Below are 69,023 nucleotides of genomic sequence, written 5' to 3' on the forward strand. Positions count from 1 at the left end.
TGGCTTGGCTTTGGAGACTGGCCTGGAATGTCTGTGGCGGCCCTGTGGGCCTTGGGGGGATGGTGAGTCACCTCTGTGAGCTGGAAGAGCCAGCAAGCCCCCAAAGCTCCTCTGCTGCTCCAGCTCCCGGGGCGCCTCAGTCCACATGCCAGGAGGGTCTGGGAAGCAGGACCCTGGGTTCTCCTGCAACAGAACTGCCATCACCCCCTCCTGCGCTGATTCCCTGACTTCCCTGGCTCCTCAGACACCCCAACCCCACAGACTTTCTCCACCTATCTGGGCCATCAGCCTTTGTATCTGGGCTTCCAACCAGTGGGGGGCATCTCCTGCTTCCCCATCCCCTGTGTCCAGCTGATCCCTCACATCCTAGAGATTCTCCTCAGTGCACTGAGGCTCTGCTCGCTCCCTGCCCTGCCCCCACCCCTGCACTGCACTGGACTCCGCACAACAGGGCACTGCCCATCGTGGCATCGACAGGCTGGTTGGGTTTCCGGTTGGGTTTATTGAACTATTTTAAGTCCAGCAGGCCCTTCTGATCCCCAGAAACTTCCCAAGGCCATCTTTCCCATTCCCTGGCCTCCCAATATGCCCTGGGGGGTCGGGGCTGTAGGTTCCCCTGGGAGTTTGACATCTTCTCTGATCTCCTTCCCTGGTCCTCCCCACATCTGTCCCTCCCCCAGGACCCAGGCCACATTTCTCCCTAATCTGTCCTCTGTTGGGCATGAGAGCCCCAAATCAAAGGGAAACATGGAAGGGGGCTGCAGAGAGGTCATTTCCAAGAGGAAGTGGGCTAGGGGCCAAAAGTGCAGCTGGCCTTCCGAGCAGCTCACCCCCAAACAAATCCCCAGAGCACCGGGCAGGGGTTCAGGGCTGCTGGGACCCATCCCAGAACCTTCCTTGACTCTGGTTTGGCATGAGACTTAGGGGTCCCAGGGAATGATGTCCACGCTTTTTGAATACGCTGTGCCTCCAGCAGTGGGGCTCAGGTTTCGCCCCAACCCTTCTGAGCGCATTTACTGTGTTGCTCAGCAGGAAGCGGGATCACAAGCAGCCTCCTCACCCTCTTTGGAGGCCAAATCTGAATTGATGTCTAATCTCTGCCCATTGATAGCTAGGAGATGGAATTTGGAGAGCTTGCCCAGAGAGAAGTTTTCTGAGATGGTGGAAAATGGGTGGTGGGTCAGTGAGGTTTCCAGGAAGCAGAGGTGAGTGGCCATCCTAGTCAGCTACCTCTCATCCCACACAAGCACTTAATTTCATGCTGGACCGGCTCCCAGGCTGGGGAGTTGACCTGGAAAGGAAAGTGGCCTTTACTCAGCCCTGCAGCTAATAGGCAGGGCAGGAGCGGGGCTGTTTAGGGTTCAAAGTACCCACAGAGAGTGGAGAAGGAAGAGCCTGGGAAGGAGGCCTTGGGGGTCGGCCAAACGTGCAGGCTGTGCCCTGCCCCTTCCGGACTGAGAGCCCTTGGGGACAGAGCCATGCACTAAGTGCTTGGAGAAAGGCAAAGGGTGCCCCTCAAGGAGTCTCCAGTCTGAGGGTCAGACATGGCCCTTAGCCTCAGGAAGCCTCCGTGCGATGGGGCAGACAGCCCTGGTTCCCAGTCCTGACCTGAGGGCCCCGGGTCTGATTGAGGCACAGTGCAGCCTCAGAGGCCCCACTCTGATGGCGAAACACAGGGGCATATACTTCTCTCTTACAGGAGAGCAGAGCATTGGAGGAGAGAGGCTTGGACCTCATAAATCTTTAGAGTTGTAGCTGGTCCGCCTTCCTCTGCGTCCCCACGGTGTACACGTGCCGCTTTTCCCCACTCCGCCTGCCCCTCAGCAGGAAGGCAGCTTGAGTAGAAGTTCTCAGTTCACCAGCTACCACCAGGAAACCCCATCCTTCATGTTCCCTCAACCCTCTGCTCCATCACTCTCCCGCCCTTTCCCCAGCCAGCTGGACGCCCCCTAGATAACGAGCTGGAGACACTGCCACATTGACAAAGCCGCGGGCCGCTGTGGCCCCTCTCTCTCTGACCCAGGAGTAGTCTAATGTCTGTGGCAGTGCCCCCCACCCCAGTTAGTGCCACCCTACCCAAGCCTGCCCTCACCAAGGGCACCCATCCTTTCTAACCGAGGGCACCTATAAAGGAAGTGGGGGAATACTGGGCTCCCCTGCCCAGAAGGGAGGAGGGGGAAGAAGAAAAGGGGCACTTAAGGTACCTTGCCCACAGGCCAGGCCCAGAGAGCAGCTGGAGATACCCAAATGTTAATTACCAATTAGCGCAGTTCAGGTGGAAAGGGCAACTTTATTATGTGTAAAATGGACTTAATGTGGCAGGAGCTGTGGGATTAATTTCTTGAGATAAGATGCTTTTAGGCTAATCAGTAGGTCTGTGATGTCTGGATATAAAGGAGCCGGGGCAGACTTTCTTGAAACAGGTTCCAAAGAGGCAGAAGGGAGGAGGAGACCCCTGCCCTATCCTTCTTCTGGGAGAGCCGGAAAGGAAGGCTGGTAAGAGAGCAGCTGGGATGGGGGTGGACGTGCACGTGGACAGGACACTGGAGAGGAGGTGGGTCTTGGCACCCCTGAGGTGTTCGGCACCCTAGCCCCTCACTTTCTTTTCCTCCGTGAAAGAAAGAAAAGGTGGTGCTGAGGGTTCTTTAACACCCAGGTGACGAGGCACCAAGATGAGGTCTTGCAGCCCACACATCTGTAGAGCTAGCTTTGGTGTTCAGGGCTTGGGAGGAAGGTTCCTTACTGTTCTTCGTCTCTGCTGAAGATGCCCTGATGAAACGGGGCTTGCCCTCGGTAGAAGCGTCGGACATCCCTGAGTGGGGATAGTGAAGGCTGGGGGGTAGGGGTTCTACTTATGGTTTTCACTCAGGCCAAGAGGGCTGCGAAGATTTAGGTGACAGCCAATCTGCGAGCTGGAAGGCTGGCTGGTATGAACTTCGGAGGCTCTGAAGGCAGAATCTTGCCAGTCCACATGCCTGTGATGTCTAGCCACAGGGGCCAGGAAGGGGGCTGTCCAGGCACACAGGCCTTCACTGCTTTCTCCTGCCAGGATTGCCCCCCTGCTGCCCTCCTCCCACCCCACTCAGACTCCACCTAAAAAACAAGAAGCAGGTCCACTCTCATCCAGGCTCCATATCCCTTCTAATGTCCCTTCTAACTCTAATGCCAGCTCCTCCCACCATCCCCAAGGTGTTGCTCTAGCCTCTTAGAAAAGCTCCAACTCCCAGGGCACAGGGCCCCCCAGCTTTCAGACTCCCCACAGGCTCTGGGACACCAGGAGTGCACGGCCATACTGCCTGCTTCCTCAGCACAGGGCTTCCACCTCATGCTGGTCCTTTTCTCTCTTAGCTCAGGAAATAACCATTGGAAGATGGTGGCCATGAAGACCTTCTCTCTGCTGCTGGTGTCCCTGCTCCTGGCATTGGTGCTAGGAGAGAAGGAAGAAGGTCACTCCAGGCTGGGGTGAGAAGGAAGGGGTCAGGTGCAGGGGAGGAGGCTGGGGGGATGACTGGGTTCTATTTTTAAGGGGGAGGTGAGAAAGGGAGGAAACCCAGGCCAAGAGGAAAGATGCTCGACGGAAAAAAACCTTTCAGCAGTCTGAGTGCAGAGTGAGGCTAGAACCAGGGAGTCTTTTTTACGAGCTACTGTTGTAGCTGGAGAGATTGTGCTTAGATCTCTGGAAGGACTTCTCAGTGGTTAAGTGTCTGAAGTAGATGATAGCATCTCCCTTCCTAATGAAAGCCTTAACCATTCATTTATGTGTGCATTTGATCAAATTTTACAGCAGGCTTCCTGTGTGCCAGGCACAAGGGATATACCTGAAGAGTGGTCCACAAATGCCACCTGCCCTTGTGGAGCATATAGGCCCAAGGGGAAAGCAGACGAAGAACCATCTAGGCAAGCTTCAAACTGTCATGAGCGCTGTGAGGAAAAGGCAGAGAAGATTATGAATGAATATAGCAGGGGGTTCTGTTTGTGTGTTGGGGAGACCAAGAGAGACGTGTCTGAGTAGAGTTAGGCCTTCTCATATGCAAGGACAAGCCATATGCCCCTGTCAACTTGGCTAAGTTTGAGACACAGCTGTCACACGTATACAAGGACAGACAACATCATGCAGAAGTTAAAGACCATAGACCTGGACCCAGACTACCTGGGGGTAAACCCTGGATCATACCTATGCTGTGTGCTAAATTAATCTCTCTGCACGGTGGTTTCCTCACTTACCAAAGGGGGATATACATAGTGTCTACCTCCTTGGGGTGGTGTAAGGATTTAGTAAGTTTCTGTATTAAAGGGCTTGTAGAGGACCTGACTCATAGTAAGTGCTGTTATATGAGAGCTCACTATTGTTAGGAAACTGAGAACCAAAGAACTGAATCTGGTGGGGCCAGGGCAAGAGGAGCAAAGGAGGAAACTGTGGCTCAGTCCTTAGGGATGAGGGAGACCCCTGATCTTTGCCCAGAAGCAGAGCCTCAAACACTGAGGATGCTGGAAGTGGGTGCTTGAGCTGAGGATAAAGCCCCAGGGGCTTGATGCATGGACAAGAGGGTGTCTCCATAAAAACTGACTCCCCAGAAATGGGCTGCTTCCTTTCCAAACATCAGCCTCCTGCTGGTGACAATCATTTATCTTCGCACCCTCTGCTCCTTCTATGGCATCCTGGTTTCCCTCTCTCTCTACCCTCCCTGCCCCTCAGGTTCCACACTAAGGCCAGCGGCTCCCAACCACGAGGTCCCAGGTACGCCGAGGGCACTTTCATCAGTGACTATAGTATCGCCATGGACAAGATCCGCCAACAAGATTTTGTGAACTGGCTGCTGGCACAGAAGGGGAAGAAGAGCGAGTGAGTTATGCGTGCCCGTCCCTGCTCCCTGTGCCCCGTGTGATGCGCAAGGCCAGGTGGCACCTTTCACTTAGGTGCTGCTGGGGAGCTGGACCGCGTGGCAGCCCTGCCTGGGACCCTGGCTCAGGCAGCAGTCTGGTCGGGAGGTGGGGCAGGATTGGGGCAATTTTCCAATCCTTTTCTTCTAAGAGGAGGGGTCGGGAAGATGTATGGGACTCACAGAGGATCCCGGGGTTGGGGGTGGGGTGGGGATGAACCAGGGGAGCTGAATTGCTGCCAATGACTATTCGGTGGTAGCAGCTTCAGACTTTGGAAATAGGATAAACTGCTTTCATCGTTCTTCTGTATGCAAAATCTTTTCCCCTGCCCTCACTGTTTGGCCAGCATGGTAGCTTCTGAAAAGCTTTTTTTTTTTTTTTTTGGAATATGACCCTTTTTTTTTTTTTTAATTTTTTTAATTTATTTATTTATGGCTGTGTTGGGTCTTCGTTTCTGTGCGAGGGCTTTCTCCAGTTGTGGCAAGTGGGGGCCACTCTTCATCACAGTGCGCGGGCCTCTCACTATCGCGGCCTCTCTTGTTGCGGAGCACAGTCTCCAGACGCGCAGGCTCAGTAATTGTGGCTCACGGGCCTAGCTGCTCCGCGGCATGTGGGATCCTCCGGGACCAGGGCTCGAACCTGCGTCCCCTGCACCGGCAGGCGGATTCTCAACCACTGCGCCACCAGGGAAGCCCTGAAAAGCTTTTCACTGATAGCTGAAGACAAGCAGTGGGGAGGCTGAGTAGAGAAAGAGGTACCCTCTGCTCCTTGGGTTGAGGTACCAAGAGATTGGAGCTTCTTTGGACTGGAGAACATCTGAAGTCTCCCCTGGCCCCACCCACTCCCTAATCTTTATTTTACCAGCTGGAAACACAACATCACCCAGAGGGAGGCCCGGGCCCTAGAGCTGGCCCATCAATCTAACAGGAAGGAGGAGGCAAGGGAGCAGCAGGGGTGAGTCAGCCCACAGGGGAAGGGGTCGGGGTGGGGCCTCTTGACCCCACCTCATTGTTCCCCCTCCCAGACTCCAGAGCAGGGCTAGGCCCCAGATAAGCATCTCCTTCTACTCAGAGTTCAAAGAGGGGTCTTCACAGAACTCCTGGATGTCAGCCCAAGCCTAAGGGAAAGCCTGGGAGGAACGGGGGTGGGGGTCCTGGGAGGGAACCTGGGACCAGAGTTTCTAAGGTTGATGACTTAGTGTTCAGAGTCACCAAGTCCAGGAGGGGGGCACAAAAGAGACCTCGGAAACTGGCTTCTCCACTTCTGCCTGCCAAACTTCAGGAAGGCTTTTGTGAAACTGGGACCCTCTGAAGGCCAGTCCCCTGAAGTCAGTTACCCCGTCTCTGTAGGAAGCTGAAGAATTGATGACACAGATCCTTCTAAAGAGTGAATATTCCCAAAGTAATCTCTTGGGGTTTTGGAATGCACTCTGGGACACTTGGAGAGGTGGATGGGTGGGATGTCTCCCACCAGAATTGTTTGTCTTTGCCTGTATGGAAGAGCCTATATTCCCTGGCCGACAGGTCTGGGTGGAGCTTTGAAAGCTGAGACAACTGAGAGGCAGCTGTGTTGACTGGTACACCCCACCCCCACCCCACCTTGTCCCACCACGTTGGAGTCCCAGGTCCTGTATTTACTCTCTCTGGGTGGTGCCCAGGCTAAAGGCGCCTGCCTGAGGCTTTCTCCTTTGTAGCTCCCTACCCAAGAACCCCAGTGATGACGGTTTGCTAAAGGATTTACTGATTCGAGAGCTGCTGTCCTGGATAGTGGATCAGATGGAGCTCTGCAGGCTCAGGTGGGAGTTTGGTAGCTTTGGGCATCTTGCATAGTGGTTGTGAGCTTGCACTCTGGGGTCAGACATGGGTTCAGATCTTCACCTCAACACATGCTGACAAATTACTTAGACTCTCCGAACCTTGGGGTTTTTGTGAAAATTGGGGCTACTTAAACCACTTCATGGTATTTGGTGGGGTTTAAATAAGATAATTCAAGGAAAAGGCTGAAATCAACATCTGCAGAGTACTAAGAGTTTGGTAACCTTGACAGTTATTAGTACCACTTGCACTTCTTCCTCAGTTTCCTCCAGGTGAGATGCTGCTCTCACGTGCCCTACCCACCCGAGCCCATCCTAACCTTAGCTTTCCCTTGGTACCCTCGTGCCATGGCACCTTCTCAGTGATGGAACCCCTAGAGGCTGGAGGCATGTTGATTCTCTGTAGCTGTTGCTGGTCTCAATAGTCCTCAAATCCTCCTCCTAAGCTAGGAAGTCTTTCAATCTATTATGTCTCAGAAGCAAGGGATGGCTCACTACCATGGAGAGATCCATCCACCCGAATGGTGAGACAGGACACTCATTTAAGATGCAGACACCGAGGCACAGAAAGCAAAACAAATTCAGACTTCGGTGCTGAGAAGTTGAGGGACTGAGGGAATAAATCTGGGATGGCTTCCTGTAAGAGGGTTAGAAGGAAGAGAGGCACGTGACCTGAACAATGGAGAAGAGAGTATGAGAAAATCTCCACAGGAAAGGGGGTAACAGTCCCTGTGCTTTTTGGAATCATTTTGATTACTTATAATTAGAGAGGTAATTTGGAGGTAGGAGCAGTTGAACTATGGCTGGGTGCCAGGATACATTTACTTTGCTGCCTTTAAGCCGATACTGACCCTCCTCTCCACTGCCCCACTCCTATCTCCACTCTGCACAGGTTTCAGTGACTCTGACCAAACCCAGCTCAGAACTGGACTCTGTCCTTCACTTACTCAGCTCCTGCCTCAGCTCCACCCCCGGACACACCAAAGAAACCAAACTAAGTTCAAGCTGAAATAAATCTTTGTGCCCATTGTCAAAACATATTCACGTGTCTACTGAGCACTAACTGTACATTTGTCTTTGTGTGTGCACCACCCAGTGAAAAGGAGATATGGCTCTTACCCATCTGTTCATTCATCTATTGTTTCCACGAACACTTATTGGAAACTTAACACAGGCAGAGACTGCGCTGAACACTGGGTATACAGCAATGATGGAAACAGACACAATCCTTGTCCCCAAGGGGTTTACAGTCTAGTGGTGGAGACAGACCTTAATCTTTAAACACACAAACACATTAATAATTACATAACATGCAGAGTTATGTGAAGAAACACTAGGGAGCCGTGAGAGGACAGAGAAGCCTCATCTAGATGGAGTGGGCAGTCAGGAGGGCCTCCCTGAGAAAATGACGTTTAAGCTGAGTGAGATTTGAAGGATAAAATGGCCAAAGGGTGACAGGAGCCTTAATAAATATTAGCCAGTGCTATTGTTGCACAGCAAAATGGGCAACAGTGAGAATGGCACAAGTAGAGACTGGGCAGGTGGGCAGAGGCAGGGCCTCAAAGGCCATGTTAAAGTTTGAGATTTTATCCTCAGTGCAAGGACAAGTACTTGAAGGATTTTAAGCAGGGGCAGGTCAGAGAAGATCTATTTGCATCCCCGAACAATCACACTGATGATGGTGAGAATTGAGATGAAGAGGGATGAGTGTGGAAGAGCCTCTTACGGGATTCCAGATTTCACACTAGGGAGTTGCCAGTGAAGGTGAAGGGAAGTGGGAGAACTCAGTTTGTCCAAAAGTCAATACCTCTTTCTTCCGGTGTTTAAATGTTTTTCCACCTTGGCATGCTGCCTTCTCCCAGTGCCCTGCATCCACAGAAGGCAAGGCTGTCTCTCTTTCCCGCTTAGTTTAGGTTACCTTTGCCTAATGTCCCCTCCTCTCCCATTGATCTAGTCATATTTTAGCATACTAGAGTCGAACACACCTAGATTCAAATCACTCTCTAGGTCTGTGACTTGGCAAGTTAGTTCCTCTCTCTCTGAAGCTCAGTTTGCTGTCTGGAAAAGATTAAAAACTACTCACTTCGTAGGGTTGAGGTATTTTAAAATAATGCCTGGCACAAAGTAAGTGGTCAATAAAAGTTAACTTTTGTTATTATTATTCGCACACTTAAACTGCAGTTTAAAAATACTGGGGTATTAGTTTAAAATCAGGGAGTGGCAAACTGGATTGGCTGAATGGCTGGGCCAGTAACCTAAATAAGCAAAGTGGGGAGTGTGTAAAACAAGGGGAAGGATCAGGACTGTGAAAATGGAAAAGAAATGTGCCCCTAAACGTATTCTGATGACCAAACAAAACTCTTTGGAGAACTGAATTTGCCTGAGGGCTGCCAGTTTGCAATCTCTTCCAGTTCTTAACATTTTGGGCTTCCTCTCCTCTAAACTCCTAGAGTTCTAAGAGTGTGTACCACACAATTTAGAGCATGCCTTTGCTCAGAGGTTATATTTTAGTGATTCTCCATGATAGAACTGATTGTATTGGGGAGGAGTTCAGATCTATATTTCTGTAGTCTTGGGTGTCTCTGTGAATCAGTGAATCTAAAAGTGTTATTAAAAAAAATGTTGTACAACTTTCTTACTATGGGCCAGGCATTAGGGCTCAGTACTTTCTAACCGCCATTTTTTTTTCAACTTTTGGGTTTTTATTCTTTTTTTTTTTTTTTTTGGCTTTTGTTCAGATTTATAAACATCATTTAAAAAAAGTCATGGTGATCTCATTTAAAGCCTCATCACAGTTCTTCGAGGTAATGATAACGTCATAGCTGTCAACCGTGCACTACACTGCCTCCCTGAGGCAGAGAATTAAAGCCCATGCTCTTAGCCACTCTGCCATAAGGCCAGTGACTCACTGGTCACCTAAAGCAACTGAGAGCATCTGTGATGGTCACATTCAGTGGTGCACTGGGGCAGAGTGCTTCTGAGAGCCATTGTGAAATTGTCAGGAATTCTGTGAGCAGGCTGTAAAACCATCCATAGCTTGAAACAATAGCTCCAAAGGCTGTGGTCAGAGTATTTACACTATGGAAACTAGCAAATGATATAAACCAGAGCACCGCCCTCCCAACCTGGAGAGGTGATTGTTAAACATTTACCAGCACATCACTGGTCAGCATACTTTCTCTTAAATTATAGAGGAGAACAATGTGTCTGAAGAAGGGAATGAACATGTCTGCTTGAGGGTGGCAACAAAGTTTATCAAGGGTCAATGTGTGTACATCAGGGAGTATGTATGTGTGCATTTGAGGGTCTGAATAGTTAAATCTGAAGTCATGAGTGTGAGGGATCAGTGTGTATACCTTAAAGAGTCATACAGTGTGAGTCAAAGAGTGAGAAATGAGGCAGGTGTGTCTAGATGGTGTCAGTGGGCACCTAAGGGACAGAGTTTTTGTGTTAGGGAGTGGTGTAGTAAGAATATGAAAATATGAGGTCAGTGTGTGCATACATGAGGCTAATGCGTTTTTCATAGACAGGGTATAATGGAGGAAGTCAGTGTGTATGAGAGGGTGTCAAATGTATGTGTTGGGAGGGGACAAATCTGTGTCTGAGAAAGTAAGTTTGTGTTTAAGGGGGCTTATGTTATCTGAGTTTAGTGTCTGAGGGTACGTATCGGAGTGAATCTGAAGGTAGGACTATGATAGCCTAAATAATTGTTTCAGCCTTGGTCGTTCTTTCAAAATACAGAAAAACACAAATAACAGTGCTAAATATTTTTAGCAAGATAGAGCATTATTTCTCTTTCTCATAAACATCCAGAGGCAGGCAGCCCAGGGCTGGTGTGACAGCTTGCTCCATGAAATCCTCGGGGACCCAGACTCATTGGCTCATGGCTCCACCATCCCTCAAGGCCGAAAATGGCAACTAAATATACTGCCACCGATCTCTCGGCTCCCATCCTTTTTTTTTTTTTTTTTCAGGTTGCATGCTGCAGCATGCAGGATCTTAGTTCACCCACCAGGGATCGAACTCCTTCTCCCACCCCCATCCCCCTGCCCCCCGCCACACTGGGAGCATGGGGTCTTAACCATTGGACCGTGAGGGAAGTCCCTGCTCCCATCCTCTTTTTATCCTTTTACTTGAAACCTCTCTGGTAACATTATTCACATTCATGGTTTTGCCTTGATCTGTAGACCACTTCTTTCTGTAGAACTTCATACCAGTACATCTGAATGACAATTGGCCATCTCTCCTGTGATGTCCCACACACCTCAATTTCAACATTTTCAAAACCACTCTTATGTCCTCAGCTTTATCCTGTGGTCTCTTCCTACCTCTCTCTCTGAATGGCACCACGGAGTTGCCCAAGCCAGGAAACTGAACATCCTGCTAACTTTTCCCACCCACTCTGCCCCCATCTCATCAGTTTTACCATCCCATCTTCTTACTTTGTCCGGAATCTGTCGCATTCTCTCTATCCTTACTGCCACCATCTTAGTTCTGGCCCTCATCATTTCTACTTTGGATTGCTACAACTGACTTAAAATTAAGTCTAGGTTGCCACTAATTTTCCTATAACAAAATTCTGATATTATTACTCCCTGACTTAAACCTCCCTTGGCTCCTTTTTTGTAAGACTCAATAATGCTATGGAAATCACCTATGGAACTTCCTAAACACACAGATAACTGATTCCACCCCAGACCTGATGAATAACAAACAGAGCTGATACTTATTTATGTGCCAGGCATTGCACTAAATGCTTTGTTATATATTGTCTGGCTTAATTCTCACAACGACTTCATGAGTAGGTATTACTCTTTCTCAACTGTGGAAAATGGAACACAAAGAGATTAAGGAATTTGGCTTAAGTTAGTGGACCATACGTAGTGGAAGTGAGCTATGGAACCAGGTAAACTAATTCCAGAGTCCAGGTTCTTAACTGTAAGGCCTTCCCCAGTCAGAAGCTCTACGTGTGATTCCAAAAGGCAAGCTCCATTAGCGTAGAACGGATTGTTTTATGTTTAATATGGAACGCTCGGCGCCCAACTCAGCGCGTAGCACGCAACAGACGGCCAGTGAGCAGCGGCGGACCTTCACTTGCAGGCTGGGGTGGCGGTGGGGGCAGTCGCATAAAATCGAGAGGGTCCGAGGGGTCCACCTGGGTGGGGAGCGCTGGGCCGCAAACAGTTTTGCGGATCCTGGCTGGAGCACAAGGCGGGGCCGCCGGGCCCTTGGCGGTGGGGGATGTTAGCCCCGCGGCCGGAAGTCTGGGCGTAGCTTCCGGCGCGCGGAGATGACGTACAGCCTGCGCATCCGCGTGGGGGAGCTGGTGGAGGATCCCGGGACGCGGAGACCCGGCGTCCCGGTAGCGGGGCGGCCCGCGGGCCACGGTGGGGATGCACCGCCGCGGAGTGGGAGCCGGCGCCATCGCCAAGAAGAAGCTTGCGGAGGTGAGGGGAAGGAGGCGGGCCCTACAGTCGCTCCAGACCCGCGAGAGACAGAAGTCTCTCCGCGCAGAGCTCTGTACCCTCAAATCGCCTCCCAACAGAATCTGACGCGGGCTTCTCGGTCCCGGGGAATTGAGTTTCTCCAGCTTCCGGTGGATTGGAATGTCAGCATCCCTAGATTCATCAGCCTTTTCCGCCACTTCCCCCAATTTGACTACAGACGAGTCGTCTATTCTACTTCCTCACCCCCTCTCCCTAAGAAAAACCATTTGCGAGACCCTCTTAATACTTCTGCGGAAGCAGTACAAGTGGGAGCCCCCAGCACCCACTCTCTCAACTTATCCTGGTCTATTTGTCTGACAGGCCAAGTATAAGGAACGAGGGACTGTCTTGGCTGAGGACCAGCTGGCCCAGGTGAGTGGGTTGGAGGGCTCCAGGCAGCAAGGGAGATCCGACAAGGCTGGTCAGGACACCTTTGATATAAACCAGATTGTTTGGATCGAACTAAAAATAGGGCATTTGGCAAATCCCAATTTCTGGGCTGCTCAGATCATTTAGGTGACTTGCTGATAACAATAATAGCTAACATCTTTGAGTGATTACCTACTTGTAGCGTCCCAGGCACATGTCCATTTTCTTTACATACACTGTCTTGTTCATTCCTCCTGACAATCCTATCAGGAAGGAACTCTGTTCTTCGCAGTTTAGAATTGAGGGCACTGAGGTGTTAAGTGCTTTATCCAAGGTTACATGGGTAGTAAGTGGTAGAGTTGTTTGATTTAGGTCTTTTGGGTTTTTACTTTAAATACTTAAGAATAACATGAAAATATTGCCTAACCTGTGGCACCCACCACCATCACATCTAGGTGCTTACCAGAAGTGTGTGTCAGTGATGGGGGTGTGGCTCCTGCAGTTTCCTTCTCTAACACTTCCCTTTTCTGTACATGCCCTGTTGTTTACTCAGTTATTTTGCCTGGTGAAGAAGAGAAGGAGGCAGTGAGGCAGGGAAATGGGCCCTTGAACTGAGGAAAATAAGTAGACACAGGGTGTGCTGTTCAAAAGCTCCCACTCAGGGGAGATAACATGCAGGAATCAACTGGAAATGGTGATTATAATAATGTGTAAATTTCTAATATGTTGGAAATGAGGAGAAGTGGTTATTCTTGGTGGGTTGAAGATAGGTTGTTAATTAGGGAAAGAGAAGGAGTAATGCAAATGGGAAGTCAGAATATCCCCAAACCAAAAGTATTTAGCTTTAGAATGTATTCTGGTAGACCCACATCCCTTCCTCAGAGATTTTTTATCTACGGTTATCCCCAAGGAGGTCCTTGACTCAAAGATTAAAACAACACACCTAATTCATGCCAGGCTTCCTTTCTCTCCTATCTAGCCTTTCTGTCAGTGGCTGAAGATTTCCCACCGTGTGAATGCTGCAAAATTGATTATTAGGTGCATCTTCAATTAATTAATTAATTTCATTCGATTTAAAAAAAATTTTTATTTTATATTTGACTATAGTTGATTTACAATGTTTTGTTAGTTTCAGGTGTACAGCACAGTGATTCAGTTATACATATACATATGTCTGTTCTATTTCAGATTCTTTTCCCATATAGGTTATTACAGAATATTGAGTAGAGTTCCCTGTGCTATGCAATAGGGCCTTGTTGATTGCACCTTCAGTTTAATAACATTTTTTTCTTCTGGGAAAAAGAAAAGAAGCACTTACAACAAGCGAAATATAATTAACGCTGTTGTATGTTATATAATGAGAGTGGTTAAGAAAGTAAACCCTAAGAGTTCTTAGCACAAGGAAAAAAATTTTTTTTCTATTTCTTTAATTTTGTGTCTATATGTGATGAAGGAAGTTCACTAAACTTAACTGTGATAATCATTTCGTGATGTATGTAAGTCAAATAATTATGCTGTGCATCTTAAATTTATACAGTGCTGTATATCAATTATATCTCAATAAAACTGGAAGAAAATAAATAAATAAAACAAAATTTGTAAAAAAAGAAAGAAAGAAAAGGAAAGAAAGGAAGCACCATATTAGATATGCACATTGATTGTTAGATGCATCCTGACTTTAGAACAGGAACACATGGGAAAAAAAGGTGTATTTTAGAATTGAAGAAACATTACAGCATCTTGTTTCTGCTGTAGCAGAACTGTGAAGGAGAGCCAGGGATAAAAAGGAAGAGAACAGTAAACAGTATAATGGTAGGCCTGAAGAAGACAGGTTATTCCAGCCTTTGCCCTGCCAGTGGCCCAGGGGCCTACTTTTGGCATCCGATTGTCACCTGGTTGGGTTGCCCCTAACCTTCCCCTTGTTCATCCTGCAGATGTCAAAGCAGTTGGACATGTTCAAGACCAACCTGGAAGAATTTGCCAGCAAGCACAAGCAGGAGATCCGGAAGAATCCTGAGTTCCGGGTGCAGTTCCAGGACATGTGTGCCACCATTGGGGTGGATCCTCTGGCCTGTAAGGAGTTGTCTGTAGGGGTCCAGTGTTCTTCTAGGGTTGCTAAGGGACAAACCTCACCTAGTTGTCGTCACTACTGTTGGGGCGTCTTCTATAAGGGCCTACAGGGAGATCCGGAGGATGTTGTCTTCAGGGAGTCCCTAGCAGGATAGCTGAGTATCCAGTTTGATGGGAAAGATGGAGAGGTTGGAGTGCAGGCTGAGTAGCCAGTGTACATGATCTTCCCTGGAATGCTCTGCTGTGGAATTTTTTTTATGACTATTTTTCCCTTTGTTAAAAAAAAAGTTTTGATAAAAGTAGTATGTATTCAGGCAGTCAGTCAACAAAGGAGAAAAAAGAAAACGAGAAAGTGGAAGTCTTCTGACCCTGCCCGTAATTGCAGAGATAAAGTACTGTTAACAGTTTAAGGTATATCTTTCTAGACACCTTCATCATATTTATAAACTATTTTTTAAAAATATATGGGATTATGCTGTAATTATTACTCTGTAACTTGCAGTTTTTACTCAATAAAATATCTTCAATGGATTTTTGAATGCCAGGTCTGCATATTCTTTTTCTCAGCCTGTCTAGACCGTATGTCCCATTATATTTCACTGCATGCTTTGGGAAAGGAAACTCACTTTTTTAGTATCCTGAGCCAGAGTTAGCAGCCAAATAGATTGGCCACCTTTAGAACTGTCTGAACCTGTTGTTTAGTAGGAATTACCAAGAGTCAGATTGTGTTGAGGATCCTGAGTTGTAAGTGGAGCAGAAGGACGTAAGGCTGGGCAGAGAAGACTTCCCATAGAATAGCTGTATTTTGTTAAGTATATGGGCTGCCGAAGCAAGCACTAGAATAGACGTTTTAATCTAGCTTTGAAAGAAAAGATGTAACTGTTGAATAACCTAGCTTTTGTTTTTCTGTCTTTTAGCTGGAAAAGGATTTTGGTCTGAGATGCTAGGCGTGGGAGACTTCTATTACGAGCTGGGTGTCCAGATTATCGAAGTGTGCCTGGCCCTGAAACACCGGAATGGAGGTGAGGGTGGCTGGGTCCTGTGGACTGGGCTTTGGGCTTCTCTGAGAGGGAAAAAATCTTGAAAGATGATCTTTCCTATCCTGCAGTCTGCAGGCCAGTAAGGTACTTGAGAAGCTGTTAGGTCCTGAGAAGTATCTTAGTGCTTCATGATGTTGAATCCATGACCGGTCTCCATGGCCAAGGGTAAACCTGAATGATTATCTCTATTCTCCAAAGGTCTTTGGCCAGGAAGGCTTAGCTCCTAGTTGTTACAGAACATATAGGCAGGTAGGAAATAGGCCTTTTTCCCTGATAGATGATGTGTCTGGGTTATGATTTTCTCATTAGTAACTATAGGCCTGCCCTGCTTCTCCAAGGTGTGGTGATGCCAACGGAGTCTCTGTGCTCCCCAGAATGTTACCTTTAAAACGATCATCCAGTAGTATCATCTTAATAAGCACACTGAATGGTCTGTGTTGAAGTTAAGAAATAAAACTTAAACCTAGTTAGAAATCATTGGCTATAGACACAGCCTTGGCGTCAAGAGAGCATTTACAGTTTTTCAGAGATGCTGCCTTTTTTTTTTTAAAGTCATAAAGGTAATCCTTCAACTGCTTTCTGTCCCCCTCTCCAATAGGTCTGATAACTCTGGAGGAACTACATCAACAGGTGTTAAAAGGAAGGGGCAAATTCGCCCAGGATGTCAGCCAGTAGGTTTTGCCTTCCAACCCCTTGGAGTATAGAAAGGTCTTTAAAAAAGGTGGAAATCTTTTCTCCTTACCACTCGTTCATCTAGGCTAGTTTAGGAATCATTTTTATTCCTCTTCATGATCAGAAGAAATGTTTTTATTTTAGAAATCTGAAAATAGAGATATAAAAAAACAAAAAACAACCCATTATTTCTCAAGTGAGATATTACAACTGTTAAAAGTTTTGGTAGATTTCCTTCTAAGCGTTTTTTTCATGCATAAAAATAATGTGTGTGTGTGTATACACTTTTTTTTTTCTTTTTAAACATACTTGGGGCTGTATATACTGTCGACATTATTTGTGGTCAAGGAGACTAGAGCAGGCACTGAGAAAGGCTGGGGAAAGGAGTTGGGCTCAGAAGATGGGGTGTAAATTGACCTGGTTCACTAGCCTTTGTGTGACCCCAATTTGACAAAAGGTAAAAAAGACTCTCAGTATGTGGGCTGGATATGTGGTCTACACATTATCTTGTGGGTTTTCTTTAATTTCAGTTAGTTGTCAACTAAGAAATCAGAAAATCTGGCACTACTGGGCCTGAATTTCCAAATGGCAGTAATCACCTGGGTTGCCCCTTTCAAATGGATAAGCATTCTCTATTTCGCCATAGTTGACACTACTCCCTATAGTCTCTTAAGTTCAACTCACTTATTCACATTTCCTGATGGGTTCCTGGAAGCATATTTTTTATCTCTGTCTGGTGTTGGAATGGTTTGCTAAGTGGAGAGTCTGACTCCTATACCATCTCCCTGGAATGTCCAAGCACCATTTGGTGCACTTTGACCCTGCCTTTTTACTGATGTAGTTAAATGTTGTGCAGCCTTTTGAGTCTTCAATCAGGGTATCCTGCCCAGGGCAGAGCTGAAACTGCATTGTTGCTAGGTCTGGTCTGCCAAGGGTCTTTAAGCAGCTCTTCCTCACCTCAGAGACGACCTGATCAGGGCCATCAAGAAACTAAAGGCACTGGGCACTGGCTTCGGCATCATCCCTGTGGGCGGCACTTACCTCATTCAGTCTGTTCCAGCTGAGCTTAATATGGATCACACTGTGGTGCTGCAGCTGGCAGAGGTACTGGTGGGCCTTCTGAGAGAGAGGGAGGGAGGGAGTGTGTGCGTGTGTGTGTGCGTGTGTGCGTGTGTGCGTGCGTGCGTGTGTGCGCACACGTGCATGTAGGGGCAGTCTGGGAGGGGATTTTCTGATCTCCTCCCCTCCATCACTCAGGTCTTTTGCTGAAACTGTCTAATGGATGCACTACTCAGACCTGTGCTTATTTAGCAGACGTTTATTGAGCAGCTACAGTGCAAAGCACTGGGCCAGGCTGTAGGAGCATATAAAGATGGGTACCATATAGTTCCTGCTCTCAAGGAGCTTACAGTCTAGTGTAGACAGACATGCAGACAACTAACTGAATTTCCTTGGTGGACAGATTTTTTGATGTCTTCACAAACCTACTTTATGGATTCTTTGAAAAAATGTTTAATCTTGTTTGCCATCCTCCTGTTCCTCAGCAATGCCTTAAGCTGTATCATCTTCCTCAGAATCCTTATCATGTATTTAGGGAAGACATGTTCAGTTTTCTCAATTCTGTAATGTAGAATAGAACTAAACGAGGGAGGGGGCTTTTCTGGATTGGGGAATGGTTAGGGTGAGGCAAGACAAGGGCTGAATACTTAAATATTTTAGATTATGAACAGTTTATGATGATCACCATTCCTTCCTATCAGTTAATCATTCTGAATCTTTCCTTGTCATACTTTAGAGTTCTCTGATAAAGTCTACATTAATATTTTAGTACCAGGGACTTGACTCTACTTTTTAAGACTGAACCCCTCAACCTACCTCTGTCATCCTGAAAGTCACTTCTCTCTTGCTCTCTACTGGGACCTCTAAACATTCTTCTATGCTCTCTTAGGCTTCACCCAAGGGCAGTTCCCCCTCCTGCCTGGGTAAATTAATTGTCCCTGGGCAGATGCTGGATTCTAAGGGAAAGCACACTCTTAACTGACGCAGTCCCCATTCCTCCTTCCTTCAGAAAAATGGCTATGTGACTGTCAGTGACATCAAAGCCAGTCTTAAATGGGAGACGGAGCGAGCGCGGCAAGTGCTGGTATGTGACTTTTGGAATGGCCCAGAAAAGGTGGGCCCCAGATGGGAGGAGGTGGGTAGACAGATACCACACAGGCAAGAGCTTTGGCCTCTCTCTCTCTGCTGACTTCTTGCCTGGAAGGCTGCTGCTGCCACACCAGAAGTAACCCCAGCATTTCTCTGAAGATGGCACTGAGAGGTAGAACTCACAAAGGCAGGCTTCCAGCCCTGGCACATGGGTACAGCCAGGCCGCCACTGCCACTGGGGAGTCACCAACACCTCTCTCTGCTGACCTGTAAAGCCTGGCCAGATGGTTAATGTGGCTTGTACTGGAAGTAACACTGTTAGTACAGAGTGAAGGGAATTACTAACTACTGATGATAATTACATTGCTATAATTATATACTATTATAGTGCATATTACATATAGTTTTATATATACACATTTCATGGTACTAATGAAAGACTGATGTTGTGAAGAGGGAGTAGCATGAACACGTAGGAACCCTGGCTTTCAATACCTTTCTCCTTACCCAGGCAGTTGAACTGTAGACTTAACCTCATCTGTGAAGTGGGGATAACATAAACATTTAATGATATTGGGTAGAACCAACCCATCTGGAGCATACTTCCAGCTATAGGAACTATGAGTCCATTCTGATACTAATATGGTCTTTCCACTAACTTTTCCAAAAAGGTTTCCCCCTAGCTGTCTGTTACTCCATAAGTTAACTGAAAGGTACTGATCTCCATTTTGTTTTAGGGAATGGAGTTAGTGATTTGCTCAAAGCCATGTAGCAAATATTTCTGTAGCCCTTCCTGCCACAACATCCCACTTTGTCGTTATCCTCTTTCCCAGCAGCACAGATTAAGCAACTTGGTGGCATTTCTCACACCTCAGGCAAAGATCTAGGCTAAACAAATCATTCTAATTTGGCTGTGTAAATATGTGAAGGCACTCTTGTAGATTTAGTTTGAAAACCCCACTGAAGCCAAGATAGGTTTGAGCATTATCTACCTTACATTATGTAAACTCCCCTCTCTCAATTGACTTTTCCTTTTTCTGCCAGGAACACCTGCTGAAGGAAGGGCTGGCTTGGCTGGACCTGCAGGCCCCAGGGGAGGCCCACTACTGGCTGCCAGCTCTCTTCACTGATCTCTACTCCCAGGAGATTACAGCTGAGGAGGCCAGAGAAGCCCTCCCCTGACTGGGAATGCGGAAGGGGGCACAGCAGCAGGCAGGGAGAAGAGGGAGGAGCTGGTGGTGAATAAAACCTGGACAACTTTGTTTTAAAAAAGAACCAAAAAACCAGAAAAATTCCAATTTTTTTCTTCCCCCAGTATTCTTCGCCCATTACTTTATTATTTTTTTAAAGTGCCTTCACATTGCATCTTTATTGGAGAAAACCTTTTTTATCCACTAAGGACAACCTGAGTAACATAGATTAACAGTGAACATGTATAAAATGACTTGCACAGGTCATCTACAAGTTCATGGTAGAGCTGGGCCTAGAATGAAGGCCATCTGTCTCCTGGCTAGACAGTCTAGTTTCTGTGGCCCCGAGACATAAATTATAGCCTCTGTTAATTCAAACCCCTTCCTCATAAAATGTTCCTTATCTCAAACGAGCAGACCCTAATGGACCAGTATAGTCACTCTTTCAGTCTCTTCCAGCTTCCTTGGTAGGGGTTCCAGGTTATGGCAGCAGACTCAGCTATGAGTATGAAGGAAATAGAGGTCAATGTTAAATGGTGGTTAGAGAAAAGAAAATTTGAGGGGAATTAACCAATAGTGGATGCAGTATTTCTCCAATTCCTGACGACCTTTTCCTCCTGTAGTGATTACCAGGTCATCCCTCTAACTTTAGGGCTGGGAAAGGAAATCATTTATTGAGCACCTACCAGACACCGTTTTATATACACCTTGTATAGTCCTCACAATCTTAAAAGTTAAATAGGTGTCCTTAACTTTGGCAGGTGAGGAATCTAATTGACCAGAGGCCACCACCTTAAGCAGAGCCAAAGCTAGAGCCTAGGCCCACTACCCCCCGGGCCCACGCTTTCCTGTACGCAGCTTTGCGTGGCACAGGTTGGCAGGACATTTTGTGTATAATTTCTTCTTACACACATGGTCAGCCAAGATGAAAAGCCTCTGTACCAGAAAGCAAGAGCCTTCTATAGCAAGTAGAGAAGGTGGTGATGAGCTGGGAGGCCAGCATTAAGCCCTGTCTTCATGGTCTGAATTCTGAATTCCTAAGAAGGGGTAGTTTGGTATCAGAAAACTGAAAACCCAATGGTTTGGACTATCCATCCTAAGACACCTTTCCCTTAGCAAGGGGATATATATAGTCTGAGCCCATCTCTACCTCTGCCTGTCCTTGAGGACAAGCTCACTTCCTGAACAGGTATTTATCTCGAAGCAGCCGAGGCTAAGATGGCATTCCTCTCCTTGACTCAAAAAAAGGACCCTATTTCTTTTGCCACCAGTAGTCCTGCTTCCACCCACACCACGTAACCCAAGTTTTTGGCTTCCACTGAGCACTGTCTTTATCCCTGACAGTTTCAGGCCTAGCTGAGAGGTGTGGCTGTCAAAACGATCCCGTTCTTCCTTTTACACAAACCCTCCCACACCCATAGGCGCTTCCTCCTTCTGCCAAAACAAACTTTATTGCACCAAAAAGAAAAAAAAAAAAAAAATATGTACAGTCAGATATAAAGACATCTCTTTGACTCCTGTGCATATATTTCCTCAACTCAAGATTAGGACGTAAAAGTCAGGCTAGTACGCCAGACATGCTCTGCCCATGGCAGGACCAAGGAGAGGATTGTCACTTGAAAGTGGGAACACTTAAATGTATGACAGGTTAACACTGGACCAACAGACCAAGGGCATTCTTCCAAGCCCTGTACTAGCTCTGGGAATGGAAGAGGGAAATTGGAAGCAGGGCCCCTTCTTGAGTCTCCTTGTGAAGAGACCCAGCCTTCAGGTATCAAAGCTAAACTTCTGTCCCCCAAGCCCACTTCCTGTCCAGTTCCTTTGCTTCCTGCCCTCCCAAGTAGGACATTCTCCTTTGTGCCCAACCCCCTTCCCAACTTCCCCAGGAAGTCCCATGACCCACAAGGCAGAGGCCTCTCTAGCAGCGGGCAGAGCAGGTACAAGTTACCCTCTCCCTTACACGTGGCTGGATACTGACTGAGGCCCTGTGTCATGTGGATCACCAATACCCCACTGGGAGACCTATCAGTAAGAATCTGGAAAGTACAGGAGAACACATCAAAAAGGGGAAGGATGGGTCCCCTTGATGCCCAGTGTCACAGGGCACCTAAAGCACATTTTTCTGAGCCAACCAGCTAAAGGATCACTGCAGCTAAATAGATAGAGAAGCGACACAGCCAGGCAAACACCCATCAGTCAGTGACAAAGAGCAGTTGGGGGGTGGGGGGGCGGAGAGAAGGGGAGGAGTCTTCAGAGTCCCAGCCCCAATCCCCTCTGCCATTGGCTACCCTTGCTCCCCACAACTCCCTGGGCTTTGAAGTGAGATGGGGGGCTACAGGCTGAGGTGAAAACACACGAGGACAGCCAAACAAAACACAATAGGACTAGCATCAGCCTCCCCCCTGTACCCCACCCCCAGGAGTAATACCCTCATTGTGACTAGTATTTACGAAAAATCTGTAAGAGACTGTTCTATGTAGTGGCTCTAATCCCATACACACAACAGCTGTCTGCGCTGGGAACTTTTCAAATCGGTGATTGCGGGAACAAAAGGCATTTTCAGCTTCTTACGGTGCCTGTGCAGGCTTTACCAAGACCTTGGTTCAGGCCCAGTCACATTTACCTTCTGTCTTAAATCTAGAATGAGTGAGGGAATGAGGGGCAGAGGAGAAAGGTGCTCAGGTGCTAGGTAAAGCTTACTCATCAGCAGCCTAGACTCCACCACTGTTCCTTCTCTTTGGTCTGTCTAGAACAGTGACTATAAATTAGGAAAAACAAAATTATGCTGGCCTGTGGGAAATAATGGGGGTAAAGAGGCAGGGAGGAAAAGGGCATCAGGAAGCCCTGCTTCAAAACTGACGACAGACAGACAGACAACCACCCAGACTGCTTAAGTGTCACAGACAGCCCCCCACCCCAAGCTCCCTTCCAGATATCCCCATAAATCATTTGGGCACACTCCCTCTAGGAATTGCAATTTCTGTCTCCACCTGTCCCTAAGGAGCTGGCCCTGTGGAGAGGTGTGTTGGTTGTTTTGTTTTTGCCAGAGGCCCTCGCCCTAGGTGCTCCTGCATAGGTACCTTGGCCCCTGATATGGGATGAACACAGCCCCAGATGCTCGAGAGCCAAGGAGGTCAGGTCGGGAACAGCCTCCCCACTTCCACACCCTGGGATCCAAGCTTGCTTGGTTCTTGCCATCTTGCGGGATGATGTCACATTTGGAGGGAGATACACAAGTGCCTCTCCATCCCTGGGGTGGGGGGAAGGGACTTTGCTGGGACTCTCGAGTGGGGGGAGGGGAGAGGGGAGCAGGGTCTAAACCCTCAGGCTCCCGTGCAGGTCTGTCTCTGTCCCAGACGAGCTGCTATCAGAGTCCATTTCGGCGTTCTCATTATGGAGCCTCTCCAGCACTTTCTGACGAATCAGTCCCAGGCGCATCAAGAGGGACTGGTAGTCAAAGTGGCCCCGCTTCTCTCCAAAAGGGTCCTGTGGGGGAAAGGAGACAAGCGGGAAGGAAGATTCAAGTCTGGGTGGCTCACCCTAGACAGAGCAGCTTTAGGCCCACGTGAAACACACACTCAACTTCTGAGCATGGGGACAGAAGGGGGCATAGCACAGAGTTCCCAACAGCAGACAACAGCATCTTTGTTTAGGAATATTGTGGCACGTTCACCACCCCAGATAGGTCTGGCTTGGGCCAACATTAAAATGTGTTTGCATTCCCCCAAAGCAAGCCACTGTGCAGAAGGGGGACACAGTAACGGCGAGATAGATGGGGAAGAGAAATTCAAGACCAGGACTGTAATCATTAAGCGTGCTGGTGTTTTCAATTAACCTCATACAAACCATATAAGGGGAAAATTATCCTTCATTCCCTATACTCAAAAAGGGTAATTTGCTTTTCTAAGATCACAGGCAGGTCTAGAATGAAGGAGTTCTGACTTCGGATAAGCACCTGCCCTCCTCCCCACGGACCAGTCATCACATTCCTGTCCAGGTTTCTGGGCATCACTCCAGTCCTTGTCACTCGAGATCAAAGATAACCAAACATTACGTGGAAAGGGGTTAACTGTCCTTAAAGTCTCAAAAATAACTATGGGTGGGGTGGAGGGTATAAAGAAAGAAATTTAAAATGCTAAATAAGGATTATGGCAGCAAAGTAGCTTGCCCAGGGTTCAAACAAGTGGAGACCTCTTTCCTTGGCAGTTACCAAAAAGTCCACGGTTTTCGCTCTCACATAATGTCTGCTTCTCCCACCTAAACTCCTTCCACACTTCTGCCCACACATTACCCTCATGTTCAAGGGCCAGTGGATGTAAGTCAGTCTCTTGTGACTACAGCCCATACTTTTCACATTTGAGGGTTATGTTCCCCCAAAACTGAACTCCACACTTACTCTGGAGCTGTCAATTTCCCAGATCTTCCTCCTTTCATCACTGGCTCCATTTCTACCCATTCTCTTCCTCCCCAGATGCTGCTCCTCCCTGCCCTTCCCTCGTCATGAGTTGTTTTTCCTTCACAGACTGAATATTAGAAATGCTGCTAGATACCAGCAATGATAATTCCTGATGGGGAACAAGCTATAGCATGCATCATCCTCGATACATTCTCAGAAAAGGTTCAGGAAACAAGTCAGCCTTGAGCTGGCCCTGCCCTATGAGTTTAAATGCGGCACATAGGCGGGAAGTCCTTGAAGGGAGGGTAGGGAAGCTACCATCTCTGAGCAGCACCTGAGGAAACAGAACAGTTACTCCCACGGCTGGTGGTGCTGGGTCGGTGGGAACATAGACCAAAAAGACCTGGAAAGAACCTGAAGAGGCCTTAGCCACTTATCCAAGTCACCACTTTTCTAAGCAAGTAAATGATCCAAGAGACACAGGACTGGCCCTTCAGGACAGGAAGATTCTCAACCAGTCGCTTATATTTGATCCTACTTACAATTCGGTTTAATAAGAACCTCTTCTTTTAAGCAAGCCTAAATTCTGCATTCTTATTGGAAGCAGAAGCACATTTCCCCAGTTGAGGCAGAGAATGAACAACTGGTTACCATCCTTGTATTAGATTCTTTCAACAATAATTGCACACCCAATGTTTCCCTAAGCATTCCTTCTCTTAGCACCCCCCTGACCTAGGGATGGAATTCCAACAGATGACTCTCATAATCCCTAAGTTCTGAGAGGGCTGAATGTTCTTGGTTTGAAAAGACTACTGACCAAGAAGGGAAGGAGTTCCAGGCTAGAAAGCAGGATGATTCAGATTCTACTCGAGTACCTACTTTATGCCAGGAACCTAGAACCAACTCCATATGACTTCAGTGCCTCTCTGGGCCTCAGCTACTCAATGCACCAGGTTCCTTTTGGCTCTGAACTCTATGAGAGATGCGGATGTCACCCTTGTGAGGGGGGTTTACATGGTCTGTTGTAAGGCCTCTGGAGTCAGCAGCAGGGGTGCTTTTACCTGCATAGTCTGGCCTTGAAGGTGCAGACGATCTTTGCAGGCCACCTCATAGAAGTCATAATACTCCAGGAAGGACTTCTCCATCACCCCTCTGGAAAACAAGCAGAGAAGCTTCACTTAGGAACAAGAGGGGAAGGCACCACCCCTTCACCATCTAACCTTAATGGCAAATTCAGCAGCTAGAGTTCCCAAGACCAGATTTGGTTTCCTACAAAGATCTTTCATTGGAAAATGGAAAAAGAAACAGCTGACTGCCCATGGTTGATTTCCCTTATACCCTAAGGATTATAAAATGAGAGCGACTGTTAATACTGATCATTTGAACTCCAACTTCAACTCATGACTTGCTCAATCTCATTCGTTTTCCATAGGCCATCCCTAATCCCAAACCTTACTCAAAATTCTCCTAGATACACCTGAAACATTGTAATCAACTATATGTCAATTAAAAAAAAAAGAAAAAAAAACCGTTGCCCCCCCCCCAGAAAAGTTTGTTTCATTAACTCTTTGCTCATCTAGTTTTTAACACCTAGAAATAAACTTGAACCCTAAGAAAGGGGTTTATTATGAAGTACTCTACACCTCATTTGGCTATATAACAGTTAAGTGTCTTTAGTCAAACAGGGGCTCCCTGAAGGCATGGACTATGTCTTTCCCATCAGGCTTGGCACTCTCCAAGAACCAAAAAGCTCTCTGAACTTCCTTTTGGGTAACCCCTCGGTCACTTGCTCTTTAAAAGCATGAACCACATCTTTCCTTTTTCTCTATCCTTCTCTGATGCCCAACACTGGACTTTGCCCCAAAGGTTCTCAAATGTATGAACAAGCTAAATATCCAAAAGGAATACCAAGTACCAAGTGGGCTCTCTTTACACATACCGTAGGGGTTCAGGGCAGGGACACTTTCCTTCCATCATGTCACAGACCGCCACTCTGATGGTCTCATGCCGAATACATTCGTTGTAATTTTTGCTGTCTCCTGGATGTCTCTCCTATAATGGGACAGACACCACAGTATCCAAGTACAAAATTTAGGTAAAAAGAAAAGCCAATGGGAAGAGATTTTAGGATTAGTATGGGGTACGTGACCCAAGCAAATGAACTAAGAGGATACCTTTCCCACTATATGGCAGATCCATGAAGAGCAACTAAGTCCTTGAGACCACTCACCCCGCCCACCCCCCCGCCACACATACCAGTACCCATCCTCTGTTATGGGTCATTTGACCTATAAGCAGCAAACCACATCCATCAGATTTCCCTAAGCCTGAAATGAAAGGCCTTGCAGGAAGGATTAAGTGGGAAATAACCATGTATGAGAATAATGGTGGGACAAAAAGGTATAAATGATGCTAGGAGTCTTAGCCTGAAAAACCTATAGATACCGGGATGCTTCCTGGTTAACTCCTTTACACATCTGTGGATTCCACCATCATTGAATTCAACTATTGTCTATCAGAAGTAGAACCTGAAGTTTTCAAAAGAAAAAACTCCGAACCTGGTCTGGAGAGCTGATAGGAACATGTGGGCGTGAACAGACGGGAGCATGGCGTTCCACCCTTTAACTCTTCCCTTGTTCCCCCCTCCCACCACCAACTCTAGTCAATCAGAGCCTTGGCTCTGATCAAAACATGTAATGAACAGGAAATACACACATGCCTTCAGCCTACCACCACGGTTCCCAATGTGCACCACAGCGAAATCACAAGGGCACTGCGGGATACTGTAAACTTTTTGAGGAAAACCACAGTATTCAACACCTGTGAAACTCCATGCAAACTACTACCTTGAGATAGGTAGTTCAGTTTTAATGCTGAACTGTATTACATTCCTTTTGATGACATTGTTTTCACGAAGCTGGATTTTCAGTCACTACTTTAATAAATAGCAAGTAGCATATGAAAACAGGAGGGAACAGAAATGAGGGTGGTGGCTCTGATCTGATTCCAAGATTTTAAAAGTTGCGTGGCACTGAACAGGTGTACACATCCTATTATTAAAGTCAGTGTAGCCATCTGAGAAGGAAGTAAGTTGTTTGGACCTAACTACTTAACAAATGGAACAGTGTGGCATTTCTTTCTGCCTGGGGAACTGTGAAAAAAACTACCAAGACAAGGGGGTTCTGTGAACCAAGAATGTTTGGTAGTTTTAAGAATAAAAGTCCCATCTCTTGAATTTCCAAACAAGAAGTAAAAATCAGCTCCTTGGTTAGCCAATGAGGTCCGTTTCCATTTCCACCTACTCCTGAAATCACGTTCACTATTTGTTTGAAAGGATGGCTTAGGGAATAATTTTTGTTCATTCTTAAAGGGTATTTCCCTTTGTTTAAGACTACAGAAGAATCACCAATGTTAGTGTTATCTCAAATAGTTTCGAAATGAATTAAGCCGTTTTAATCATTTAAACTGAATTATTATATCTTTTGATAATATCACTGGAACTCTTTTCCTGTGCTCATGAGTAATCTGAAAGGGGCTTTGAAACAATGGAAGACTTTGGGCTCCTGGGACTACATCCTGATCTGTGCGTCCTTGTGAAAGTTAACTAACCTCTCCGAGTCACCATTACCTCAGCTGAAAATGGGGATAACATTTATCTTGCAGAGTTAGTGTGAGGATTAAATGAGAAGTTACATATAAAAGCTTGGCAGTGGCTGGCATATAGTACACCCTTGGAAAATATGAGTTTTCTCCACCTTCTATTTGGCAGCACTGACTAAAATATTCTTGCCCTAGCCAATGACTGTTCCTGTGGCTCTGCAGGTAACAGTACTTCATAACTCCAGAAGAAACTCTGGCTCAGCAGCAGTCACTAGGGAGCACTTTAAAGGGATACTAGGGAATGGAGGCATACAGAAGAACACACTGGCTCCAAGAGCCCCCAAAACAGACGCAGAATCAATTTCCAAATGACTCCACTGACTTCCACATGGTAGATTAATCCAAGTCAAATGGAAATAACTTGACAATGTTATTGTAATTTAATAAGGAAAAAAATTCATTATTAAGGCACACACATGCCAGCTCCTTTTTTCTCCCACAGTGACGAGTTTAATACACGGGGCTGAGCCAGGTCAAAAACAAAACAAAAACCCTCAAGCAGATCTTTCAGATCTCTTAAAACCCAATATTCTACACCCCAAAGCTGGGCCCACCTGGCCTTACCTGCTCAAAGCCAGGTTCATTGTGATAGGGGTTCTCAGTCATCAGGGACTGGATGGAGATGAGCACGGAAGAGATGCTCTGGGCTGGGCTCCAGGCAGGGCCAGTCCACGTACTGCAAAACACAGCAGAGGGAAGGGAAGAGGGTGAGGCAGAGAGAGACGGGAAAGGCCATACAGAAAGACCAGTGTACGAGTACCCCGGGGCCTGGCAGCACCATGATAAGTGACTCACTTTCTCTTTCACTATTAATACTCTGGAATTTCCCAGCCTCCATCTCACCCTCATTCACCAGAAATCACTCAACTGCCTAATCCTCTTATCAAGTGTCACAAAAGAGGGCAAAGCAAGCAAAGTAACTTTGAAGGGATTTTCTTTGGGCTAGGAGAGAAACAGTAGCCAGGGAAGTTTCCCTTCATCAAAATGAAAGAAATAAGGTAAGAAAACAGCTCCAAAGGCAGTCTAAACGTTAACCTCTACGGATCTTAAAGACCTTATTTATTTATGGGTGGTGATGGAGTCAGAGAGGAGAGAGAAGTTGAGCACAGAGGCAGAGAAGGGACTGAAGCTCCCTGGTTAGAGGCCATGTGGTGGGGTTGATGATCGGGGATCCAGCTCTCTATCAAACCCCCAAAGAGTGTCAAATGCGCTGAAAACTACAGAACTCTGCCAAAGGACAGCAAGGGAATAAGGGGCACTTCTAGAGTGTGGAGGGTTTGAAATAATACATGAACAACATCTTCAACAACAGAGAAACACCAAAGTTGCTCCTCTCTCTCATATGCCTGATGGAATTTTGGGAAAAGGAGGGAAGCTTGGACATTAAGGACATTTATTTTTAACTCAATTAATTGAAGAGATGGCACCTGAGCTGGAAGCTGAACACAACGTGAACCAGGACTGGCTTGTTCAAGTTAATTCGCCACTTCCCTTTCCCTGCTGGCCTTGAGGGAAGGGCAGAGTAAGTGATGGGGAACAGTAACCTCCTCAGAGCTCGCCCTTCAGTGCCTCTCAACCTCTCCTCTCAGCTTCGGTCCCCCAGGAACCCTAGACCTTGTGCTCTCCCAAGCGTCTAGTATTCGGGGATTGAAGTCAACAGGGTAAACTCATTCAATTTCTTTTGTAAGTCAGCCCAATATTTTTTTCTAGGTAGGGAGGAAAGGAATGCAGCTGTTAAGGTGAATAGTCAACTAAGTACGCATGGGAATTTTCTACTCTGATTCTTGACGGCAAATTTTCAAATTCAGAGTAGCTTCTCCTTTTCCACCCAATACTTCTGCCACTTTTACCCCACCATCCTACTTCCCCTGTTTCTACCGTGAGCTGATGTTTGCTCAAAATAGTTTTATATTGGCCTAATGAAGGAAAACCTAATACAAAAACACTTTCAAGAACAACTTTCATACAGAAACAACAACTAAGTTTCCTAACCACTGTGGTTTATATATACCACTATCCTTCTAGCACAGACAATCCTATACCCTAACGAGATAAAGGACTTCTTTAAGGACAACCTCCTTCAAAGGACTTTCTCCCTGCCGCAATCACAGAACATGTTCTTGGATCCGAGAGAACTGGGCAGAGGGAGAAGTTTGTTTCAGCTGCCTTTTCCCTACACAAACCTAAAAATGTATTGGATTGGACAGGAAGAAAGAAAACAGTATCACCAGTCTGGGCAACTTTCTTAACTTCAACTTTTACTTGTTCTCTGCCCCAGGGAAATTCAGACCACACTAAAAAGACCAATCCAGAATATGCTAGAAGGTATTTCCATTCTGAATTTTTAACCCCCGAAGGAGATTAAAAGGGAATGGATGAGAACTACATGAAGCAAAATCTTGGTAGCACCCAGAAACAAAAATGTACTTGAAACATCTGTGTTTCATATCTGATGTGACTTCCAACCTCAGACATTTTTCATCCAGTTGCTAAAATATAATCATCATCATCACCACCACTGCCTCCAAAGCCACTTCCGAGAGACTCAGAAATAAGACATTCACAGCCTTGAATGGCACAGGGTCTGCAGCCTTTCTCAACCTGCTCAGGAGAGAATTAAGCCCTGATGCCCTAAGGGAGTGGTTCTCCAACAGTTTGCACCAGAATCACCTGGAGAGCCTGTGAGACACAGACTGCTGGCCCTACCCCCAGAGTTCTTGATATAGTAAGTCTAGGGTGGGGGCCCAGACTCTACATGGCTCTAAATTCCCAGATGCTACTGCTGCTTGTGGTGAACCACTTCACTAAGGCATCCATTGTACGTCATGAATTAACTTCTTTTTCTGCATCTAGAATGACAGTAATCAAGTACCATCCGGGGGAGAATTGAGGAAACAGTCACTCCAATCATTTTCTGTGTCCTGTGATTCAGATGAGAAACCTGGTTGATGAAGGCTGGCCTACAGTAATATTTGCTAACAACCAACTTGGCCACTTAGAAGTCTCCTCTTACCCTAGAATACTCAAGCAGACTTTCCCATTGCGGTAGAAGTTGGGGTTAAACCTCACTGTGTTATTGCCCGTTGTCATCAGTTTGACCCGAGGTGGGTGGATGGGATAGTCGGGCGGACACCGAAACACGAACAGGAAGAAACCCCCTTCATAAGGAGTGTCAAATGGGCCTGTGATCAATGCATGAATCTGCAAAATAAAACCCCATCTCAAAATTGTGAGGTGACGTCCCATCCCAAACCCTCCTGACTTCCGCTTGCTACCCACGCCAAAAGCAGGACCTTCATCTGAATCGATATTCCATATCCTCACCATGAAAAATGAATAGCCTGTGCTCACTCACACTAATAAATATTTTTGGAATTTTAAGAAACCCCATTACAGTGTAGTGGCATCTTACTCAGGGGTTACATTCTAAAGTTAGAGCCCAAGGTGAAAATTGAGTCTAGCCAAAATCACCCTTGAGTGTCCCTTAAAACTCCCTTAAAGCATGTTTTTTGTTCGGACTTCCCTGATCAGTATTTTATATAACAAATGGATAGAACACCAACGTGCAAAACATAATATACATCTGTAAAATATTGTCCTAACATGTTTAATTTTAAGAAATCAATACATATTTTTACTGAGTACGTATGTTTGGATTTGCCTAGGTTAAACATGCGTACGATGCAACTCCACCCTCCATTTACGTGGCACAAAGGGGAGGAGATGAATGGAAAAGAAGAAAGGGATTGGAGGCCACAGCACCAGTGCCAATCCCAGGGCAGAGCTGAGGGTTGTGATGGAGGCCTACGGTGTCTGTCTCCTCCGCAGAGGATCAAACCTACTGTGGAGGATGTGGCTCAGGCAGCATCCAGCTGTGTGAAAGATACAAAGAAAAATGGGGAAACTCAGGGTCCGCTCGGAGCCATAGACTATCCCCAGAACTTTCCCCAACACTGTAGGTTAATAATAATATAAAAATATCAGCAGCACTTGAAACAAAACGCTAAATTCTCTTTCTCCAGCTGTGATTTATTGAACAAGATTTCCCTTCTTGAAGGGAAGAAAACCTAACTGACTCAGTTATATTTCTTCATCTACAAAGGCTCCTAGGCACTTAAGTCTGCTCAGAATTTAAACAGCAAGAGGAAAAAGGACCTGCAATCCAATGTCTCTGTCTACAGTCCCCACCTTGCCCTGGTAGCATCCTATGTTATCTTTTAGCCTTCAGTCATTTGGAATAGCAAGCTCAAATGGTATCAACATGACATCAATTCTGGGACCCCAGGGACTAGCATATTAACACTAATACTTGACTAAGAACAAGATGTCCCAGGAAAAACATTTCCAACCACATAAAAAGAAAAAAAATCAATTTAAAGGGAAACCTATTCAAAACAAAACAGACACACAAATAATACCAAATCTGAATTTTTACTCTAAGAAATTTGACACTACAAGGAGTTTTCATTTAAACAACACTAGATTTAGGTAATCTGATTTCTTCCCGATATCAGTTGAAGTAAAAATTCACTTCTCAGGGTAGAGCAATCAGTGACAGAGAAGTCTAGGTATCTATGCTAGAGGAATTTAAGCTTTCTCTGTGTCTGTGTGTGGACAAGAGAGGAACGGTCTTTGGGGCGGAAAGGATATTCAAAAGCAATCAGTAAGGACAGGAGCCTAAACAAGGCCCTGTAACTACAAACACTGTTCACTCAAGCTTGTCCCATCCCCAACCTTCTTGGCATCTGACTTACAGCACCACACTTAAAGGTCAAGAGTGGCAGGATGGGGGAAGAGTTGGCTAGTACAATAGGGTGACCATATAATTTATCATCCAAACTGGAGCATTTCTGAGAGGTAAAGAGTGCTCTATTAATAATTAAGCTTGGACAACAGGCATAAACTGGGATTTTCCAAGCCAACCAGGACCTTTTGGCACCCCAAAACAGATACCTGTTCAAGGCTCCGCTCCACCTCACTGTGTGACCTTGGGCAAGCCACTTACTCTCTTGGGGTTTTGATTTATTCATCTATGTAATCAGAGATGTGAGCTGGATAATCTCTTTTAGGATCTTTCAACTTTATGGGCCCAATTTCCCAATAACCCCCAAACCCCACCAAGGTACATACCTTAGTCATGTCAACAGTATCAGGTACAACGAACATTCCTGGAGGAGGCTCCTTATAAATGGACATGATATCCCTGTATAACACCAAGAGGAAGTGGGGGAGGGAGTGAGGGAGAGGAGAAAAAAGGGGAATCCCTTGAGCAGGACAGTTGTTATCACCTCAGTGAGGCCAGGGTTCGAGAAAGTGGTGCTTGGTACCACAAATGTTTGCACCGTCTTGTTGGCTGAGAAATCTCAGCTGAGTATTTGTCAGGCAAGCAGAGAGCAAATTATTATCAAAGGGGCATTGTTTCCTCAGGGGGAGGGAAGGGAGAGGGGGAAAAAAAAATATCAGAGATCCCAATGGTATCCGATGTCACCCTGGAAAAGCCACATCCCATTTACTCTCACTTCCTCCCACATGGCACTTCATTCACTCCCCACCTCCGAGATTCCCAGGTACTACGGCTGAATGTTAAATGAAGATTTCTCGGTAACTGGGAAGGCATAATCAACTCCACTAAAACATTAATTCCATAAACCAAACAGTGGACCGTTGTTAGCATGGGGATTATATGAAGCAAGTGAGCTAGCAGGGAGCAATAATGGCCTTCTTGCCCAGGAGGCTAATAGTGTACGGACCTCTTCAGGTTGGGATGGGGGACCCTCTGAAATTGCTGAGAATCTCACAGGTGGAGGACGACATGAAGTCATTACTACAGAAGATGAGACGACTTCTAGGTCACAGCTCATAAACTAGAATGGATCAGTTGTGAGCAAGGGCCTATAGGTGGGAAATCTAGGGACTTGCTATGGTAGAGGGACATAAAAAAGTGCAAACAAGCGACAGAGTGGAGGAAAAGAAGTATTGGCAGAACTCAGAGGTATATTAGGATTGGAAGACTGAAATGGCTGAAGGAGTGCAAGAGTTGAGGAGTGCTGAGTTTCTTAAGTTAAAGGTGGCAACCTTGATGGAGTTGGCAAACTGTGTCAGGCACTGGGCCAGGTACTTTACACACAGTATGCTGTTTAATTTTTAGTACAACCTTGAAAGTAGGTAGAAACATCTGAAAGAACTTGGAATGTGGGGAATGTGATTACCTAGATGAGGATGACTGTGATGGGGGCATGGGGAGAGAGAGTCTGGCTATCAGCAAACAGGTTTCAGGATTAACAGCAGCTAAAAAGCATTCCCTTTTCCTATGTGATAGGTACTATGCTAAGCAATTTCACAAAAACATTATCTACTAAATGATATGATCTGAGATCAGTCACCCAAGAAATAAGCACAGAAGGGACTTGGGCCTTTGTTCCTATATTTCAATTGGGTACACTTGCTTCAGAAAGTAAATCACATGATTCAGAGAAAAGAATACAGAAAAGAAAGTCTTGAGTGGGATATTACAAGCCAATGTGAGACTGGGTGGGGGGGGGGGGGGGGGGGGGATGGAAGCTTGAGTTCCTGGAACAGGTGTGAGAGTAGAGAGCTTTGGGGTTCTGGAAAAGTGGTTCAAGAGAAGGCTGCGGGCATGCGGGGGAAGCGACCTAGACTTGGGGAGGGGACTCTGTGGAGGGGGTTGAGGAGGCCGGGAATAAAGCCAGGATGGCCTGAGGTCTCAGGCCGGGCAAAGCAAGCTGTGTGTGTGTCTTACAAACGGGGCTCGGGAGGAGACGACGCAGGGGACCGCTGAGGGTGGGGCCTTCGGGCTGCATCTAACAAGGCTGGGGGGGAGAAGGGGGGAGAGGGGCGGTGCGGAGGGCGGGAGGGGGTGTTACTGAAGCGCCGAAGGGTCGGGTTTCGGGCGGGAGGTCGGGAGGTGTGGGGGAGGGTGTCCGGACTGGAGACCGAGGGCTCAAGGGAGGTTACCGAGGGGCGGGGTCGGACCTGGATACGCGAGGAGGGGCTTGGTGCATGTGGGGCTGGGGGCGGGGGGAAAGGGGACTTGGATCCCGACGCTCCGGGCTGGCAAGACGTGGGCTTTGGAGCTGGGCCGCCGCGAGGGCAGCGGGGGTGGTAGTGGGACAGGGTGGGGGCGGCGGGGAAGGTCGAGCCCCGGAGCTCGGGGCTGGGGGAGGAAAAACCCCGGCTCACCGCTTGATCCGGAGTAGACACTGCGGCGCGGTTCGCTCGCCGTCCCAGTCGGAGCTGAGTGTGGGGTCCCAGTGGCTAAGCAGCGCGGCCCCGTGGGCAGCGGCCGAGGGCGGGAGCCCGGGCAGCGGAGCCAGGCCGCTCCCTGGCCCCCCGGCCCCGCCCGCTGCCGCCGCCGCCGCCCACACATCCGGCAGGAAAGGCGGCCCGAACCCGCCGCCGCCGCTAACGCCAACAACACCGGCGACGCCGCTCGCCCCGGGGCCCGCCGCCCCGGCGCCTGCCGTCGCCGCCTCCTCCGTCGGACTCTCCGCCATCGCTCCTTCGCTTCCGGGACTGCTCGGCAGCACGTCCGCCGACCAGAGCGGCCGCTGCTCCCTCCCGCTCCCCGCACCACCGAGAGCCGGGCCAGAGTGTCCCCACCCTCCGCTTCCCCGGCCTGGGCGGCGTTGGCTCCGCCCACCCCCGCCCCGACCAGCGAGAGGCGCTCTGCAAGAGCGTCCACCCACAGTCCTCCAGGGCGGGCGGGGGTCGGAACTCGCCGGCCAAGCGAGGGTACTGGGCCTGCGCGGGTCCCGCGCTTTGCGGGAGGAAGTTCTGAGGCGGGTCCGGACTCCTAGGTGCAGTTGAGGACCCAATTCCAAGGAATATTTTAGTTTCAAGCGTTGAAAGGGGAGGAGAGGAGGACCATTGACCACATCTAGGAAAGCGACCCTCAGACGTGCCCAAGGGGTAGGACTGGGGATCCAGCTTCCTTGTGGGGAGGTGCTGAGTAGAGGAGTTGACTCGCTTAGGGCCCTTCCTGTCCGAAAGTCTCTGTGATTTATCCTTCCTGCACCCTCACCCACGGAGGGCAGGCTGCCATTGCCCCCTGCCTGCAACAGGACCAAGAGGAAGGAAGGAAGGAATCAGGAACTACGAGTGAAAAACTACCTCGTTTTAGAGTTTATTCGATATATATTTATGAAGGACCTGCTAAATGCCAGGCACTTTTGCTAGGCGTTGCCATAGGGATAATAAAACAAACCTACAGAAGCTTGGTAAAAAGAAGAAAATCAGGCCTCCTGACTCCAAGCTCAACATTTCTTTCCACAAGTCCTTGAATATTCAGGAATCAAGGGGCTGTGAGTTTAAATCCTGGGAGGATTCCTCAGGACTTTACTGAGATTAAGCTGAAAAAATACAAGCCATCAAAAAAACAAAAACAAGCCATCAAAAAAAAAACCTTTCCCTTTTCTCCCTATCAAGAGTACAGGATCATAATTTAACACTCCCAGCAAGACCTCGGGCAGCACTCAGTAACCAAACATACTGATATTTCTGAAGCAAAGCATATGAATATTCATATTAATTTGGGCACACTTATGAATATTCATACTAAATCAGACGAATAGCCTCACTTTATTTTTTATTTTTAAACTTTTTATTTCTTTAATGTATCTATTTATTTATTTTTATTTTTGGCTGCATTGGGTCTTCGCCGCTGCTCGCGGGCTTTGTCTAGTCGCAGCGAGCGGGAACCACTCTTCGTTGCGGTGCGCGGGCTTCTCATTGCGTTGGCTTCTCTTGTTGCCGAGTGCAGGCTCTAGGCGCATGGGCTTCAGTAGTTGTGGCACAAGGGCTCAGTAGTTGTGGCACGTGGGCTCTAGAGCGCAGGCTCAGTAGTTGTGGCTCACGGGCCTAGTTGCTCCGCAGCATGTGGGATCTTCCTGGAACAGGGCTCGAACCCGTGTGCCCTGCATTGGCAGGCGGATTCCCAACCACTGCGCCACCAGGGAAGCCCCTAGCCTCACTTTAGATTACGTTTTGCAGCCAAATTTGTTTTTTAAAAAAGAAGTCCTGTTTTCACAGCTTTGTGAATTTTCCAACCAGGGACTGTGGAGTTGAGTGATAATAGCCAGCATTTATTGAGAGCTAAAATACTGGTTTTTTAGTTAACATTTATTGAGTGCCTAATAGGTGCCAAGCGCTTTTTTTTTTTTTTAAACACAAATGGGTTTTTTTTTAATAATTTTTTTTTTTTTAATTTTTGGCTACGTTGGGTCTTCGTTGCTGCCCGCGGGCTTTCTCTAGTTGCGGCGGGCGGGGGCTACTCTTCGTTACGGTGCGCGGGCTTCTCATTGTGGTGGCTTTTCTTGTTGCAGAGTACGGGCTCTAGGCGCACGGCCTTCAGTAGTTGTGGCACACAGGCTCAGTAGTTGTGGCGCATGGGCTTAGTTGCTCCGCGGCATGTGGATCTTCCCGGACCAGGGCTTGAACCTGTGTCCCCTGCATTGGCAGGCGGATTCTTTTTTTATTATTATTTTTTTAATTTTATCTTATTTTAAAAATTATTTTTGGCTGTGCTGGGTCTTCGTTGCTGTGCACAGGCTTTCTCTAGTTGCGGCCAGCAGGGGCCACTCTTTATTGCGGTGCGCGGGCTTCTCATTACGGTGACTTGTTGCGGAGCAAGGGCTCTAGACGTGCGGGCTTCAGCAGTTGCAGCACACAGGCTCAGTAGTTGCAGCACACGGGCCCTAGAGCGCGTGGGCGTCAGTAGTTGTGGTGCAAGGGCCTAGCTGGTCCGCGGCATGTGGAATCCTCCCGGACCAGGGCTCGAACCCGTGTCCCCTGCCCTGGCAGGCAGATTTCCAACCACTGTGCCACCAGAGAAGTCCCTGGCAGGTGGATTCTTAACCACTTAACCACTACGCCACCAGGCAAGTCCTGTGCCAAGTGCTTTGTATGTCTTATTTATTCCTTTCAACAAACTTATGAAGTAAGTACTATTAGTCCATTCTGATAGATGGAAAAAGAGAGGTTTACAGAGGTTCAGTCATTTACATGGGTCACAGTGAGAGCAAGCCAAATCTGTCTCCAGAAGAAACGTTCTGACCACTATGTGATACTGTCACAGCTTGGAACTCTCTCCCACACTTATCACATTGTACCTTGTACTAATTACGGTCCTTTGGTACCTGTTGCTTCCACCCCCTACTCCCCCCTGCTCCCTGTTCTTCGGACTCTAGATCGTGTATTATCTATGAATCCAGCATGGGGCCTGTCACAGCTTAGGTACTTAACATGAAGCAAAATGAATTGATTCAATATTTTATACAGATTTCATGTTTTATTGGTATAGCGTTTTACCACTCTATAATAAAGATGCCTAAATATCTCTGAAAGGATATGCAAGAAACTGGTAACAGCGGTTGCCTCTTGATTGCAGACAAGATGGGGCAAAGGGCATATATATATACATACATACACACACACAAACACACTTGTACCTTTTAAGTGTTGTGCTGTACATCTATTGCCTATTCAAACTATTTTTTAAGGATTCTAGAATTTTTCTTGGGTATTATTTACTTAGTAAGATGGTCAAAAGTCAACCCGTTGGGTAACCTCACACAAAGAAAAACACTACTCCATAACTTCTCCATGGCTACAGACTGCAGAGGCCCATAGGGGGCCCATGGGGTGAGAGGACTCCTCAATGGGTCCCTTACTTATTATTGGACCATTGTTTTCAGGTACAAGGTCCATTAGAGATGGGACAATGAACAGAAAAACACTTACCTCAGATCCTGAAAAAAGAGGTTCAACCTTTGATATGTACCACTCTGCAAATATCCTCTTTGAGCCTATTTCTGCATCCATAGAATGGTGATAATTACTACCTCTCAGGGTTTCTCTGAGGATTAAGTGTGGCATTTTTAGAAGTGTTTTGCAAAGTGGTAAGCACTGTCCAAATAATTGGCACCTCACTTGCTCATGTGCCTTCTCTCCTCTGGGCCTGTGCTCATATTTTCTCTACCTGGAATACGCTTTCCCTTTATTAGGGAAAATCCTAGTTATTTAAACTCTCTAAGCTTCTATTCGTCATCAGTAATATTGATAAAATAATAGTAGCTATAAAGAAGAGATAATGTGATGATGAATGTGCACAATACCTGGCCAAAGTAAGTGTTCGATAATAATAATTATTATTATTATCTTAAATTTAATTTATTTATTTTTGTCTGCATTGGGTGGCTTCTCTTGTTGCAGAGCATGGGCTCTGGGTGTGTGGGCTCAGTAGTTGTGGTGCGTGGGCTTATTTGCTCCACGGCATGTGGGATCTTCCCGGACCAGGGCTCGAAGCTGTGTCCCCTGCATTGGCGGGTGGATTCTTAACCACTGTGCCACCAGGGAAGTCCTGTGTTCAATAATTATTAACTCTTTAAAAAAAAAATTATTTATTTTATTTTTGGTTGCATTGGGTCTTTGTTGCTGTGCACGGTCTTTCTCTAGTTGTGTTGAGTGGGAGCTACTCTTTGTTGTGGTGCTCAGGCTTCTCATTGCGATGGCTCCTCTTGTTGCGGAGCATGGGCTCTAGGCGTGCAGGCCTCAGTAGTTGTGGGACACGGGCTCATTAGTTGTGGCGCATGGGCTTAGTTGCTCCGAGGCATGTGGGATCCTCCTGGACCAGGGATCGAATCTGTGTTCCCTGCGTTGGCAGGCGGATTCTTAACCACTGCACCACCAGGGAAGTCCCAATAATTATTAACTCTTATTATTCTTACCTTCAAGCCTGGCTTTCTCTGCCAAGCCTTAACACCCCCAGGCATATTATTAATATTATTAGTCATTTTTAATTACTCCATCCTCTGAAGTAATTCATACCTTTATTATAGCACATACTGCTTTTTATTTTAGTGGTTTGGTTACTCATCTGTCTAGCTACTACATATGACGTCCTCTAGGGCAGTAAGCATGGAGCACCTATCTTGTATCTCCAGGACCTGACATTCAGTGAGTATTGCAGAAATGGTAAACACAATGGAAGTGAAGACATGGTAGCCAGTTGACCTTCCCCTAGCCACGGATCTTTAAGATTTCACCTCCTCTTCCTCAGAAATGCCTATTTTCTTTCCAAAGAGCTGGCCAAGCTTGTACAAAGAATCTTCAACTCAAGGTCTAAAGGGCTGCAGCTGCTTGAAGGACCAGCTCACCAACTCCCAAGGGAACTCCAGAAAGCCTCTAAACTAGGAAGAGGAAGGACCAGGGAGAGGCTAGCAGAACTTTTGTGAATTGGCATTGCTTAGTCCAGTGCTCACTGGCTTTTTCAAGGCAACACCTGGCTGCTTTTCCCTGGCAGCTTGGCCAGAGGGCAAGAGTGTGCCTCCTGGAGCCACTCCCCTGGCCTCTGGGGATGGATGACACAACCAAGCTGTCTTCCTACAGGAAACTGGATCCAAGCCTCTCTCTCCTCCCCAGCACACTGGACTGCATTGAGCCATCTCTTAGTGCAGCACAGTTTGGTAGCACCTTGCTCATGGCAACCTGGCAAGCACTCTCCCCCAGGACACAGACCAGCAAGTATCCTGGAGTTCAGGTCACTGCTGTGCTTCAACCCTCTAAATAGATACATCATGAAGATCCTTCTCCCCTTCCCCAAGGTCCTGTGTCCCACTGCTCTCTGGAGCAGTCCTTCCCCTCCAGGGCCTAGCCTTTTGTCTTGGGCTCAGTGCCAGGAATAGATGAAGAGTTCCCACCCAGGTCACAAATTGGGGGCTAAAAGGAAAAATCAGAACTTAGACTGGGTGTTTTGAGGCTTCTGATTATAAGTAATAATAGCTATATTAAAAATTTTAATAATACATGTATTATGTGTTATCTCATTACATATCTGAATACATCTTTATATTACATATATCATTAGTACTGTACATGTATATTTAAAAATACTGTACATGTATACATTACATATATTATTATTTGCATACATTTACCTGTATTATCTTACTTTGTTTTCACAATCACTATGAATTGTTCTCATCCCCATTTTAGAGATGGGGAAATCAAGGCTCAAGGGAGATAATTAACTTCATAGTTAGGAAATGGCAGGGCTGAGATTTGCACTCCCCTCTAACTCCCAAGTCCATGCTCTTTGCCACCATGCTGAAGGCAGTGGTTACTCAGTGTTTTTTTGGTCATCACCCCTCTCCCAAGAACAATGCACCTCTGTATGCACTCACAAATATTTTGCGGTAAGCAAAATGGTACCATCCATGGGCCAAAGAGCTTAGATAAAGAATCTCAATGGTAATGGACTAATTGCCTGGTTGGGGGTGGGAGCACATTCTCCCTCTCTTTTTTTTCCTAACATTTATTTATTTATTTGTTTATTTGGCTGCTCCCAGTTGCGGCACTTGGGATCTTTTAGTTGCGGCATGCAGGATCTAGTTCCCTGACCAGGGATGGAACCTGGGCCCCCTGCATTGGGAACTCTAGAGTTCCATGGGCCCACCAACCACGTTCCCAACCCCGCTGATTTGGATTTGAAAGCCCAGCAATTCCGAAGCTGGTTGGAACCCATGATGAAGGGAAATTCTTACCAGCCCCTTGGGAAAAAATAGGTTCCTGGAGTTTCACAGGAAGGAAAAGGTAACCATCTTCCCTGGGGGCTGTTCCTTGATTACCACCAAAGGGTAGTGACCTGGCAAGGATGCCAGCCTGACATCCCAAAAGGTTACTGCATTCCATTTGCATAACAGCATTACCAGTTAATCCATTGCTCCCTTGGTGATACCTCAGCTGCCACTTCAACCTCAGTCTGATTCCTTCTCTTTGGCCCTAAGATTCCTGGGCTCTGCTTCAGGTTCTATCACTGGGTTGCTGTGGACAATCTTGAGAGTTACTTAAGGTGAACAGACTAAGAGGACAAGTAGCAGATTACAGTAGACCAATAGTTCTCAACTGGGAGTGATTTTGCCCCAGAACTAGGAGACATTTGTCAATATCTTACACTTGGCAATTGGTTGTCACAACTGGGGGAGGGGAGGTTGCCACTGGCATCTAGTGGGTAGAGACTAGGGATGTTGCTAAACATTATCAGACAATGATTTATCTGGCCGGGAATGTGCCAAGGGTGAGCGATCCTGTGGAAGAAGACCATGATTGTTTAATGTTAGGTGGTCTCGGATTGAAATCGTTGGCCTGCTGTATGACCTTGAGCATGTCACTGAATCTTGGATGAGTCAGCACAGTGATTAGAACACAGGTTCTGGAGTTTGAATCCCAGCTTTACTAACCAGCCGTATGACCTTCACAGGATTCCTCACCTCTCTGAATCTCCCTCATTTTCCTTACCTATAGAACGACTTATTTCATAGGGAGGTTGAAGTTATTCATTGAAAATGCTTACCACCATGCCTGACATACAAGTGCTCAAATGTTAGCTCATGTTATTACAACCAACACTAGCCTCCTTGCTTTTCCTCTTCTATAGCACATAGCTTCTGTACCCACGTATTCAATAATGTATGACATTGTTCAGTATTGTTTCCACTCTTGATTTTTCAGCATTCCCCAAGACTCCTAGGAGGATGCTTAACACCTAAATACCTGCATGACTATCTTTATTTATTTATTTATTTTTGGCTGCGGTGGGTCTTCACTGCTGCGCGCGGGCTTTCTCTAGTTGCGGCGAGTGGGGGCTACTCTGTTGTAGTGCGCAGGCTCCCCACTGTGGTGGCTTCTCTTGTTGCGGAATATGGGCTCTAGGCATGCGGGCTTCAGTAGTTGCAGCACGCGGGCTCAGTAGTTGTTGCTTGCGGGCTGTAGAGCGCAGGCTCAGTAGTTGTGGTGCACGGGCTTAGCGGCTCCGTGGCATGTGGAATCTTCCCGGACCAGGGCTTGCACCGGTGTCCCCTGCATTGGCAGGCGGATTCTTAACCACTACACCAACAGGGAAGTTCCATAACTGTCTTTAAATTGCATTAAATTGAATCCATTCTTATTGACTCACATTTTTTGGTGTTTTAACCTTCTCTACTAGCTGCCCTTCAGCTGGAAGGTGTTAACAATTATTAGGAATTTTTTTTTGGTTTCACTAGTTCAGAGTTTTGCAATAAGTTGAAGTATCGGGTTTTCAAAAAAATGGGTCCCATGTTTGAGATACACCATGCCTACTAGCACCCCTGAGTTCATTCTGTGGATAAATATCACTTAGCTTTCTCTTACCTGGGTTATCAGTCCCACTTCAGGCCAAGTGGGGGGCACCTGCTGGGCATAGACTGAGACCACAGGATGATACTGTGAGGAGCTCTCTAAGCAATTCATTAGTTGGTTCACCACCCCGCACCCCCCCAAACACCCTATTCATCCCTAGCAAAGCTAAGATTGTAAATTCTCCAAGAACACAGACCATGTCCCTCATCTGCTTTATTCAAGAACATTTAGGCACTCTAAGAAAGGAAATGAAACTTACAGGTGGAGCTAAATGCAGGCAGATGGAGGCCCACCTCCAACTCTAATGTGCTACACAACTTCTTCGTGACGAAGTTTCCCTATCTGTGCCACCTTAATTGTGTGGCCAAAATGAAAAGAGATGGCACAGCACAGCAGGTAAAGGTTTAGGCTGGCCCGAGTGGGGGGAAATCTCCAATTCTGCCACTTTCCAGCTGTGTGATGATGGACAAGTTATTTTGCTTCTCTAAGGCTCAGTTCCCTCATTTGCAGAACAGGTATAATAACTGCACTTACAATTCATAGCGTTGCTGAGATAACAAATGCAAAACACTTGGTAAAGAGCTTGGTGCAAATTAAGCCCCTCAAAAATGTTACATATTATTACAGTAAATTTGAAGGGAAAAAAGCACCAATTATCATTAGACAAATCCGTGTTCCCTCCTGTGGGAGATGTTATTACAGTCACGGCAGTGCTACTTCTCAGCCCTGAGGAGTTCCTAATCACCAATGGCTGACCCAATCCCACTTCCTTGTCCCACCTTTCTATGAAGGCCCTCCCCAAGGGCAAAGGAAAGAGGCACAGGCATATGAGTTTAGAGAAACATTGTGTTTAATGGTAAAGCTTAGCACACTCTAGCACCGGGCATGGCCTGGAGTCGAAGCAGCAGGGGTGGACAGGTGACCTCCATGGAGCCTCACATGGCAAAGAGGATGAGGAAGGCGACCATCAAACAGAAGAGTCCCATAGCCTCAGAAAGGGCAAAGCCCAGAATGGCATAGGAGAAGAGCTGCTGCTTCAGAGACGGGTTCCTGCCGGGGACAGAGACAGGGAAAGGAAGGGGTGAGGGTATGGGTCATGGGTGGTGGTGGAGGACTCAAGTAGGTTAGGTGAATGGTGAGTGCTGAAACTGGGAGAGGGCATAGCTTGCATATATCCTGGGGATTGGACAGGCAAGCAGAGTACCAACATGGTAAGTTTAAGTGAGCCAGACTGGAAACTTATATTTAAATTCTGAGAAAACAGGAGGTAGATGAAATCAACACAAAGCTAGAAGGATCTCTTGCTGAGGCTTCCTCCAAATAAGATGGAATTTACAGTAGAAGATGCTCTAGGCCACCCCACAACTTACCTGGCATAGCCAATGATCAAACTGCCAAACACTGTTCCAATGCCGGCCCCTGAACCAGCCACACCAACTGTGGCAGCCCCAGCACCAATAAACTTGGCCGCTGTGTCAATGTCCCGGGAGACAACACTGGTCTGGAACTCCCGCCTGGCCACCTGGAGTGGGACACTGCTGTAGGAAGGCTAGAAGGAGGGGGAGAGAGAGTGAAGTAGAGAAAGAAAGAGGAAGAAGGGAGATAGTGAGGCTCAAGGACAGGTGGCTGACTCCACCCCTCACCCCACCCACCTGAGCTCGGAAATTGTTGGCAAGCTCTTAGCAAGTACAGAACGCTCAGACTGCAGAGCGTGCTTGGAATTAGTCTTAGGGTCCGTTTCCAGACAGGACTAGGGAAATTTCGTGGGCTTCATGAAAACCCAATTTCACTTTTGCAAGTTTCTCACCTACAATGCTCACCTTGGGGTACTGAGAACTATTAAAGCACCACAGATTCTCTGACTCTCCTCCCACTTTGGCCTAAAGGCAACTGAACAAACTTAAAGGAACTTAGTCTGGGGAAATTCTTAAGAGGGCCCAATCTCCTTTACCTGTTCAGATGGGATCTCTGGCCTACTCAGGAAGGAGGCAGACACAGGCCTACTCAGACCCCTGGTACAAGAGCGGATCTATAAAATCAGAAAGACACATTTCTCCAAATCAGGCAAGAAATCAAAACAAAACAAAAAAATCCCCCTAACTGCTGAGCTTCAGTCAAAAAATGACTACAAATATTATAAATAAAACAAGTCCAAGGTATTTCAAGGTCAATTAATGTATTACTGTTGCTACCAGACATGCTCACACCAGAGACAGCTGTCCTGAGACCCTGGTGTAGTCAGCAGTGGCAACCCTTCCATTTAAAACTGGGTAACAAAGTTCACTTCTATGAGCACAGCCCTTAATCAATATCCCAGAATGGAAAAACAAAAAACAAAAAAAACCCCACACTAATCAAACCAAGTACAGGAAGGGTTTGTACCCAGACCACCAAAGGAATCAGAGGGGAAAATCTTATTTTGCTAAAACTGTAGTCACTGTTACACACCCTGAATGCAGTGAGCCAGTAAGCCTGGTGAGGCTCCTGAAACAGTCACCTAAGCAGAGACTCCTGTAACAAGGCTTTCTTGAACTATTTCAAGAAATATAACGTAGCAGTTGTGAAACTTGGTCGAACATTAGAATCACCTGGGGAGTTCTAAAAAAAAATACAGATGCATGGATTCCACTCCCATAGGGTGCAGCCTGGGCATCAGGATTTTTAAAAGCTCCCCAGATGATTCCAGTGTACAGCCAAGGTTGAAAATCACTGTTTCAATGGGCTAACTATGGCCAAGTCAGACTGGGGGTAAAGGTCAGATCCAGACTCTGACCACATTCCAAAGCCAAGATAGCTTGGTTTACAGGCCCAGATAATCAGGGGTTAACTGCATCCATCCTACTGCTTCGCTAAAGGGGCAACATCATCAGAATGCCAAGCTCCTCTCAGTTCATTCATTAAACACTGATGATTCCCAACACCTGGCGCTACAGAGCACCCGGGAGCCGCAGCTTACCAGAGCAGGAGGAATGAGTAGTGCCCCGGTGGTCTGCATTTTTTCGGTCTGCAGAGGAAAAAAAAAAAAAAATCCACTGACAGCCTGGTTGTTTGTTTACAGTCGCGACCTTCGGTCGTCCCCTTCACCCCGCCCGTCCTCCCTGGACCACGCTCTTCCTCGAACCATGCCGCAGCTGAGGAGACCATTAGAGGTCAGAGGGACAGCGCAAATTCCCTCTCCACCACTTTCAGCGCGACAGGTCTGCAAAGGAAAGTCACGGAGATCGGAAGTAAAGGAAGGAGGCCCGAGCCCCAGCAGGGAAATGATACCCAAAGAGGATGATCTGCCCGGAAGACTGGGGAGGCAGAAACTAGGCAGGTGCCGTTCAGGATCCTGCCCATTTCACACAGCAGTCCACGGCCCGCCTCAGCCGGGACAGTAAATTGCTCATTACCGTTGGTAACTAACATGAAGGTTGTTAAGGTTACAGACGGCCATTGCCTTTCCCGGCCCTAGGGACAAATGCCCCACCACACAACCCAGCCACATCCCTGCCGATTGCTGGCTTTCGGCCCCAGGTCACCTGCACTCCCACTGCCCTGCTGCCCCTGCTCGGAACACAGCGCTCGCCCGGCTCAAGGTGACTGACTCACCTCCGGGCTTTAGCTCTAGGACTCAGGGCTCAGCTCCCCGGCCCACGTGTCCGGGGGTCCCCCCACTCTCATTGGCCGCAATCCCCCCGCGCCCTCATTGGTTAACATCCTCGAGTCCTCCTTTCTTATTGGTCTTCCGCAGCTTCTTCCTCTCTCTCCACAGGAGCTTCGTGGCAGTTCCCGCCTCCGTGCGGGTAAAGGCGGGGTTTTCCTCCGAGATCTGGCTTCCGATTGGCCGATCCCTGAAGTGCTCGATCACAGAGTCGGCTGGACTCAGAGGTTCTATAACATCCCGCACAAAATGGCGGCCAAGGTGGAAAGCAGCAGAAAAAAGCGTGGGAGAGATGACCGGTCGCCTTACGCAGACAGACACATGACTTTGGGCCTTAGCCTTCATTCGAGCGCTCGGGCCCTGAGGCGCGTTGCATGTTGGGATTTGTAGTCGGGTCAGAGGCCCAAAGGGCGGCTGAGATCCCGCGAGACGTTTCTCCCCGGGCTGGGAGAGCCAATGCCTTTGCAGCAACTCCCGCCCTAGTGTTTTGTGGGAGGCTTGCTTCCGCGAAGAAGCGTAAAGGCTACCTGCCTCCATGTAAGTTCGCTAGTGGGCGAGCGCAACTTTGTGTGCCTCTGCCAGTGTTGAGCAGTCATGAACTAGCAACCAGTAGTTTGTTTGCTTGTTTTTTTAAAGTATTTTTGTATTGTAAAAACAACATTCCAAGGACAAAACATTTAACACCCTGATAGAGAAACAAGCAAAGGATGGGAAACAGGCAGAAGAAATATAAATTGAAGGGAAGAATCTTAAACTAAACTATAAAAAGAAATAGAAGTTTAAACGCAACTTTTCTCACTAAATCAAAAAGCAGAGTTCTTTTTACTAATGTGAGCCAGGCACTTCTGTACTGCTGGTGAGAAGTATGAATTAGAACTTTTCTTGAAAGTGATTTGGTAATGTTTGTTGAAAGGTTTTGAATGGTCCATCCTCTTTGACTCAGAAATTCCCGAGGAATTGAGAGCCTTTAAACTCTCTATCCTTTTTGACCCAGGAATATCACTCATAGAAATCGGTCTTGAAGAAAAAAATCAGAAATGCAAAGATTCTCTTCAAAGGATGTACATTGCAGAATTTGTTGAAATTGGAAGCAAGTAAATGGTAAACGGTTAAATAAATTGTGATATTTTCACTTGATGAAATAAGCAGATATTGTAAATTTCCTTCCTTCCCCCCTTCTTTCTTTCTTTTTTTTTCAGCTTAAGTAATAAAAATTTATTAAGAATTCCTGGGATGGTGGTTGTGTCTTCCCAACCTCAAGAGAGGAACAACCAACACTAGGAAATCACTGAGAAATCACACAGTCCCAACACCCCTGGCCAACATAGGGAGGAAAGTCATTCCCCTGAAAATGGCTCAGTTCTCATTATTCCAAGAAGTGCTGGGAGGACAGATGCTGAGGGGACCATCACATGTTGCTGGGGGCAGGGTGGGCGTGTGCTGGACCCTGAACTGGCTCCTCAAAAAGCAGGGGAGAAACAGATCCACTTCTTCTCTGGGGGCCGAGTTCTGGGTCACCAGGCTCATTTCTTACCCTTGATGAGGTTGTCACTTCCCTGGGTGTAGGGAAGTGACCTACACTTCATGCTGTAGGTTCAGCACAAGGTTGTCAGCAGTGAGACAGATATGATTCTGTGATGTGGCGATTGTCTTGGAGATGTTCTGTGCTGCCCAGATCTTGTGCAGTTTTGATGTAGCCTGGGTTCTTGCTCAGTGCTTCTCCGAGGTGAGCACGATGGGTTCAACAAGACGAAGTCTCAATCCCTGACCCCACCCTTACTACCCCCCTCACCCCAGCCATCCTCTGGGCTCTCAGATCCAAGGTTGCATTAAGGTGGCTCGTGCTTAGCCCTACTTAGGTCCCTACCTGTGAACCCTCCCTGCGGGCAGCTGCCAGGAACAGGAGGCAGCATCAGAAATTGAGGCAAGGCCAGTAAAACCATGCTTCTGGTTTTATGTTTTATACTGAGAAAATTTTCATGATGTAAGACAAATTTTGAAGATTTAAATGCAGAGCTGTATAGCATTGTGAAAAAAATGGAAAAAAGATTAAAAAGAAAATAAATCAATATTAATAGTTAATTCAGTATGGTGTAATAAGGTTGATTTATATTTTTATGAGTATGTATTAGTTTTTTTTTTTTTTTTTTTGGTTGTGTTGGGTCTTCGTTGCTGCACGGGCGGGCTTTCTCTAGTTGCAGCAAGCGGGGGCTACTCTTTGTTGCAGTGCGCAGGCTTCTCATTGTGGTGGCTTCTCTTGTTGCAGAGCACGGGCTCTAGGTGTGCGGGCATCAGTAGTTGCAGCACACGGGCTCAGTAGTTGTGGCTCGTGGGCTCTAGAGCACAGGCTCAGTAGTTGTGGCACACGGGCTTTGTTGCTCAGTGGCATGTGGAGTCTTCCCAGACCAGGGACCAAACCTGTGTCCCCTGCATTGGCAGGTGGATTCTTTTTTTTTTTTTTTTAATCTGACTTCAGCCAGATGTACTTTTATTTATTAAAAAAATTTTTTTAAATTAATTAATTTAATTTATTTATTTTTGGTTGCATTGGGTTTTTATTGCTGCACGCGGGCTTTCTCTAGTTGTGGTGAGCAGGGGCTACTCTTTGTTGTGGTGCGCAGGCTTCTCATTGCGGTGGCTTGGCTTGTTGTGGAGCACGGGCTCTAGGCGTGCGGGATTCAGTAGTTGTGGCATGCAGGCTCAGTAGTTGTGGCGCACGGGCTTAGTTGCTCCGCGGCACGTGGGATCTTCCCGGACCAGGGCTCGAACCTGTGTCCCCTGCATTGGCAGGCGGATTCTTAACCACTGCGCCAGCAGGGAAGTCCCCTGGCAGGCAGATTCTTAACCACTGTGCCACCAGGGAAGTCCCTGTATAAGATTTATAATAGCACTATATTAACAATTATGCTAATCTGGAAAGTCTGAACTTTGGACTCGTAGAAAAAATATTTTAAGATTGAGATTTAAGATATCCTGCCAGAATGGTACAGTGGAAAGAATGTGGAGTTTTGAAATCACACAGACTTGAGTTCCTGTCATGGCTCTATCATATAACTAGATATGTCTGTCTCCGAGCAGATTACCACGTCTCTTTTGGCTTTAGTGTAATAAGCTACCATTTACTGAGGCCTCACCATATGGCAAGCATTGGATTAGGTGCATTCACCTGTTACCCCCATGTTACAGAGCATCTTTTTTCCAGTTTGGCATATTTGGTAAGAGGTAAAGTCAGTATGTGGACCCAGGTCGGTCTGGGTCCAAAGTGCTTAACCATTAGCTCTTGAGTCTCCCTAAAACTGGGGAACCTGTAAAACAGGGTTAATACTACCTACCTTATGGAAATATGAGATAAAATAAATGCCAGGCATAGGTTGGTGTTTGGTGAATAGTCCCTATCTGTTACTACTCTAGGACAAGTTATATTTTCATGTGGAAATCCCTAACTTTGTCTACATGTTTTAATTTTTTTTTCACATCCAGATTTGTCGCATAGCTCTACTCATAGCTTAACTTCAACATTGTCAAGTTTATCCTGTGACCTGCTGGAAATCAGGTATTTCAGTGCCATGTTTAGGACATGAATTTTGGAGTTAAATAAGCAGGATTCAAATCCTGGCAATGCCACTTACTGCTGTGTGATTTGGGGCAAGGCTCTTAACCTCTCTAATGCTCTGTCATCATCTATAAAAAGAAGATACCCCTTTTTCAACAGAATTGTTATGAGTAAATGAGATAGTACATGTAGAGGTGCTCCTTTAATTATTGAAGTAAAAAGTACTGGTAAACCAGGAGAGGCTGTGGGAAGTGGAAGGAGGTTAGGAAACCTCAAACCCAGACCTGACATCTTGGGGGTTGTACTAGCTGGCTTGGGGGAGGCCCAAGAACTTCTTTGGGAACTCTGAGAGGATTCCTGAGTAGGCAAAAAAGCTTTATTTTTTTATGGTTACAAAATGATTTATTAGAGATGTATTTTCTTATTGAGGTATAGTTGACTTACAATGTTGTGTTAGTTTCAGGTGTACAGCACAGTGATTTGGTTCTATATATATATATATATATATATATATATATATATATGTGTGTGTGTATATTTGTTCTTTTTCAGATTCTTTTCTCCTATAGATTACTACAAAATATTGGGTATAGTTCCCTGTGCTATACAGTAGGTCCTTGTTGGTTATCTATTTTGGTGTGTATATGTTAATCCCAAACTCCTAATTTATCCCTCCTCCCTACTTTCCCCTTTGGTAACCATAAGTTTGTTTTCTATCTGTGGGTCTCTTTATGCTTTGTAAATAAGTTCATTTATATGGCAAAAAAGCTTTTCATGAAGGTGGCAAAGGGCAAACTTGTGGATAGTAATACCAGCAGGTCCCTCTTTCCAAAGGCATTTCTGACTCCTCAAATCTACCTCTTCCACCCAGAGTCTTATCTCAGATCGTCTCGCTTTTCCTTTTCCTTTTCACTCTTCCTTTAGGAATTCAGTTTCACTCTTCCTTTAGGAATTCAGTTCAACAAACATTTTTGATCACTTAGCAGCTCCAAGCAGTGCACTTGGTGCTGGGGGTAGACAGATGTATAGAACCAGTTTCCACACTAAGGAAACTCAGTTAACAAGCAAATAAATAGGCAAATAAATACTAAGAACTAGTATCTTAATGAGCACTACAAGAAAACTTCCTGCAAAGTACAGAGAAGGGAGGTGGAGAGAACCAAGGAAGAACTTTTTGGAAAAAAAAAATTCTGGGCTGAGCTTTGAGGATAAACATATGTTAGCTAGATATATCAAGGGAGAGAGTGAGAATGGATGAAGATATTCCAGGCAGAGTGAATGAGATGTTGAAACACAGGAGAGTTGGTGTGGCCAATTTTAGGCCAATCAGTCATGGCCATGGGACAGCAGAAATATGACTGCTATACTCCATTTCTGGCAATATGGCCAGACTAAGTATTCTGAAAATCCTCCTGCCACACCTAAAAATGCTACATAAATATAGCACACATATTTTAAAATGCATAGCCTTGTTTTTGACAGCTAAAAGAAAATATATTCTATATTATATCCAAATTACCAATTTCCCACAGTCTGAAAAAAATACCTCCTCTGCCAAATGACCCAGGTGGTGATGATATATTCTGTAACAACAATAGTAACAAATATAAAGGGAGTTTGTTTGTTTTTTTGGGGGGGGCGAGCTTTGGGCATAGATGATTCATGGTGATAAATCCTAGCTTTTAAATGCATAGCTGAGCTCACAAGAAAGTAACGAGAGTCCTTAAGGACCCAAAAGAAAGAGAGAACATAAAATTAGAGCAGTAAACATGTAATATTAAACTGAAGCTGCCATGACTGGCAATATAGTGGGATAGGGAAAGGGGTATCAGTCGCAGAAATTAAGTGGCTTGACTTTTAATCGCCCATGGGGACAGAAGGATTTGGGGTCTGTATAAAATAAGGAGTTAAAACTGAAATTTCCAGATAAACCTAAGATCCTCAAAAGGCTACACCCTTTGAAGGGTGGATTTCAAATGTGGACTACCATCCACAGGGAGGTATCAATGAAGCTTGTGTGCCTATTCCTGGCTCTCAGTGGGAAAAGAAAAACAAACAAACAAACAAAAACTTTCCTTAGAATTTATAGTGACAGGACTATATGTTGGGTTTTGGATTCAAATCTATACCCTGGGTCCAGGAATGTCCAGGCTAAGGAACTGATATTGAAAGCCGTTCTAGACAGGGGATGTCCTTGAGATGAAACAATGTAAAACTCCTCTGGAACCATGCAGGATTCTCACAATAAATGAAACGTAATCTCCATAAAGAAACAATCCACAATGAGCGAGGATCAGCAAACATAACAAACAGCAAGAATTTCAGATAACACAATATTCAGATTGCAACTCAACTATATAAGAGGCAGTAAAGTGTAGTGATTAAGAATATGGACTTTAAACCCAGACTGCCAGGCATTCTAGTCAAGGCATTCTACTTACTATCCAGGTGATCTTGGGCAAGTTGACTAAGTTCTCTGTGCCTCCATTTCCTTATACAGGGTTGTTATGAGGATTAAATGAATTAATATTTATAAAGTACCTAGAACAATCCTTGGCACATAGTGTCACAGATGCATTTGTTATTATTTAAAACTAAGTATGTTGGTACAGATGAGCCGGTTTGCAGGGCAGAAGTTGAGACGCAGATGTAGAGAATGGACATATGGACACCAAGGGGGGAAAACTGCGGTGGGGTGGGGATGGTGGTGTGCTGAATTGGGCGATTGGGATTGACATGTATACACTGATGTGTATAAAATTGATGCCTAATAAGAACCTGCAGTATAAACAAACAAACAAACAAAACAACTAATACTAAACTTTCATTGGGTTATTTGTATGGAAATATGTTAATATAAATGTTTCAGACATTATATGAAATTTCTAAAAATCTTATATTTGTATTTGTATGGAAATATGTATGGAAATATGTTAATATAAATGTTTCAGACATTACATGAAATTTCTAAAAATCAAAAAAAAAAGAAAAAGAAAAATCCCATTTCCCATTTTAGTCAAACTACAGACCACTCTACAAAAAGAAGATATTAAAAGTTACCACAGGGCTTCCCTGGTGGCACAGTGGTTGAGAATCTGCCTACCAATGCAGGGGACACGGGTTCGAGCCCTGGTCTGGGAAGATCCCACATGCCGTGGAGCAACTGGGCCCGTGAGCTACAATTACTGAGCCTGCGCGTCTGGAGCCTGTGCTCCGCAACAAGAGAGGCCGTGATAGTGAGAGGCCTGCGCACCGCGATGAAGAGTGGCCCCCACTTGCCGCAACTAGAGAAAGCCCTAGCACAGAAACGAAGACCCAACACAGCCATAAATAATAAATAAATAAATTTTAAAAGTTACCACAAAGAAAAACAATTTGTCTACAATAGAAAGTTTCACTGAGAAGGTAATATTTGAAAAAGTCTTGAAAGAAGGGCAATAAGGTATGGGGATATCTGGTGGAAACATATTCCAGGCAGAAAGAACAGCAAGTGCTGTGGCAGAAGAATGATTAACACATTCTAGGAATAGGAATAGACCAGTTTGAATAGAGAGGAGGGAGCAAGAAGGAGTATCACTGGAGATGTAATCAGAGAGATACTGGTGGTGGGAGAGGAGGGCCTGTAAATGTTACCTTTGTAAGAATTTTGACTTTTACTCTGAATGAAGTGGTGACTCATTAGAGAGTTTTGAGGAGAGGAGTGACATAGTCTGACTTCTGTTTTAAAAGGGTAATTCTGAGAAAATAGTACTGACCAGGATAGGCAGGGACCCCAGTTGGAGGTTATTGTAATAATCTAGATGAGAGATGATGTGGCTTGGACCAAGATGGTAGCAGTGGAAGTGGTAAGAAATGATAGGATTCTGGTTTTATTTTAAAAGTAGAGACAACAATTGCTATTAATGGATGATGAGAATGAGAGAATGAGAGCAATTAAGAATGACTCCAAGGTTTCTACCTTGAATAGCTGGAATAATGGAGTTGGCATTAACTGAGATAAGGTTTGACTATGTTTAGAGCAGGATTTTTTTGGGAAAGTGGGATTAGGATTTCAATTTTACCATATTAAGTTTGAGGTGACTGTTATACATTCAAGTGAGGACAAAAAGTAGGCATTTGAATATATGAACCATGGGGTCCAGGAGAAGTCTGGGCTTGAAATATATATTTGGAAGTCATCAGTAAGTAGTTAGCATTTATCACACCTAGACACATCAGAGCCAAACTGTCAAAAGACAAAGACAAAGAGAGAAACTTCAAAGCAGCAAGAGAAAAATGACTGATCATGGACAAGGGAATCCTCAATAAGATTAACAGCTGATTTCTTTTCTTTTTTTTAAAATTTTTATTTATTTATATTTATTTTTGGCTGTGTTGGGTCTTTGTTTCCGTGCGATGGCTTTCTCTAGTTGTGGCAAGCGGGGGCCACTCTTCATCGCGGTGAACGGGCCTCCCACCATTGCGGCCTCTCCTGTTGCGGAGCACAAGCTCCAGACGCACAGGCTCAGTAGTTGTGGCTCATGGGTCCAGCTGCTCTGTGGCATGTGGGATCCTCCCAGGCCAGGGCCCGAACCCGTGTCCCCCGCACTGGCAGGCAGAATCTCAACCGCTGTGCCACCAGGGAAGCCCCAACAGCTGATTTCTCACCATAAAGTATGGAGGCCAGAAGGTAGTGGGATGACATATTCAAAGTGCTGAAAGAGAGATCCAGTGGTTAGGATTCTGTGCTTTCACTGCCAAGGTGTAGATTCATTCCGTGGTCGGGGAACTAAGATCTCACAAGCTGCGTGGCATGGCCAAAACAAACAAACAAACAAACAAACCGTGTTAGCCAGGAATTCTATATATAGCAAAAATATCCTTCAAAAACCATAGAAGAAATTAAGACATTCCCAGGTAAACAAAGACTGAGAAAATTCATTACTAGCAGAATTGCCTACAAGAAATACTAAAGGGAGTCCTTCAGGTTGAAATGATAGGACACTAGACAGTAATTCAAATCCACATGAAGAAATAAAGAGCATTAGCAAAAGTAAATACACAAGTAAATATAAAAGTATTTTTTAAATTAATTAATTAATTATATTTATTTATTTATGGCTGCGTTGGGTCTTTGTCGCTGTGCACGGGCTTTCTCTAGCTGCGGTGAGCGGGGGCTACTCTTTGTTGTGGTGTGTGGGCTTCTCATTGCGGTGGCTTCTCTTTTTGCAGAGCACGGGCTCTAGGCATGTGGGCTTCAGTAGTTGTGGCACCCACGCTCAGTAGTTGTGGCTTGCGGGCTCTAGAGCACAGGCTCAGTAGTTGTGGCGCATGGGCTTAGTTGCTCCACGACATGTGGGATCTTCCCGGACCAGGGCTCCAACCCATGTCCCCTGCATTAGCAGGCAGATTCTTAACCACTGCACCACCAGGGAGCTCCCATAAATGTATTTTTGTTTGTAACTCTTTTCCTCTTTTACCTGATTTAAAAGACAGTTACATAAAGCAATAATTTTAAAGTTGTGTTAATGGGGTTTATAATATCTAAAGAGGTAATTTGTATGATAATAATAGTACAAAGGAGAGGGGAGTGAATTAGGCTATACTGGAGTAAAGTTTCTGTATGTTATTGAAATTAAGTCAGTATTAATCTGAACTACATTATTTTAAGCTAAGATGTTAATTGTAATCTCTAGGACAACCATTAAGAAAATAACCTTAAAAAATACTGTAAAAGAGACAACAAGAGAATTCAGATGACATACTGCAAATATCTATATGATACAAAAGAAGAAATTCACAGATATGTGGAAATTAGAAAATATACTCCTAAAAAACCAGTGGGTCAAAGAAAAAACCACAATGGAAATTAGAAACTACTTTGAAATGAATGAAAATGAAAACACAATGTACCAAACTTTATAGGATGCAGCTAAAGCTGTGCTTAGAGGTAAATTTATAGCTGTAAACACCTATATTAAAAAATAAGGAAGGTCTCAAATCAATAACCCAATCTTCCACCTTAAGAAACTAGAAAAAGAAGGGAAAACTAAATCCAGAGCAAGCAGAAGAAAGGAAATAATAAAGATAGTATGGAAATAAAGGAAATAGAGAATAGATGATAGAAAAAAATCAACAAAACTAAAGATTGATTCTTTGGAAAGATTAACAAACCTTCAGGTAGGCTAACCAAGAAAAACAGAAGATAAATTGCTAAAATCAAGGGTGAAAGAGGAAATGTCAGTACTGACCTTACAGAAATAAGATGGATTATAAGGGAATACTGTGAACAATTATATGCCAACACATTAGATAACTTAGATGACATGGACAAATTCTTAGACACAAACAATTATAACTGACTCAAGAAGAAACAGAAAATCTGAACAGACTTATAACAAGTAAAGGGATTGAATTAGTAATAAAAAAAAAATTCCCAAAAGGAAAGCCGAGGCCCAGATGGCTTCACTAGTGAATTCTACCAAACATTTATTTTTAAATTTTTATTTATTTATTTATTTATTTATTTATTTATTTATGGCTGCATTGGGTCTTCATTGCTGCATGCGGGCTTTCTCTAGTTGCAGCAAGTGAGGGCTACTCTTCACCGTGGTAGCAGCCTTCTCGTTGTGGTGGCTTCTCTTGTTGCGGAGCATGGGATCTAGGCATATGGGCTTCAGTAGTTGTGGCACGCAGGCTCAGTAGTTGTGGTGCACAGGCTTAGTTGCTCCACGGCATGTGGGATCTTCCTGGAGCAGGGATCGAACCTGTGTCCCTTGCATTGGCAGGCGGATTCTTAACAATTGTGCCACCAGGGAAGTCCCTCTACCAAACATTTAATGAAAAACTAACATCAATCCTTAACAAACTCTTACAAAAGATAGAGGAGAAGGGAACACTTCTCAACTCACTCTATGACACCTGTATTATCCTGATACCAAAACCAGATATTAACATCACAAGAAAAGAAAACTACAGACCAATATCTTTTATGAACATGATTCAAGGGCCCTCAACAAAATACTATCAAACCAAATGCAGCAACATATAAAAAGGATTATATGTCATGACTGAATGGGAATGTAAGGTTGGTTTAACATACAAAACCATTTAATGCAACACAGCATATTAATAGAATAAAGAACTACATGACCATCTCAATAGATGCAGAAAAAGCATTTGACAACATCCTTTCATGATAAAAATATTTAGTAATCTAGGAATAGAAGGGAACTTCCTCAACTTGATAAAGGCTATCTATTAAAAACCCACAACTAGGACTTCCCTGGTGGTGCAGTGGTTAAGAATCCGCCTGCCAATGCAGGGGACACAGGTTTGATCCCTGGTCCGGGAAGACCCTACATGTCATGGAGCAACTAAGCCTGTGCACCACAACTACTGAGCCTGTGCGCCACAACTACAGAGCCCACGCACCTAGAGCCCATGCTCCACAACAAGAGAAGCCACTTCAGTGAGAAGCCCGCACACTGCAACGAAGAGTAGCCCCCACTTGCCTCAACTAGAGAAAGCCTGTGCACTGCAATGAAGACCCAAAGCAGCCAAATAAATAAATAAATAAATAAATAAAATTAAAAAAAAAAGAAAGATCTTGGCCTATATATTAAAAAAAAAATAACCCACAGCTAACATCATACTTAATGGTGAAAGACTGGATGCTTTCCCCTAAGATCAGGAACAAGACAAGGATTTCTGCTTTTACTGCTTCTATTCAACATTGTATTGGAAGGTCTAGCCAATGTACAGAAATTAGAAATGATAAAGAAAGAAAAGATATCCATATTAGAAAAGATGTAAAACTATATTTGCAGATGACATGATCTTGTATATAGAAATTCCTAAGAAATTCCCCCAAATCTATTAGAACTAATAAGTTCAACAGTGTGGCAGACCCAATATCAATACATGAAAATCAATTGTATTTCCATACACTAGCAGTGAACAACCAGAAATTAAATTAAGAAAACAATTTTAATCACCTGAAACTAACACACATTGTAAATCAACTATATTCCAATAAAAATTTAAAAAAGAAAAAGAAAACAATTTTATTTACAATAGCACCAAAAAGAATAAAATGATCAGGAATAAACTTAGCAAAATAAGTATAAGACTTGTACACTAAAAAGTACAAATATTATTGAAAGAAATTAAAGAAGACATCCCAGGTTCCTGGGCTGGAAGACTTACATTTTTAAAATGACAATACTCCTCAAGTTGATCTACAGATTCAATGCAATCTCTATCAAAATCTCAGCTGGCTTTTTTTTTGCAGAAATTGAAGAGCTGATGCTAAAATTTATGTGAAAATTCAAGGTTCCCAGAACAGCGTAAACAATCTTGAAAAAGAAGAACAAAATTTGAGGACTCATATCTCCCAATTTCAAAACTTTTACAGTAAAAAAAGAGAAAAGCCCAAGCACAGCAACGCAGCCAAAAAACAAAAAACAAAACTGCAATGAACTACAACTTTACACTCACTATGATGGCTATACTCAAGAAGACAAATAATAACGAGTGTTAGTGAAGATGTGGAGAAAACAGAGCCCTCATGCACTGCCAGTAGAAATATAAAATGGTGCAGCCACTTTGGAAAATAGTTTGGCAATTTCTGAAAACACAGAATTATCATATGATCTAGCAATTCCAGTTTAGGTATACACCCAGAAATGAAAGAGAAATCAAAATGTGTGTCCATAGAAAAACTTGTACACAAATGTTCATAGCAACTTTATAGCCCCAAACTGGAAACAACCCACATTTCCATCAACTGATGAATGGATAAATGAAATGTGGCATATCCATACAGTGGAATATTATTTGGTCATAAAAAGGAATGAAGTACTGATAAATTTTACAACATGGGTGAACCTTGAAAACATTGTGCTGGGACTTCCCTGTTGGAGTGGTTAAGAATCTGCCTTCCAATGCAGGGGACATGGGTTCGATCCCTGGTCGGGGAACTAGGATCCCACATGCCATGGGGCAGCTGAGCCCACGCACCACAACTAGAGAGAACCCCACGCACCGCAACTAGAGAAGGCTGTGTGCTGCAATGAGGATCCCGCGTGCCGCAGCAAAGATCCCACGTGCTGCAACTAAGACCCAACACAGCCAAATAAATAAATATTAAAAAACAAAACAAAACGAAACATTATGCTTAGTGACAGAAGCCAGGCACAAAAAGCCACATATTATGTGACTCTGTTTATATGGAATTTGTCCAGAGACAGAATCTGTAGTGGTTGCCAGGTGCTGGGGGGAAGAAGGTGTGACTGCTAAAGGGTATGAGGTTTCTTTCAGAGTGATGAAAATGTTCTAAACTTATTGTGGTGCTGATTGCACAACTCCGTGAATAAACTAAAACCTTTTTTTTTTTTTAAACTAGCTTCATTCACTTTATTTTTCTTATAGAAAACTATGTGGTGGCTACAGCTGGAGCCTGGGTCCTCTGCACGGAAACTCTGGTGTGGGTCTTTACAAGATGGTCAGTGAATTCCTGATACGGAGACTTGGTGAACACTGTCTCTTTCCAGAGATAAGGAGTGAGATAACTGTAGGTCTTGGAAATGGCATCAAAAGTGGCCTTGGCGAAGTTGCCCAGAGTGGCAGTGCAGCCCCTGGCAGAGGTGTAGCAGTCGTCAATTCCAGCCATCATCAGTAGCTTCTTGGGCACAGGGGCTGAGACGATGCCAGTGCCCCTGGGGGCAGGGATGAGGCGCACCAGCACAGAGCCACAGCGGCCAGTCACCTTGCAAGGGACAGTATGGGGCTTGCCGATCTTGTTCCCCCAGTAGCCTCGTTGCACGGGGACGATGGAGAGCTTGGCCAGAATGATGGCCCCACGGATGGCAGTGGCTACCTCCTTAGAGCACTTCACACCCAAACCAACATGTCCGTTGTAATCCCCGATGGCGACAAACGCCTTGAACCTGGTGCGCTGGCCAGCACGGGTCTGCTTTTGCACAGGCATGATCTTCAAAACCTCGTCCTTGAGACATGCCCCCAAGAAAAAGTCAATGATCTCAGATTCCTTGATGGGCAAAGAAAAGAGATAGATCTCCTCCAGGGACTTGATCTTCATGTCCTTGACCAAGCGGCCCAGCGTGGTGACGGGGAGCCACTCCTTGTCCTCGGCCTTGCCTCCACGAGCTCCGCGGCCTCGGCCCCGGCCCAGACCGTGACCCCGGCGCCGGCGCCGGCCCCGGACGCCGCTGCCGAAGCCTCCGCGGAAGCCACCACAGCCTCCCATGCCAGGGCCCCCGGGGCCTCCGGGGCCTCCGGGCCCTCCCGCAGCATCGACGTCATCCGCCATTTGGTGTTTTTACGGAGAAAAAGAAGCAAACTAAAACCTTTGAACTGTACACTTCAAATGGGTGAATTGTATAGTAATTGAATTATGAAAAATTTTAAAGAGATTTAAAAATATATATTTTAGGTTGCACAACAATGTGAATGTACTTAATGTTACTGATTTGTACATTTTTAAACGATTAAAATGGTAAACTTTGTTATGTACATTTTACCACAATTTTAAAAATATGTGTAAAAATTAAACAAAAATTGTGTATCAGAACACACACACACTACAATATGGAGGAAAATATATCCAAGTGATATGTAAATACTATTTAAAAAAATTTTTTTAATTGAAATATAGTTGATTTACAATGTTCTGTTAGTTTCAGGTGATATAAATACGTTTGTTTTCTTTCTTTCTTTTTTTTTTTTGGCTGCGAGGCATGCGGGATCTTAGTTCCCTGACCAGCGATGAACCTGCGCCCCCTGCAGTGGAAGCGCCAAGGCTTAACCACTGGACCGCCAGGGAAGTCCCCAAGGTGATGTAAATACATTTTAATGGCATGTCACAACTCCTAAATAGAGAACCTAATAATCTGAAAAATACATTTGTTAACAATGGTTGCCTCTGGGTTTTTAGTTTATAAGTAACAATCCCTTAATTAATCTTTTTCTTTTTTGAATTTTTAATTGTATATAATGAATATATATTACATTTACTTTGAAAAATCAAATATATAAATTAACAATAAAAACATACCTTTCGGTTAAAGTTGAAAAAAGAATGCGTGTAGATAGAGAAGTCCAATCTTAAGAGGTCAGGGAAATGAGGGGAACTAGCAAAGGAGTCTGAGAAGGAATGGCTCAGGAAGTAGGAGGATAATTAGGCAAAGTGGTGTCTTGAAAGTAAAATGAAGAAAATGTTTCAAGGAGAGAGTGATCAACTGTCTCAACTGCTGCTGATAGGCGAATCAGATGAGAACTAGGCTTTACTTCTGGATGGAGCAACCTGGAGGTCATTGATCAACTTAACAAGGAAAGTTTTGTGGATTGGTGGGAGTGAAAGATGATTAGAGTGGGTTTGAGAACAGAGTTATTTGTCATAATTTTAAATGACTGTTTAACTAAAACTTACTTTGAGGGACTTCCTTGGCGGCCCACTGGTGAAGGCTCTGTGCTTTCACTGCAGGGGGTGCAGGTTTGATCCCTGGTTGGGGAACTAAGATGCTGCATGCCGTGAGGCATGGCCTAAAACAAACAAACAAACAAACAAACAAACAAAAAGAGTTACTTTGAAAATTGGTAATTAAAGGAAAATAAACAAGCATTTGTCTTGCCTTTCCAGTAGGAACTGTATTTTAGGATAATCAAATAGATTCAGTTGATAAAGAAAAACTTTCCTGAATAATCTAGAATTTCAACATCATCATTTTGCAAACCCTATGAAATTACTGATTCTGTCAAAGATTATTAATTGGTTTAAAACCATCAGGAGAAGGAGCAGATAGGGAATTGGATATCATGTAGTGCCAAAGTCGCAACACACAGATTACTTTCTAGTTACACAGGGGAAATACAATTTATGATAAAGGGATTAGGCTGTCCTCACCCTGAACCAGTGCCTAAGACTGCTGTCATAATTGGTGTCATCAGATATTGTGTTTTATGATGAGATACAATGTGAAGTATACATCATTTATCATATATTTACTCAAAGTCACTTACCTTGAAACCATTAAGCCTTTAGATCTAACTTTCAGTTTCTAAGAAATTCAGATGATAGAGGAACAAACTAAACAATACCATGAGGGAGCAACCAGACAAATCCAGATGGAAGGACATCTGGGCTAGTGCCTTCAATAAGTTAGGGTTTTGAGAAAGGGGATTGTGACCAGATCCAATGTATGGCCATAGGTTGAATAAGATATGAACATATCAGTTATAAAGGACATTTTGGGGATAATTGTGAAAATTTGATTATGGTTTAGGTATTAGATGAGATGAAAAATCTCCATTTTGGAAAGGCAGAGATGATTAATTGATAAAAAGAAATTACAAAATGCTATGTACAATGTGATCTCATGTTGATTAAAAGAAACCCATACATTGACCCATGCACTGTTGGTGGGAATGTAAATTGATGCAGCCACTGTGGAAAACAGTATGGAGATTCCTCTAAAAATTAAGCATACAACTACCATATGATCCAGAAATTCCACTTCTTGGTATTTATCCAAAGAATATGAAAACACTAATTTGAAAGGATAGATGCACCCCTATGTTTATCACAGCATTATTTACAATTGCCAAGATGTGGAAACAACCTAGGTGCCCATCAACAGATGAATGAATAAAGAAGATGTGTTTTTTATATATATAACGGAATACTACCAGCCACAAAAAAAGATGAAATCTTGCCATTTGTGACAACATGGATGGACCTTGAGGGTATTATGCTAAGTGAAATAAATCAGATGGAGAAAGACAAATGCTGCATAATTTCACTCATATGTGGAATATAAAAAACAAACAAACAAAATAAATGAACAAACCAAACCAAACCAAATGAAAGTGAACACACAGATACAGAGAACAGAGTAGTGGTTACCAGAGGGGAAGGAGCAGGGGGGAGGGTGAAATGGGTAAAGTGGATCAACGGTGTGGTGACGGATAGAAATTAAATTTTTGGTAGTGAGCATGCTGTAGTACAAACAGAAATACAAATATAATGTTGTACACAGGAAACATATAACGTTATAAACCAATGTTACCTCAATAAAAAGTAAGTTTAAAAAACCCATACATTAAAAAAATATGTAAAAGATCCAGTTATTACTGGAGTACTAAGTTATTAACATTTGTACTCTCAACATGGTGAGAATATAATGTTTTCATTTTATTATTTTTGCTTATCTACATTTTCTAATTTTCTACAATGCTTGTGTATTCTAAAATGATAGGTTATTTTAAAACATAATAGAAAAAACTGAAAATGAGAAAAAATAAGAGAATGGGAGGAGAGGACTAAATATCATTCTTTTGAGGAATTTTGCTGTAAAGGAAAACAGAGAAATCAGGCTGTAGCTAGAGGAGGAAGTGGGATCAAGTGAATTTTTTTTTAATCTTACACTTTTTTTTTTGGTCACACGGCACGTGGGAGCTTAGTTCCCCGACCAGGGATCGAACCCACGTCCCTTGCACTGGAAGTGCAGAGTCTTAACCACTGGACCGCCAGAGAAGTCCTGTGAATTTTTTTTAAATAGAAAAAATAGTAACATAATTTTATGCTGATTGGAACAAACCAACAAAGATGGAAAAAACTGATGATAAAAGTGAGAAAAGTGAGGACTTCTGAAGCAATGTTCTTAAGTAGCCAAAAGGAGCTGGCCTTAGATTATTGATGTCAGGCACAATATCCTTTAAAGCAAAAAGCACTACTACAGAAAAGAGGATCATATGTACATTAATAAAGGGTTCAATTCATGAAGAGAACGTAATAATTCTAAAGTGTATGCATCTAGGGCTTCCCTGGTGGTGCAGTGGTTAAGAGTCCACCTGCCAATGCAGGGGACACGGGTTCAAGCCCTGGTCCTCTGGGAAGATCCCACATGCCGTGGAGCACCTAAACCCGTGCGCCACAACTACTGAGCCTGCGCTCTAGAGCTCGCGAGCCACAACTACTGAGCCCACGCACCACAACTACTGAAGCCCGCGTGCCTAGAGCCTGTGCTCCTTACCAAGAGAAGCCACCACAGTGAGAAGCCGGCACAACACTTCTCAACAACAAAGAGTAGCTCCCACTTGCTGCAATCAGAGAAAGCCCACACGCAGCAACGAAGACCCAACACAGCCAAAAATAAATAAATAAATAAATAAAACAAAGTGTATGTATCTAATAACATGCATATAAAGTGAACATTGACATAATTATAAGGGGAAATTCAGAAATACAGCATCATGTTGGGAGATAGTGCATCTGTCAGTAATTGACAGATCTACAGACCAATAATGAACCAGGATATAGAAGATTTGAATGACACAATTAACTCCCTACATTAAGTGAACTTATATAGAACTCTGCACTCAGCAATTAAAGAGTACACATTCTTTTCAAGCACACATGGAACACTTATTGACCACTTACTAAATAACAAAACAAGCTTCAATAAATACCAAAGAATCAATGTCACACAGACCACATTCTCTGACCACAATGTAATTAAATGAGAAATCAAAACATTACAAAACATGCATTTAGACATAAAGAAACCTTTCAAATGTGACTGTTGGAGTCCATATCAAGAATTGAAGGGCAGACCTTTCTCTCTCACCTTCTGAGATGGCCCACACTGTGGAGTGTGTTTCTCTCTAAAAAAATCCACTTCTTACCTATCACTTTGTTTCTCACTGAATTCTTTCTGCGATGAGACATCAAGAACCTGAGCTTCGGGCTTCCCTGGTGGCACAGTGGTTAAGAATCCGCCTGCCAATGCAGGGGACACGGGTTCAAGCCCTGGTCCGGGAAGATCCCACATGCTGCAGAGCAACTAAGCCCATGTACCACAACTACTGAGCCTGTGCTTTACAGCCCACGAGCCACAACTACTGAAGCCCATGCACCTAGAGCCCGTGCTCAGCAACAAGAGAAGCCACCGCGATGAGAAGCCTGCACACCGCAACGAAGAGTAGCCCCCGCTCACCGCAACTAGAGAAAGCTGGCACGCAGCAACGAAGACAAAACACAGCCAAAAATAAAAATAAAATAAATTTATTAAAAAAAAAAAAAAGAACCTGAGCTTCATAAAAAAAAAAAAAGAATTGAAGGGCAGTAACTAGAGAAGAGGAAGTGAAGACCCCCATTAGCCAGGCAGATACCTTGAAAAGTCTCCACTACATTCTAAACCCCATCCCCCCACCACCTTTCTCCCAGTACAGCCTAAGATGAGCCCTCTAAGCATGACCCAACCACTTCAAGAATAACCACTACTCACCTTCTTCCCAAAGCTAAAATCGTCTGTGTCCAGCTAGTAGCCAGAGGCACCATAATGAGGCAGCTATTCCCCAAGTGTATTACCTCCCACTGATGTCTATCTAATCTTCTAGTTCAGGTTCGATCTTACCTTGGTGTGGCTCCACATCGTCCTGTTATTTATGGACTAAACAATAGATAGAGCCCCACCTTGTGCACACTTGGGCTTCCTTCCATGCAGCAGAGGTCTCAGATGGTGCAAGGATCAGGACAGATTCATGGACACTTGGTTCATTTATGCAGGTGCAGCGCCAAGACCTTTTTGAGCAGTAGGCTGATTGCATTCCATTTTGTCCATAACTTAGACCTTCAGTTTAAGGATCTCAGTCATTATCTTTGCACAAAATTCTTCCACTTTCCAGCCCAATGCCTCCCTCTCTCTTATGATTTAAAAGAAAAAAGTCAAATGGTACAATTTATTTTTTAAATCAGTTTTGCATCTCCCAGCATTCTGCTGACCAAGACACGTTCATCTAAATTTACCGAATTTTTTCTAACACAAAGTATTCCTAAACATCCATGCTCACATTAGCATCAATGATAAGGTACATTTCCCTACATATTACTGACCATACAAAATCCCAATTTTAATTCTGATTAGTAGTACCTACCAGTAACCACTACTCATATGCAATAGTGGGAAAGGAAAAAAAAAAGGACAATCACATTAGTTATTCTTAAGAAAAGGGTTTAGTGGGAAGCCTCTATGAAAGCACCATACTTGGCCACTGGTCCAGGGGCTGTGCTGTATCTTGCTGGACAAGTCTGTATAGGTAAATGATGCAACAGCAAATCTCATGGGCTACATTGTATAACTCACTTCTCGAGCAGTGGAGTGACTTCCTTGGTCCCTATGATCTACCTGCTTGGAGGACTTCCTTTATATTGATATAACCAACATCCTTCAGGACTGCTTCAAAGAGGACCAGTGGGTAGGGTCTCCTCTAGGGAGCCATCTACTTCCTACTATTGCTGGTATCCTTTTTATGAGGTTTGGGACCAAGTCTTCCTGTAACATTGGTTTAAGAAAATCTCAGGCCTCTGTTTGCCAGCATTACTTTTTTTTTTTTTTTCTGGTACTACAATTCCCATAAAATTTTGGTGACCTGAGCATTTCCTTTGGGAGTTCTCTGCTAAAAACTCCAAACTAAGAATCTTGTCTTTCTTTGATAATATCCAGGCCGGGTGAAGATTCAGAGCTGGGCCTGCCTAGGGGGTTCTGCCCAGCTATACCAATTCTCCAATTCATGCTTTAGCTTCAGGGTATGGATGGTGAATAATGAGGGTGGAGGTGTCTGACTTGCTCCTCTAATCTGCCTTCGAGGGTCAGTCATCCCTGCAACCTCGCGTTCCACAACCATGAGGAAGGTCTTTTAAGATGGGAGGCAATTTCACATTTGTCCAGCAGAGGGGGCTCAATGAAAGATGGTTTGGAGAGATCTGAGGTTTGGTGGTGGGTTTTTTTTTTTTCAACAAAGCTGTTTTCTCTTACACCCTACATTCAATCCCAGGAAACTATGCTGGTTCTGCTTTCAAAATTCGTCCAGGATCTGACCACTTAATCACACCTCCAATGGTACCGCTCTAGCCTGAACCGCCTTCATTCTCTCATCTGGGTTACTGCAGAGACCTCCTAACACTTGCCCTGCTTTTACTTGCTTCCTTATCATCTATCCTCATCCGACCCAGCAGCCAGAGAGATCCTTTAAGATATAAGTATACTGTGTCACTCCTCTGCTCAAAATCCTGCAATGGCTTTCTCATTTCTCTCAGAATAAAAGCCCAAACTCCATCCCACTTGGTCCCCCACTACCTGTCTGACCTGTCCTACAAGTCCCCCCACCCCATACCCCGCTCCAGCCCCCTTAGCCTTTTGGCTGTTCCTTGAACCCCCAGGCGTATTCTTGCTCTTCCCCTTTTATGTCCAGGTAACTCACTCCCTAGTTTCTTTCATGTCTTCGCTCAAATCTTGCCTTTTCAATGAGGCTTGCCCTGACCTCTCTATTTAAAATTGCAACCACCATTTCCCTATTCTCTCTACAAATTTCTTAGCCTGCTCTATTATTTCCTCCACAGTACTCAGCACCTTCTGACATACTGTTCTGTACTGACTGTTACAAACAAATGTAATTGTTATGTTTATTATTTATCATCTTTCTGCCTCCTACATGAGCTCCTTGAGGGCAGGGATGTTCATTCACTGTGCTTAGAATAGTACCTGGCCCAGAGTAGGTGCTCAACAAATATCTGTTAACTGAATGAATCCATCAATACCTTCATTCCAACAGCTAAAATCTTACAGTTTCTCTAATCAATGCTCTAACTTCATTCCTGGGTGTGGGGAGGTATAGAGAATCAGAAAATCTGACACAGCAATCCAGCAGGATTCAAGGCTAATTTGTTTGTTTGTTTTGTTTTGTTTTTAATTTTCTGTATTTATTTTCTTTAATTTATTTTTTTTGGCTGTGTTGGGTCTTCTCTTTGCTGCGCGCGGGCTTTCTCTAGTTGCGGCGAGCAGGGGTGGCTGCTCTTCATTGCAGTGTGCGGGCTTCTCATTGTGGTGGCTTGTCTTGTTGCAGAGCACGGACTCTAGACGTGCGGGCTTCAGTAGTTGTGGCGCACGGGCTCAGTAGTTGTGGCTCGCAGGCTCTAGAGCGCAGCCTCAGTAGTTGTGGCACACGGGCTTAGTTGCTCCTCGGCATGTGGGATCTTCCTGGACCAGGGCTCGAACCCGTGTCGCCTGCATTGGCAGGCGGATTCTTAACCATTGCGCCACCAGGGAAGCCCAAGGCTAATTTCTTAAAAAATTTTTATTGAAGTATAGTTGATTTACAAAGTTGTGTTAATTTCTTCTGTACAGCAAAGTGACTCAGTTATACATATATATATTCTTTTTCATATTCTTTTCCATTATGGTTTGTCACAGAATATTGAATATAGTTCCCTGTGTTATAGAGTATGACCTTGTTGTTTGTCCATTCTATATATAATAGTTTGCCTCTGCTAATCCCAAACTCCCATTCCAAGACTAATTCTTTTTTTTTTTTTTTTTTTTGGCCGTGCCATGGAGCTTGTGGGATCTTAGTTCCCTGACCAGGGATCAAACCAGGGCCCTCAGCAGTGAAAGCACAGAGTCCTAACTACTGTACTGCCAGGGAATTCCCCCAAGGCTAATTCATTTTTTGGTTTTTTTTTTAACATCTTGATTGGAGTGTAATTGCTTTACAATGTTGTGTTAGTTTCTGCTGTATAACAAAGTGAATCAGCTATATGTATACATACATCCCCATATCCCCTCCCTCTTGCATCTCCCTCCCCGCCTCCCTATCCCACCCGTCTAGGTGGACACAAAGCACCGAGCTGATCTCCCTGTGCTAAGCGGCTGCTTCCCACTAGCTATCTATTTTATATTCCCCAAGGCTAATTCTTGATCATGACTGCAACAACATCAGGTCGCCTGGGGTTTTACCATCTTTGGTCAGCTGGGCCATTGCTGGATAACAGCTTGTCTCTGGCTACACCTTACTGAAGTCCACAAACAATGGCCAACACACTCTGTTTTGCTGTAAGGTCATCTGAAGCCTTGGTCTTAGTGGACACATG

General features: G+C 45.1%; 5 protein-coding genes and 1 non-coding gene across 7 annotated transcripts; 2 read left to right on the plus strand and 4 right to left on the minus strand.

Moving 5' to 3' along the window:
• Nucleotides 1–2,435: 2,435 nt before the first annotated feature.
• LOC118887331 (gastric inhibitory polypeptide) lies at nucleotides 2,436–7,730 on the plus strand. The gene is made up of 6 exons (XM_036838128.1): nucleotides 2,436–2,496; nucleotides 3,354–3,456; nucleotides 4,697–4,843; nucleotides 5,746–5,835; nucleotides 6,575–6,676; nucleotides 7,587–7,730. Exons 2-6 carry the CDS (start codon nucleotides 3,371–3,373, stop codon nucleotides 7,594–7,596), a joined length of 435 nt encoding a protein of 144 aa, XP_036694023.1. The 5' UTR covers nucleotides 2,436–2,496; nucleotides 3,354–3,370; the 3' UTR covers nucleotides 7,597–7,730.
• A 4,265-nt stretch (nucleotides 7,731–11,995) lies between these two features.
• On the plus strand, nucleotides 11,996–19,747 carry SNF8 (SNF8 subunit of ESCRT-II). Its single transcript, XM_036836012.1, has 8 exons — nucleotides 11,996–12,141; nucleotides 12,502–12,552; nucleotides 14,484–14,622; nucleotides 15,537–15,641; nucleotides 16,258–16,330; nucleotides 17,294–17,435; nucleotides 18,400–18,474; nucleotides 19,524–19,747. Exons 1-8 carry the CDS (start codon nucleotides 12,088–12,090, stop codon nucleotides 19,659–19,661), a joined length of 777 nt encoding a protein of 258 aa, XP_036691907.1. The 5' UTR covers nucleotides 11,996–12,087; the 3' UTR covers nucleotides 19,662–19,747.
• A 1,354-nt stretch (nucleotides 19,748–21,101) lies between these two features.
• On the minus strand, nucleotides 21,102–35,344 carry UBE2Z (ubiquitin conjugating enzyme E2 Z). Its single transcript, XM_036836010.1, has 7 exons — nucleotides 34,926–35,344; nucleotides 32,856–32,928; nucleotides 30,739–30,926; nucleotides 28,290–28,401; nucleotides 26,005–26,117; nucleotides 25,127–25,217; nucleotides 21,102–23,155 (listed from the first exon to the last, which is right to left on the minus strand). The coding sequence occupies exons 1-7, from the start codon at nucleotides 35,237–35,239 to the stop codon at nucleotides 22,985–22,987; spliced, it is 1,062 nt and encodes a 353-aa protein (XP_036691905.1). The 5' UTR covers nucleotides 35,240–35,344; the 3' UTR covers nucleotides 21,102–22,984.
• An 8,383-nt stretch (nucleotides 35,345–43,727) lies between these two features.
• On the minus strand, nucleotides 43,728–46,607 carry ATP5MC1 (ATP synthase membrane subunit c locus 1). 2 transcript variants are annotated; one of them, XM_036838416.1, is made up of 5 exons: nucleotides 46,491–46,607; nucleotides 45,856–45,903; nucleotides 44,851–44,928; nucleotides 44,270–44,448; nucleotides 43,728–43,949 (listed from the first exon to the last, which is right to left on the minus strand). In XM_036838416.1, exons 2-5 carry the CDS (start codon nucleotides 45,892–45,894, stop codon nucleotides 43,835–43,837), a joined length of 411 nt encoding a protein of 136 aa, XP_036694311.1. In that variant the 5' UTR covers nucleotides 45,895–45,903; nucleotides 46,491–46,607; the 3' UTR covers nucleotides 43,728–43,834. The 2 variants fall into 2 exon arrangements, with proteins under 2 accessions (XP_036694311.1, XP_036694310.1); XM_036838415.1 differs by having other exon boundaries at nucleotides 46,421–46,543.
• Nucleotides 46,608–48,352: 1,745 nt separating this feature from the next.
• LOC118887600 lies at nucleotides 48,353–48,633 on the minus strand. Its single transcript, XR_005018078.1, has one exon. It is a non-coding gene; the product is annotated as a small nucleolar RNA U89 (small nucleolar RNA).
• Nucleotides 48,634–59,474: 10,841 nt separating this feature from the next.
• LOC118886159 (40S ribosomal protein S2-like) lies at nucleotides 59,475–60,411 on the minus strand. Its single transcript, XM_036835437.1, has one exon. The coding sequence runs from the start codon at nucleotides 60,405–60,407 to the stop codon at nucleotides 59,511–59,513; it is 897 nt and encodes a 298-aa protein (XP_036691332.1). The 5' UTR covers nucleotides 60,408–60,411; the 3' UTR covers nucleotides 59,475–59,510.
• Between the last annotated feature and the right edge of the window lie 8,612 nt (nucleotides 60,412–69,023).

The sequence above is a fragment of the Balaenoptera musculus genome, chromosome 20 (assembly GCF_009873245.2).
Source record: "Balaenoptera musculus isolate JJ_BM4_2016_0621 chromosome 20, mBalMus1.pri.v3, whole genome shotgun sequence".
Taxonomy (NCBI): Eukaryota; Metazoa; Chordata; class Mammalia; order Artiodactyla; family Balaenopteridae; genus Balaenoptera; species Balaenoptera musculus.

Coding starts and splice junctions, on each gene's coding strand:
- LOC118887331 (XM_036838128.1), top strand. CDS start 3,371: ATGGTGGCCATGAAGACCTTCTCTCTGCTGCTGGTGTCCCTGCTCCTG. Junction 4,844..5,745: donor CAGAAGGGGAAGAAGAGCGA/GTGAGTTATGCG, acceptor TTATTTTACCAG/CTGGAAACACAACATCACCC. Junction 5,836..6,574: donor GAGGCAAGGGAGCAGCAGGG/GTGAGTCAGCCC, acceptor TCTCCTTTGTAG/CTCCCTACCCAAGAACCCCA.
- SNF8 (XM_036836012.1), top strand. CDS start 12,088: ATGCACCGCCGCGGAGTGGGAGCCGGCGCCATCGCCAAGAAGAAGCTT. Junction 12,142..12,501: donor CCAAGAAGAAGCTTGCGGAG/GTGAGGGGAAGG, acceptor TTTGTCTGACAG/GCCAAGTATAAGGAACGAGG. Junction 17,436..18,399: donor TGGTGCTGCAGCTGGCAGAG/GTACTGGTGGGC, acceptor TCCTTCCTTCAG/AAAAATGGCTATGTGACTGT.
- UBE2Z (XM_036836010.1), bottom strand. CDS start 35,239: ATGGCGGAGAGTCCGACGGAGGAGGCGGCGACGGCAGGCGCCGGGGCG. Junction 32,929..34,925: donor TGTCTACTCCGGATCAAGCG/GTGAGCCGGGGT, acceptor GGTGTTATACAG/GGATATCATGTCCATTTATA. Junction 28,402..30,738: donor GTCTGCTTGAGTATTCTAGG/GTAAGAGGAGAC, acceptor TGTGTTTTGCAG/TACGTGGACTGGCCCTGCCT.
- ATP5MC1 (XM_036838416.1), bottom strand. CDS start 45,894: ATGCAGACCACCGGGGCACTACTCATTCCTCCTGCTCTG. Junction 44,929..45,855: donor TACTCATTCCTCCTGCTCTG/GTAAGCTGCGGC, acceptor CTGATTTTATAG/ATCCGCTCTTGTACCAGGGG. Junction 44,449..44,850: donor CAGAGATCCCATCTGAACAG/GTAAAGGAGATT, acceptor CCCTCCTTCTAG/CCTTCCTACAGCAGTGTCCC.
- LOC118886159 (XM_036835437.1), bottom strand. CDS start 60,407: ATGGCGGATGACGTCGATGCTGCGGGAGGGCCCGGAGGCCCCGGAGGC.